Source organism: Lynx canadensis, chromosome F2 (genome assembly GCF_007474595.2).
Source record: "Lynx canadensis isolate LIC74 chromosome F2, mLynCan4.pri.v2, whole genome shotgun sequence".
Lineage (NCBI taxonomy): Eukaryota > Metazoa > Chordata > Mammalia > Carnivora > Felidae > Lynx > Lynx canadensis.
The window spans coordinates 76,771,770-76,843,858 of record NC_044320.2 but is presented as its reverse complement, the minus strand read 5'-3'; the positions used below and the strand labels follow the sequence as shown (position 1 = coordinate 76,843,858).

The 72,089-nt window shown below is 40.6% G+C and overlaps 2 protein-coding genes across 5 annotated transcripts in view; one reads left to right on the top strand and one right to left on the bottom strand.

Moving 5' to 3' along the window:
* RGS20 (regulator of G protein signaling 20) overlaps positions 1-22,578 on the top strand; it is an 85,940-nt gene extending 63,362 nt beyond the window's left edge. For both annotated transcript variants that reach the window (XM_030303705.1, XM_030303704.1), the window contains 4 exons: positions 2,273-2,421; positions 13,902-13,988; positions 18,904-19,138; positions 22,390-22,578. In XM_030303705.1, coding sequence (XP_030159565.1) covers positions 2,273-2,421; positions 13,902-13,988; positions 18,904-19,138; positions 22,390-22,578 — 660 coding nt within the window. The remainder of the gene's footprint in view (positions 1-2,272; positions 2,422-13,901; positions 13,989-18,903; positions 19,139-22,389) is intronic.
* Positions 22,579-28,156: 5,578 nt separating this feature from the next.
* On the bottom strand, positions 28,157-71,859 carry TCEA1 (transcription elongation factor A1). Of its 3 annotated transcripts, none has more exons than XM_030303707.1 (10): positions 71,626-71,859; positions 58,349-58,411; positions 53,247-53,352; positions 47,297-47,384; positions 43,588-43,733; positions 42,084-42,140; positions 40,962-41,116; positions 38,697-38,843; positions 31,338-31,409; positions 28,157-29,737 (listed from the first exon to the last, which is right to left on the bottom strand). In XM_030303707.1, exons 1-10 carry the CDS (start codon positions 71,686-71,688, stop codon positions 29,729-29,731), a joined length of 906 nt encoding a protein of 301 aa, XP_030159567.1. In that variant the 5' UTR covers positions 71,689-71,859; the 3' UTR covers positions 28,157-29,728. The 3 variants fall into 3 exon arrangements, with proteins under 3 accessions (XP_030159567.1, XP_030159568.1, XP_030159569.1); XM_030303708.2 differs by lacking the exon at positions 71,626-71,859 and adding an exon at positions 60,699-60,897; XM_030303709.1 differs by lacking the exons at positions 58,349-58,411; positions 71,626-71,859 and adding an exon at positions 54,345-54,429.
* Between the last annotated feature and the right edge of the window lie 230 nt (positions 71,860-72,089).

Sequence of the window (72,089 nt, the reverse complement as noted above, 5' to 3'; positions counted from 1 at the left end):
CAGGCACAACTTATGTTGTACTATGTAAATGATAGAAGGAAGTTTGCTTCAATCCTTGAAGTTATCTTCTCCCGGAAACCCCCAGCACACATGACACATGTGGGCAAAGGGCTGTCATTAAAGAAGACAAAGGTGGGGCGCCTGGATGGCTCAGTCGGTTCAGCGTCCGACTTTGGCTCAGGTCACGATCTCACGGTTCCTGGGTTCGAGCCCCGCATCGGGCTCTTGCTGACAGCTCAGAGCCTGGAGCCTGCTTCGGACTCTGTGTCTCCCGCTCTCTCTGTGTCTCCCCGGCTCATGCTCTGTCTCTCGCTCTCTCTCTCTCTCTCTCAAAAATAAATAATAAAACATTTTTAAAAATTAAAGAAGACAAAGTTACCTAATAATACTGCTACTTTCAATATTTATGGAACCTCCTGGCCAGTGAAATAAGACCAAGCAGAAGAAAGATGCTTGTACTTGGAAAGGTACAGAAAGTAAACAGGCAAGTGTGACTATTTATAGACAGTATAATCATCCAACTAGGAAACCCAAGAGAATCAGTAGAAAGAATTCATAAGAATACTAGAATTCATAAGAGAATTCAGCAGGAAGGCAGGTATAGAACACTTAGCCTTCCTATGCACCAAAATAACTATTTAGAAGCTTGCTGTTTACAACAGCAGCAAAAACTAATCTGTAACATACTCAAAATAAACCTGTCAAAAATATGCACGACTTATTGGAGGAAAGCCTTTAAAATATACAGAAGACGGGCTCTAAATGAACAAATATTTCAGGTACTGATTGGGGAGACCCAGTGTTGGCAAAGATGTTGGAAACATAGTCCCTTGAAACCTACTGACATTACCACGTCATAATCCTTTCTTCTTCTAGGAAGCTATTGGGAATTTTTTTTTTTTTTTAATGAGGCAAGTTGCATCAGTATCTCTTAGAAAATAACAATTACCACGGCGCCTGGGTGGCTCAGTCGGTGGACCGACCAACTCTTGATCTCAGCTCAGGTCTCGATTTCAGGGTTGTGAGTTCAAGCCCCCCCAAGTTGGGCTCTGCACTGGGCATGAAGCCTACTTTACAGCAGATGTCTTTTCCCATAAATCTATCTATAAGTTCGGTGTGGTCCTGATGAAAACCCCAACATGGTATTTCTGGACTTTGAAAAGCTGATTCCAAAATTCAACTGGATGAAAAAAGACCTGAATAACCAGAAACAATTTTTTGTAATTCATGAAGAGAACTTCACCTCCCCAGTGTAAAAACATACACTGAAACTATAATAATTAAGACAAAGTTCAATAGAATATAAGAATAGGTCACAGTAGGAAGAGATAAATCTAGTGTTGGAGTAGAGTAACACATGCAGAATTTAATCCCAAAGGCCTCTTTAAGGTTCTTTAATGTAGCTTTGGTATTTTTTTGCTTCTTACTTCACCAACAATTGAATGATAGTATCAAACGCAAAAGCGCACCCAGCAGTTTCTCATTCTTCCGCCGCTTTTTTGCGTGTCTCCTTCAACCACTCTTGTGGTCCTCGGGAAGAGGAGAGGTTGAGGGGTATAGACGTCGCCTACAGAGGCCTGACCTCCACTGAGGTGGGCCAAGGAGACCGTCCCCGCAGATGCCAGGATAGGTCGGAGCAGGCCACAGGCCACAGCCCTCCCTTGCTTCCTGGGAATAGTTGGCCAACACTCACTCGCAGGCGGAGGCCGAGGGCTTTGGGCATACCCAAGGCGGGTAGCTTCTTCGAGGTTTCGCAGCTAGTTAAGACCTGACTGTCTGTCATGGGGTCTCGGGACTTGTGGCCTCCCTCTTGGGACAATTCCTCCTCCTGCCTGGGTAGCATGCCTGACATCTCGGCCTGGCTTCCTCCCACGTCCGTGTTCTGGCCTCGTGGGCATCCGGAGCTCAGCTTGTCGGCTGCGCCCCTGTGGTTCAGCCCGGAGGGACCGCCCAGGCTGAGAAACGCCCTCCTCGGAGACCCCGCCGCCACGTGGTCACGTAGGGGCTGTGAGTGTTCGTCTGACGCCCCCCACTGACCCGGGGGCGTTAGGGCGGGGACCCTCCACTCATCAGGCTCTTCACAGAGCTTGGCAGGTGCCAGACGTGCGTGAATGCTGGCGATACTCACGGATTAAAAGCAGCAGGTTTGGCCAGAATTGGCGGAGATGACGTGGGGAGAGACACAGTGCGTCTTCTCAGCGGTCCACACAGCGGACTCCCTGGCCTTGTGTGGCGGTAACCGCCCCCTCCCCTTCTCCTTGCGCCGTTGCAGCCCGTGGGATCCGAGCGGACGGAGGTGCGGAAACGGCAGATGCCCGCGGCCCAGGAGACCACCGGCCCCGCGCCGGGCCAGCACGGAGCGGGGAGCCGCGGCTCCAACGCCTGCTGCTTCTGCTGGTGCTGCTGCTGTAGCTGTTCCTGGTAAGCCCTGGGCCCCTGTCGTCACTACGCCGACCGGGAGGGGGCGCCCCTGAGTAGTGCCAGCTTGCGATTCCTTCTAGACAGCACTGCGTGCCTGCCGCTGATACGGGATCTCTGAAGGACGACACGCACACACGCCCAGACGCACACACAGAGACACAGACACACAGGGACACAGACACACACAGAGACACACATATACACACAGAGACATGCACATATATACACATACATACACACAGGGACATACATGCATACACACACACACAGAGATACATACATATATACACATACACACATATATATACATACACACAGAGACACACACGCACAGACGCACACACAGGGACACAGACACACACAGACACACACAGAGACACACACAGAGAGACACAGACACACACATATATACACACAGGGACACATACACACAGACGCACACACAGAGACATAGACACACACACAGTCACACAGGGATACAGACACAAACACAGACACACAGGGATACAGACACACACACACAGGGACACAGACACACACACACAGGGACACAGACACACACAGAGACACAGAGACGCACACACATATACACACAGGGACACAGACACACACACAGAGAGACACAGACACACACACATACACACAGAGACGCACACATATACACACACACACACACACACATATACACACAGGGACACAGACACACACATATACACACAGAGACACACATATATACACATACACACACATATATACACACAGGGACACATACACACACACGGACACACATACGCACACACAGAGACACAGACACACACACAGGGACACAGACACACACAGAGACACAGACACACACATATACACACAGAGACGCACACATATATACACAGACACACACATACACACAGAGACACACACATATATACACAGACACGCACACATATATACACACAGGGACACATACACACACACGGACGCACATACGCACACACAGAGACACAGACACACACACGGACACACACACACAGACACAGACACACACAGAGAAACAGAGACACACACATATATACACACAGGGACACACACACACAGACGCACACACAGAGACACAGACACACAGGGATACAGACACACACAGAGACACAGAGACACACATATACACACAGAGACACGCACATATATACATACACACACACAGGGACATACATGCATATACATACACACACAGAGATACATACATATATACACATACACACACATAGACACATACACACATATATATACATACACACAGAGACACAGACACACACATATACACACAGGGACACATACACACATGCACAGACGCACACACAGGGACACAGACACACACACAGAGAGACACAGACACACACAGAGACACACACATATATACACACAGGGACACGCACACAGACGCACACACAGACACACAGGGACACAGACACACACACAGAGAGACACAGACACACACAGAGACACACACATATATACACACAGGGACACGCACACAGACGCACACACAGACACACAGGGACACAGACACACACACAGAGACACATACACACACATATACACACAGAGACGCACACATATATACACATACACACACATATATACACACAGGGACACAGACACACACATATACACACAGAGACACACACATATATACACATACACACACATATATACACACAGGGACACAGACACACGCACAGAGGCACACACAGAGACACAGACACACAGGGACACAGACACACACACATACACATACACACAGAGAAACATAGACACATTCACACATGCACATACACGTACACATATGCACACACAGAGACACGTACACACCCCTATACACATATAGACACACACAGAGACACATACATACACACAGAGATACATACATATACACACATACACATAGACACATGTGCACACACATGCACACACATATACACATACACACATATATACATATACATACACACAGAGACACAGACACACACACAGACACACAGGGACACAAACACACACACACAGAGACACAGACACACACATATACACACAGAGACACACATATATACACACAGGGACACATACACACGCACAGACGCACACACAGAGACACAGACACACACACAGGGACACAGACACACACAGAGACACAGACACACATATACACACAGAGACGCACACATATATACACATACACACATATATACACACAGGGACACATACATACACACAGGGACACACATGCATATACATACATACATACACACAGAGATACATACATATATACACATACACACACATAGACACAGACACACATATATATACACATACACACAGAGAGACACATAGACACACACATACACTCATATACACACATACACAGACACATACACACACATATATACACATACACAGAGACATATGCACACACACAGAGACACATATATACATATGCACCCACATACACATATATATACACACAAAGACACATACACACACATACACACACTCATAGAGACACACACATATGCATACGCATACACACAGAGATACACATACAGACACGTATACACATATGCACATACATACATACACAGACATATACACACTTACATACACAGAGACACACAGACACACATATATACACGTACACAGAGACACATGCACACTCACACATACACAGAGACAAACACATGCACATATGCACATGCATGCATACATGTATGCACATACATGTATACACACAGACACATACATATATACACACAGGGACACATATACACATGCACATACATATACACATACATGTATACACATACACACAGACACATACGCAGAGACATGCACATACACATATGCACACATGTACACACATGCATGCACATGCTTACATGCGTGCACACACAGAGACATGTACACACATGCATGCATATAAACACGCACATACACAGACAGACACATCCACACACAGAGCCACACACACATACACACACACATACGCACATATACACATACATACACACATGCACACATATGCATATACACACACACACAAAGGGGCCACGTATCCTAGCTTTTAAGGGACTTTCTATTCAAATCCCTGAAATCAGTTTAGTGTGTTAAACAACTAAAGAATAATCTAAGGCGGTTGGTGATAAAATATTACTTTGGGGGCAAAAACAGTAACTAGATGGTTAGAAAGGCACTCTACTTGGTAATAAAGGCTTGGTAGAAGTGTTCGAAGTCACGGTGGGTCTAAAAGGTTAAGTAGAGAGAGCATGGATTTTTATCTTCTGCCTCTCTTTTATCAACTTCAATTTTTAATAAAGAGAAATGTCAAAATCTATGCTTAACAGAGAGAAAAACGTAAAAACACAAGATAACTTACTGGTACAGGAAGATACACAGCGTTTGCTTAAAAAGAGAGAGACACAACTTGAATATAAAATATCCTTGACCATTTGAGTCCCTGTTAAAGTTCTGGAGAAGTGTATACAATTTACACCTAGAAATCGTAGGAACTTTAGGTGGCATTTCTGAAATCGTGACTATGAAAAGTGCTTATTGCCCACCAAATGTGTGCCTGACTTTAGGCAATTAAAATTATTGGAAATTAAGTTATTGTAAATTTATGTTGAGCCAAGACCTCACTCCCCAGTGGAGAAGACGACCAGGTGACAGTGTAGCTGATCGAGAACAGTGACAGGACCGTTATAATTGGGGTAAAGCCAGTGGAGGCTGAAATTAAATGTCCAGGAGAGTTTGATCTCTTGCTTGATTTGGGCCGGCGTTAACTTCCAGAAAGTTCCGATCTGGTAGATGGGAGCCGGCAACACGACACTCCAAGGACTGATGGAACCATGGTGGTGGGTGGTTGGTCTATACAGCAGGTGGGAATATGGGGGAGATGGGGCTGGCAGGAGCCGAGCGGTCTGGCTTGGTCAAGGCAAGGCTTCAGCCCCGAGGGGCGTCTAAAGGACTCGGCTGGAAACCGGAGGAGAAGCACGTGTGGCACACCCTCCACACGTGGGTATCCAGGGAGGATACCCGCCAATGGTGAAGGGACTACGTTTAGGCCCCACCTTCCAGCCTTCACTCTGCTAATGAGTTTCAGTGAGCTAATTAAAGCTGATTGTGCGAGAGATGTGCAGGGATATCCTGGTGTGGGTGAGACCCCCATTTACCCCGTCACCCCTCCCTTCTCTGCTGCTTTAGAGGGACACGGAAGGCTGAGACCATGGCCTGAACAATGTATGGGACTGATGGAGTAGACACAGCGGGTGGCCACAGGTCCCAGAGTAGGCTTCTACTGGCACCGGCCACGGCGAATAAATCATAAAGCCGTACATAGGCATCATCGCCCTAGCCAACACTTCCGTAGCACATATTGTGTGTGTATTTAACAGACAACAGAGCAATGAGAAACAGTGTTGAACTGTTCAGTTGTGCACCTGAAACTGATACAACACTGTATGTTAATTATAACTTTGACTAAAATAATATAAGAGAGCAGTGTCTTCAAAGAATGGAAGAAAAGTAATGAAAAAGTCAGTCAAACTATGATTCAAGAGTGTGGATAACATAAGACATTTTCAGACATACAAAGGCCTAGAGCGCTAACTACCTTCAGACCTTCCCTACAAGAAATAAGGAAGGATATACTCCAGGAAGAAAAAGTGAACCCAGAGGGTAGTCATGGGAAACAAGTAACAATGATGGACACAAGACTGATCAAATATAGCTATAAAATGTCATATTTAATTGTGTGTTAAAAAGTGTCAGTACAGGGGCACCTGGATGGCTCAGTCGGCTAAGTGTCTGACTCTTGATTTCAGTTCAAGTCATGATCTTGTAGTTCGTGAGTTCGAGCCCCACACTGGGTTCTGCACTGACGGTGCAGAGCCTGCCTGGGATTCTCTCTCTTTCTCTTTTCTCCGTCCCTGCCCTGCTCGCACTCTCTCTCCCCCAAAATAAATGAACAAACACTAAAAAGTATAAATCCAAAGTCATAAACAAATAATCTCATGTGCATGGTAGACACACCAAGTAACTTAGACCAAAGTTACATTTTCTTCCCAAATTAATGGTATTCTTCATTAGTCAGAAGTACAACATGTAGTTTCCACACCAATGGAAGACGAGAAAAGAAATACAGAAAACTATAAACATAGGACAAAAGTGGTTTTGACAAAAGAGAGAATAAACTATTCAGCAAACCCCAAGATACTTGGTATTGGGGTGACCAGCTCAACCCAGTTGCCCGAGATGTCTCGGTTTTAGCAGTGAAAAGCCCTACGTCCCAGAAAACCCACGAGTCCAGGCAAACCAGGAAAGTTGGTCACCCTACCTGGTATCCAAATCCACAAAAATAGACTCATATTCCTGTATTGCATCACGTACAAAATCAGTCTCTCCCTACCCCCCCCCCCAAAAAAAAACACAAAAAACAAAAAAAACCAAAAAGCCAAGATCAACTCATCCAGATGGTTACAGGCCTAAAGGTGAGAGGCCGAGAGTAAAATATAGGATAATATCTTTGTGATCTTAGCACTGGGAAGAATTACTTTTTTAAAAGATCCATTAAGTTGGCCACATTAAAAGGTTAAAATGTGCCTAACAAGAGAAATAAAAATCTATTTCCCACAAAGACTTGTACACGAATATTTATAGCAGTGTGATTAATACTAGCCCCAAACCGGAAGCAATCTAAATGTCCGTCAACTAACGAATGGATAAACAAAGCGTGATGTATATCCATACAGTGGAATGGGATTTGACCGTCAAAGGAATAAAGTATTAAAACTGCTAAAACATGGATAAACCTTGAAAAGATGATGCTAGGTGAAAGGAGCCAGAAACAAAAGACCACTTACTGTATGATTCCATTTATGTGAAATGTCCAGAATAGAGACAGAAAGTAGATTAGCAGTTGCCTAGGACTAGGGGAGATGGGAGTTAGTGCTGATGTATACAGAGCTTCATTTAACAGTGATGATGAACTGTTCTAAAACCATGGTGATGGCTGCACAATTGTATTAACAAACTAAAACCACTGACTGGTACCATTGCAATTGGGGGTTGTATGGTGTATGAATTATATTTGGATAAAACAGTTTTTAAAATGTGTTTAACAAAATATATCAGAAATAAAATGAGCAGATAGAACATCCTGGGAGAAGATAATTACAGTGGATTTAACAAAGAAAGAAATTAAACCTAGAGCACATAAAGAAAGAACTTCAGGAGACAAATAAGAACATAATGACCAAAAGGAAAATAAGCAAATGAAATAGAACAGGAAACATAATCCACTTGTGCTCCTACAAACAAGGATCAGATATATGAAAGTTAAACACATAGCCTTCTAATTTTTTGTTATGTTTATTTACTTTTGAGAGAGAGCAAGCAGGGGAGGGGCAGAGAGAAAGGGAGAGACAGAGAATCTGAAGCAGGCTCCAGGCTCTGAGCTGTCAACACAGAGCCCGACGCGGGGTTCGAACCCACAAACCATGAGCTCATGACCTGAGCCAAAGTCGGACAGTCAACCGACTGAGCCATCCAGGCGCCCCTAAATACATAGCCTTCTAAATGTAACACTCTACCCTAAAAAAAAAAAACTCTTGCACTCATGCAAAAGGAGACAGGTATGAGACGATTCATGGAAGCATGAATCTGTTTGACAAAAACTGAAAATGTCTATGAGGTTCATGAACAGGAAAATGGGTAAATATTTTGCAGTGTAGTTACAGTGCAATACCACACAGCATTTAAATTCATGTGCTGTAGGGGCGCCTGGGTGGCTCAGTCGGTTGAGCGTCTGACTTCGGCTCGGGTCACAATCTCACGTCTGTGAGTTCGAGCCCCGCGTCGGGCTCTGTGCTGACAGCTCAGAGCCTGGAGCCTGTTTCAGATTCTGTGTCTCCCTCTCTCTGACCCTCCCCCGTTCATGCTCTGTCTCTCTCTGTCTCAAAAATAAATAAACGTTAAAAAAAATTTTTTTTTAATAAAAAAAATTAAAAAAAAATAAATTCATGTGCTGGAGGAAAAATTAAAAATAGAAAACAGATTGTAAAGCAGTGCATATCATATAATAATACCTTTGCAAAATTTGAAATATGTGTTTGTATTTATATATATTTATATTTATAAATAGAGTAGCATAGCTATGAATGGAGTGAGAACAGATTCAGGATGGTATTCTCTCTGGAGTAGATGGGTGAAATGGGACGGAAGAAAGTACACAGCAAACTTCAACTGTCTCAATATTTAACCTCCTTGATTTTTTTTTCCCCCCAACATGCCCTTGCGATTTATCCCTGTTGCTAATACATAGTAGAGTCGATTTTTAAGAAGAGTAAATGTCAGTATGTTTTGTAAGCCCTTGTTATTCTCTCAGAATTCTGCTTCATGGCCTTACGGCATTTCGTTTTATGAAAGGAGCCATTCAGATGCTTGATCCCTAAAACATAAACTTTTTCTTTCCCCTTCTAGAAGACTGAAGAATTTCTTCCTCTTCAGAACTAAAAAATTTACCAAAATGTATCTAACCATGGGACTTGTTTCACTGAATAGTTCTTCCACGTGGCGAGGAACTATTTTAACCACCCGCAACGTTTTCTTGGCTTGTTCTACTGTGACAGTTAACAAGAAACTCAGGTTTAAAAACTGACGTAAAGTATACCTCTCACTTTTTTAGGAACACATTATCTCATTAAGAAATATTCCTACTTCTTGGGGCCCCTGGGTGGCTCAGTCGGTTAAGCGGCCGATTTCGGCTCAGGTCATGATCTCGCGGTCCGTGAGTTCGAGCCCCACATCGGGCTCTGCTGACAGCTCAGAGCCTGGAGCCTGTTTCAGATTCTGTGTCTCCCTCTTTCTCTGACCCTCCCCCGCTCGTGCTCTGTCTCTCTCTGTCTCAAAAATAAATAAACATTAAAAAAAAAAAAAAAAATATATATATATATATATATATATATATATATTCCTACTTCTAAAAACAATGAGACGTGGAAAAAATATCAAAGCTTAAATGAAGACTGTGTCATTCAATTCACAATATAACTTCCGGGCCTCTTAGAAACCTTGTGTCAAATTCATCCTTTCTGTTCCTCCTGGATTTTTCGTACCCATTGTGTAGTGATGTTTTCTGCGTAACAAAAGAAGCCTAAGTCAAGCAGTACTAACGCTCTTGCAGCCAGCACACCCTCCAGATGCCTCCTAAGTTTGTTTTTGTTTTCAGAAACCGTTATTTACTGAAACTGGCATCGCGGAAGCAACAAGGCGGGAGCCTCCTGCGCGTCTGATGACTTTGCATTAAAGAAAAACAGAGCTGCGCGCACACACGCCATTACTGAAAATCCATAAAGCAGATGTGCTGAAAATAGGCTGAACTGCTTTTATAAAATGGTAGAAAGAGTGGAGAGGAAAGCTGTTCAATAAGGAGGATAGAAAAGATAGTACAGTGGCAATAGTCAGATAAAGCAAACTGAAATAACGGTAATAATCCATTTTGAAAAAACGTTTTAAAGATTTTATTTTGAAGTCATCCCTACCCCCAACGTGGGGCTTGAACTCAGCAGCCCTGAGATCAAGAGTCACATGCCCCTGAGCCGGCCAAGCGCCCCCGTTTTGAAATTAATAGGGAACTGAAAGCATTCCTGCCCAAAAGCAAGAACCAGGCGAGGATATCTGTTGTCCCCTGCTGTTTTAACGTTGGATTTTAAGTATCAGTTGATGCAGCTGGGCAAGAGAAAACAACCTGAGGCCTAAGAACCGGAAGAGAAGTGAGAAGGCTCTCCATCTGCAGAAGATACGAGAGTACGCTCGGAAATGCCAAGAGAATGACTGCTCAGCTGAAGCAAACACAAAAGAATTCAAATCGTAGAAAGATACAGAATTAGTGTAAAGAAGAATAGCCTTCAGAATGTAAAGAACTCTTAACAATTCCAAAATAAAAAAAAACAAACCAATTTATATTTTTAAGTTTATTTATTTTGAGAGAGAGAGAGACACACAGTAGGGGAGAGGCAGAGAGGGAGGAGGGAGACAGAAGATCTGAAGCAGACTCTGCTGACAGCACAGAGCCTGGTGCGGGGCTCGAACTCAGAACTGTGAGATCATGACCTGAGCCGAAGTCGGACCTTAACCGGCTGAGCCACCCAGGCGCCCCTAAAAAACAAACCAAGTTAAAGGCAGGCACAGGATCTAGAGTACACAGGTCTCCAAAGAAGACGTACAAATAACTAATAGATACAGGAAAAAATACTCAACGTCATTAGCCATTTAGCAAAATGCAAAGCAAAACCACAATGAGATACCGCTTCATACCCCCTGAACTGGCGAGAATAAAAAGGACAGACAGTAACAAGTGTTGGCAAGGATGTGGAGAAACGGGGTCCCTCCAACATTGCCGGTAGGAATGCAAAATGGTGCTGCTACTTTGGAAAAGAGTTTGGGACCTCTTCACAATGTTAAAAATGGAGTTACCGTATGAGAGCATTTCCATCCTTAAGTATCTACCCAAGAGAGAAAAACAAACATCCACAGAATGTGTGCAGTGGCATTATTTATAATGGCCAAAAAAGGCAGATAACCTAGATACTCATCAACTGATTGATGGATAGCAAACTTCATATGACCATACAGCGGAAGGTGGTTAAGCTGCAAAAAGGCATGAAGTACTCATACCCGTTACAACATGAAGGAACCGTGAAAACATGCCAGGTGAAAAGAAGGCAGTCACCAAAGACAGCATGCTGTATCATTCAAAAGAGGTGTATCTAGAGAGACAGGACATAGGTTAGCACATGTCCAGGGCCGGAGGACGTGGGGTGTCGGGGGTAATGAGGAGGGGTTGCTACATGGGGCTTCCTTCTGGAGTAATGGTTGCACAACCTTCTGATTATGCCGCAAACAACTGAGTTGTCCACTTTAAACAAGTAACTTCATGATGTGTCAACGATGGTTCAATAAAGCTATTAAGAAAGTAAGAGCCTTGGCGTGACTGGGTGGCTCAGTCAGTGAAGCGTCCGACTGTTGACTTCGGCTCAGGTCATGATCTCGCTGTTCATGGGTTTGAGCCACACGCTGGGCTCTCTACCAATAGCTCGGAGCCTGCTTGGAATTCTCTCTCCCTCTCTCTCTGCCTCTCTCCCACTTGTGCGCTCTCTCTTGCGCACGCTCTCTCGCTCAAAATAAATAAACACTTAAAAAAAAGAAAGTTGATATGTACAAACAGTACATATCAGTTGATATGTACAAACAGTACATATCAGTTGATATGTACAAACAGTACATATCAGTTGATATGTACAAACAGTAACCAGTTAGGAGATTAGGTGGAGTTGAACATTGCATTTGCAGTAACAACAAAAATAACTGGAATAAATTTACAAAAAAAAAAATGTATAGGATATAAGGAAATTTAAAATCTCGTGGAAGATAATAAACTTTGATTGTATGCTTTCCTGGTTTTCTCCAACACTTTTGTATTTGTGCCTATGAAGATCTAAAACCTCCATTTTGACTGGAGAACATACACTTTTTTTCAAGGTGCAAAAATGAAATGAAACCCAAAACATCCTGATAACCTGACCTTTTTTATTACTTTCTAATGGACATGTTTTTATGAAAATAACTATTCTAAACATAAACTCTCCCTCAACTAGTGTAGACCACAATATGATCATTGATTTTGCTAATACTTTAGCATCATACTTTTGGTTTTCTTAAGGAAACCAATCTGGGTCAGTCTTTTTCAAGAAAAGAAAGAAATTCTACTTGGTAACCTGGAGTTCTTTAAAATATTCATGGGGGCGCCTGGGTGGCTCAGTCAGTTGAGCGTCCGACTTCTGCTCAGGTCATGATCTCACAGTCCGTGGGTTCAAGCCCCGCGTCAGGCTCCGTGCTGACAGCTCAGAGCCTGCTTCGGATTCTGTCTCTCCCTCTCTCTCTGACCCTACCCCACTTGTGCTCTCTCTCTCTCTCCCTCCCTCCTTCAAAAACAAATAATAAACATTAAAAAAATTTTAATAATATATGTTTTGAGGGGGCGTCTGTGTAGCTCCGTCAGTTAAGGGTCCAACTGGAGCTCAGGTCATGATCTCACGGTTTGTGAGTTCGAGCCCCACGTAGGGATCTGTGCTGATAGCTCGGAGCCTGGAGCCTGCTTCCGATTCTGTGTCTCCTTCTCTCTCTGCCCCTCCCCCGCTCTCACTCTGTCTCTGTCTCTCTCTCTCTCAAAAATAAATAGACATTAAAAAAATTTTTTTTTAAATATACTCTTTGATATGTCTGACTGGCTCAGTCAATAGAGCATACAACTCTTAATCTTGGGAGTTGTGGGTTCAGGCCCCACGGGTGTAGAGATTACTTAAAAAGAAAACCTTTAACATATTCCTTGATACAGAATGATCTCAAGTGACATTTAAATGTCCTGTTTCATGCAGTCTTACTGTTAGAAACCAAGAAGAACAGAGACCCAGGAGGGCCTCCCATGAACTCAGACGAGAAGACCTTCCAACCTGTGAAGAAAGGTAAAGTCTCGTTATTGTTTAGCTTGCCAAATTGACAGAATGCTAGCCTTATCATTTTGATTTTTTTGCACTATAACACACAGTTCCTCTAACTGCAACTTAATAACATCAAATCATAATGTGGCACCACATTTTCTCTCTGCAGAATTCATTATGTGACAGGGAGAAAAATTAGTTCCGTTATTAATCTCATCCCTGCTAATCACAAATATAAATCGATGCTTCTTGACTAAACATGACGTTATCCTATTTTCATAAAGGAGACTTTTAAAAAGACCATAGTGAGGGGCGCCTGGGTGGCTCAGTCAGTTAAGCATCCGATTTCGGCTCAGGTCGTGATCTCGCGGTTCGTGAGTTCGAACCCCGCGTCGGGCTCTGTGCTGACAGCTCGGAGCCTGGAGCCTGCTTCGGACTCTGTGTCTCCCTCTCTCTCTGCCCCTCCCCCATTTGTGCTTTGTGTGTGTGTCTCTCTCTCAAAAAAATGAATAAACATTTAAAAAAAAATGTAAAAAGACCATAGCGAAACACACACGTTTGGTTTTCAGGAAAGTTCTAAAGGTCTGTTTTTTTCTTAACTATAAATTTATACTTCAGCTAATGTATTACTGTTTTAATTTAAGTCTTTTTGGGGGGGGGGGAAGTCGGAAAGAAAACACATAAATTCCTTTCCATGTCAGATTTTTAAATTCTCTTTTTTTTAAGTTTATTGAGAGAGAAAGCAGGAGAGGGGCAGAGAGAGACGGAAAGAGAGAATCCCAAGCAGGTTCTGCCCTGCCAGCGTGGAGCCTGACCTGGGGCTCAAACTCATGACCACGCGGTCATGGCCCGAGCCAAAATCAAGAGCTGGATGCTTAAGTGACCAAGCCACCCAGGCACCCCAAATTACCTCTTCTTGTTCCTGTACTGACTTACTTTCACTTCCCTATTCTTTTTTTTATTTTTTTTTTATTTTTTTTTCAACGTTTATTTATTTTTGGGACAGAGAGAGACAGAGCATGAACGGGGGAGGGGCAGAGAGAGAGGGAGACGCAGAATCGGAAACAGGCTCCAGGCTCCGAGCCATCAGCCCAGAGCCCGACGCGGGGCTCGAACTCACGGAGCGCGAGATCGTGACCTGGCTGAAGTCGGACGCTTAACCGACTGCGCCACCCAGGCGCCCCTCACTTCCCTATTCTAATACTTTTTCTTGGTATTATGCCTGTATAATTACAGATACTAGACAAATACCCTCAAAGTTGTGTTCAAATAGGTCTTGTATTACATTGCTTATTTTTGAAGGGAAAACAAACCAAGTAGCCTAAAAGGTTACTTAAGTGTGTGGGGTTTTTTTTCCCCCCATTCTTTATCTTCTTTATCCTTACCCAGATTTCTCAAAGTCTGGGAAGCATATTAAAATATTCCACAATTTGGGGCACCTGGCATGCTCAGCTGGAGGCGTGTGAGGCTCTTGGCCTCAGGGTCATGAGTTTGAACCCCACACTGGATGCTGAGATTACTAAAAAAATAAATAAAAACTTTTTTTAAATCTGGCAAAATTTATGAGTTTGTTTAAAAATAGCCTTTATCTTGAGGGCGCCTGGCTGGCTCAGTTGGAAAAGCGTGTGACTCTTGATCTGGAGGTTGTGAGTTCAAGCCCCATGTTGGGTGTAGAGATCACTAAAACAAACAAACTTTAAAAAATGACTTTTATCTTACGTATTCTAGTATGTTGTATTCTGTACCAAAGCTTCAAGGCTCTTCTGTCTGGAACCAGAATGCCCACATCTAGGCCTGGCTGTACCCATCCTGCCAGTGCGAACTCGGGCACTTAGCCACACTCTGCCTCAGTTTCCTTGTGTGTGGAATGGGGATAATACTAGTTTATTGTGGCTGTTGTCGTGAGCCTGGGAGCACGCAATATTTGCTGGCCATTACTTGCTCTCGATTAAGTTCAATAACGTGAAATGACTCTTTCTAACTTAATGCCTTGTGTTTCCCATTCTACTTAGACATTATTATTTGCATTTGCCTCGTATGTCTTTGCCTGTCTATTTGTTCTTAATTTTTTAAATACTTAGTAAGCTTCCTGAAAATAGCATTACGCCGGATTTTGGCCCAGGGTCGGTCTGTCTCTAAATGGGGAATTAGAATCGAGTTACAGTGGGTCAGTTGTTTTGATGACGATTGGTAAATTTAATCTTCCAGCATATTCTTTGAATCCTGGTAAGACCTCCTAATTATTTCCTTAATTTCTGCTTGTTTGGTTTGGGTTTTGGCTTTTGCTACATGAACTGTGCCTTCTTTGCTTTTAGGTTCTTCAGTACTACGGAAAGTACATGCTCCCTCTTATTTTAAATATTTTTATTATTTTTATTATATTTTTATTTTTGTAAGTAGGCTCCACCCCCCAATGTGGGGCTCCAACTAAACGATCCTGAGATCGAGTGTTGCACGCTCTACAAACTGAGCTGGCCTGGTGCCCCTGCTCTCTCCTATTTTAAAAATAATAAATAAGTAAATAATAAATAAATAAACGTCTATTACCGATTGCCTTTAAGTTTTTCAGTCATTCTTTAATATATATTTCTTAAATTGAAGGAGTAAAAAGGTATCTTTTGAATCCTCCTATTTAGGGAACATAAGTTAGCACACTGTAGTCAGCCACACCAGTTTGATTAACCTTTCTGAAAAGACTCCAAGATTTTTATGCAGATTACTCTAAATTATTAGGCTTTAAATAATATTTTCAACATCTTTTAAAACATTTTCTTTCAAAACAAATTTTCCTAGGGGCGCCTGGGTGGCTCAGTTGGTTAAGCATCTGATTTGGGCTGAGCTCATGATCTCATGGTCCTTGGGTTCGAGCCCTGAATCGGGCTCTGTGCTGACAGGCTCAGAGCCTGGAGCCTGCTTCGGGTTCTGTGTCTCCCTCTCTCTCTGCCCCCCACCTTGCCCCCGCCACTGCTTGCACTCTGTCTCTCTCCCTCTCAAAAATAAACATTAAAAATTTTCAAAAAAACGAATTTTCCTAGTTATGACAGCTACTTTAGGTTTTCATACACAATACTTTTTGTTCATGATGAAAAATCTACCCAATATGGAAACAAAACCCCAGCACTACAAAAGTTTTGCGGTAAAAACCCAGTCTTCCTTTTTTTGTAGACCTTGCCCCGATCTCCGGATATAACTGCCATCAGTGGTTTTTCTATATATCCTCAAAGGAATTTTCGATGCATTTATACACAGTTGTATTGAAATGGGATCCTTCTATACACAGTGAATCTAATTTAGAAACTAAACTCGAAACTATGGTTTGAACGTCTATGTTCTTTTTTGTTTGCTGACTACTTTCTATAACCCGTTTTCTCCGGTCTTGAGCTTTTATGCATGCTTCACTGCTGGGTCATTATAATCCATCTTCAAGATACAATTTCAAGAAAGGGACATAGAATTTACACCACGAACCTCTGTATATGTGAGTGTGTGTTTTCTATGAATAACTAGGGCAAGTAGTTACATATCCGATTTTTGGGTACCCAGCCTGCACCCCTCGAAACTGAACACAGAACTTTCGGCAGCATGGCGGACTAGATCATGGGAGCCCCCCCCCCCCCTCCGGTGCAGAACAACAGATTTTGCATAATTCTCAAGTTTTTGCATCGCTGGACTCATAGACAGTAAGGAAAACAACAAAGTGCCTGAAAAACAAAACCAAATGAAAAATAAGCACAACCCTGAGTGGTGACAGCTAAGTACCTGGCAGGAGGGTTTTCTCTGAGAACAAGTGCAGAGCAGGGTGGGGACAGGGCGTTGAAAGGGACATCGCAGCTTAAGCCCTGACCTATGAAAGGAGCCCTGGTGGTCCTGGGTCAGTGACACCTCCTAGATGTATTTCCAAAGAAGCAGGTACCCACCCTCTCTAGAGGAAAGAAAATCTCCCCAACTTTCACTCTCCATTTTCTAAAGGCGAAGACCAACCAGAAACTAAACTAAAACTAAAAGGACACAGCCCCCAAATGACAGGCAGTAGAAACAATACTTGGATTCAGAGCCTGAAGGACTTCAGGTATGAGAATTATCTGTAATACAATGTAAAATAATCGTCTCTGAAATGTTTAAACCGATTAAAGGTGGAATCCCAAAAATAAGCGAGCAGAACTCAACTATCAAAGATGTCCAGGAGGACCGTGGAGTACTGTAGTTTTGCAAGACGTCACCTCGGGGAAAGTGGGCACATGGTACATGGGATCCCTCTGTATTAATTTTTTTCTTAAAAAAATTAATGTTTCCTTAAAATTTCCTTAACGTTTATTTTTGAGGTAGAGCATGAGTGGGGGAGGGGCAGACAGAGAGGGAGACGCTGAATCCGAAGCAGGTTCCAGGCTCTGAGCTGTCTGCACAGAGCCCGTCGTGGGGCTTGAACTCCCAGAGTGTGAGATCGTGACCTGAGCCAAAGTCGGACGCTCAACCGACTGAGCCCCCCAGGCGCGCCCCCCGCCCCCCCCCCCGCCCCGTCTCTTTCCAGTGTTAAAAACCACAAAGGAGACACAGTCCCGTTGCTGTTCTGGAAGGCAGTGTGCTGAGGTCTGCCTTAGTCCCGTCGCGGGGCACTGGAGAGTTCTGGTCAGCTGCTTCCAGGATTTTTCTTCACCGTTAACAATTTTAAAGCTTTGCCGGGACTCCTCTAGGTGCAAACGCACGCGTTCTCAGCAGCCATCCTAGCGACTGGTTTCCCGGCAGTTCGGCAGTGGCCATGCCCTCCGGCGAGAACAATTTCACACGCACGTGCTTTTGCCAGGAAATGGGAACAGCTCGCGCTCTCTTCCTAGGCGCCCATTTCCATTCCGGGTTGGGGAAAAGGTGCGTTTCTGGTGATGAATTGCGAAGACCAGTAACCGCGGTCCCCCTGGCCCTTCTCTTTCTGTCTCCACCAAAGCCCAAGCCCCACTCTGGAAGAAGTCAGCGCCTGGGCTCAGTCGTTCGACAAGGTAATGCTCACCCCGGCGGGAAGGAATGCCTTCCGGGAGTTCCTCCGAACAGAATTCAGTGAAGAAAATATGCTCTTCTGGATGGCGTGTGAGGAGCTGAAAAAGGAAGCTAATAAGACCGTTATCGAAGAGAAAGCAAGGACAATCTACGAAGACTACATTTCCATTCTTTCTCCGAAAGAGGTACGTACCCTACTCCAGAGGTTTCCTCCCAGGAGGCCGTTGGTCAAATGAACCCCCTCAGGGTCTGGTCACCTGACACGGTTACAGTTACTCCGAAATAGAGAACACACTGCACCCAGACTCGTGGCATTCGGGTGCCTTTGACTGTGGTCTCACAAGCGGGCTCTGAGTGCCCCCTAAACTCTGTGAAAGATTTTGTGCCTTTTTCTGGGAAAAAAAGCATTCGTGACTTTCCTCGGATTCTCCAGGAGGGGGAGTCTGTGCATTTTATTGTAAACACCGCTTGAAACTATTCTACCCTGTAAGCATTTCTTTAAAGAAAAGTATCCCCTTATTCTGAGCAAAATCTTTTTTACAGGTATTTTTATTTTAATAGAAATAGCATCACTGATAGGATACGGAGGCCGCGTAGGTTTTCCCTAGGGGGTCCTTTCCTTATAGCAGAGAAATCAGATGAGTGAAATCAATGAAGTTTCCATCCCCAGTTTTTGTTCCTCCAAAGCTAAAATCTAGGGGGTCAGGTTGATCTCAAAACCTAGCATCTGGTAGCTATAATTGTAAAATCACCCATTCTTTCCTCCTACGTGCCCCTAAGAATATCAAGTCAATAAACCAGGGCCTCTCCTGTCAAGGAGCTCGGTCAAGGGGGCAGACAGACATGGAGTCCCTGGTGTGCCACATGGGCTGGTGGAGTGAGCCATCGACGGGGGGGTGGGGCAGGAATGAGGCACAGGAACTAGGAGATGCCATGGACGAACTAAGGATGTGAAAAGGAAATGACCAGAAACACAACGGGATGAAGACATCCCAGAGGACGGGACTCGATGTGCCGAGGGTAAAAGCATGCAGTCCCGTGAACTGTGAGAACGTCAGTAGTTTGGCACACTGACCGTGACACGTCTCCCAAACCACTAGGGCTGCTGGTAGACAGCAGGAAGAGAGTTCAGGAAAGGGGGCGGTCTAAGAGCATCGAAGCGTTTGGGGGCCATGCTGAGGTTTTCTGATGGTCATCTTGGGAAGCCCTCAGATGTTAGCCTGGCAACATCGTCGAATTTGGGTTTTCAGAAGACCAGTGTAGCTGCACAGTGGATTAGGAGGAGACGAGAGGCGGGGGAAGCTACCAGACTGATTACTGCAGACAGGACACGATGAGCCATAGTGGGGTCAGCTGGAGGGAAACCAGAGAGGCGGGGTTTCATTTGAGGTGAATCCCAGCGTCTGGACGATTCCCACATGTCTGGGCGGGCTGGACGGTGGCATAGTTCATGGAAACTGGGCAGACAGGACGGGGATCATGCCTGGGAGAAAGACAGCGGGGCTCCACTTTGCTTAAGTTTGTGTTTTTAAGTTGGAGCTACTCTGTTGACAGACGTATGAATGTAGAGTTCAGAAAAGTCATTTCCAGTTTGGGTTAACAAAAGCAAGAGAATTTTCGTCCTTCAATATAGTGCTTCTACACATTCTTATTTAGTCATGATTTTGCTTCCTTTTTTTGAGATGCGATTTTTCCTCACTGACTTTTAAAGCATCAAAGAACCGAAACACTTGTTAGCAAACGTGTGAAGCAAAAATGGGTATGAAAAGATAACCCTTTCTTCCCCAAAGTAGGCATCTATTACTTGAAATATAACAGCATCGACATTCTTAAGAGCTTAGATTTTGGGGTCAGATGCACTTGGGTTTGAACCCTGGTTCTCTCGTTTAGTGGCTCCATAACCTTTGGTATATTTCCGCACCTCTCTGGGCGTCTGTTTCCTCATCTGTACAAAGGGGACATCACCATGTCCCTGTTCGTTTGGGAGGATTACAAGGGAGGACAGGTGCAGAGCCCCAACACAGCACCTGGCAGAGTCGTCACACCCTGGGTGGCCCCTTCACGAAGCAGCCGTCTGTGTCCGTTCCGTCATCCCGAGCTGACACTCCCAGAGACCTTCTTCGTGCAGAGGCCGCAGAGAACGAAGTAATTCCGTGTGCCGCATCTGTGTGTGAGCTAGAATGTCCCCAGTGGTTTCTGTAGTACTTCGGTTTAATTCTCCAACAAGAGCAGATGATTTCTTCTTCCTTCCAGTCAATGATATGTATCAAGCCCCTCCTTCGGCAGGAGCTGTGCCCCTGGGCCCCCGGGCCTGACACTCAGGAAGCTTCTACGAGAGGACTGCCTCGTGCTGAGGGCTGCTGCAGGAATAAGCTTGGGGGCCAGGGGCCAGTAAAGGTTCTTCACGCATCAGGGAAGATGTATGAGTTCAGTTCTGCAGCCTGGGGAAAGTCTGAGCCCAGCGGCTTGCTCTGGTCTAGGAGACAGCCTTCTCTAGGACGAGGCAGACATCAGAGAAGGAGCCGACATCTACTAAGGACTTCCTGAATTCCACGCACTTTAAATAAATTCTCATTAAATCCCCCCACCCCCCAGCTACCGTCATCATCATCCCCTTTGTGGAGGAGTTCACTAGGGCACGGTTTACTTTGCCTAAGCCCCCAAACTAAGCGGTGGCATAGCTGGGATTTAAACACAGGCCCTGTGCGCTTTTAACCCTCGCCCAGGGCTCTGAGTAGCTTCCATTCATTCGGCAGCCGGCCGGACATTCCTGGAAATCTGTGACTGTGTTCTTAGCTGGCTACAGCCTGGGACCTCCAGGTTTTAGCCCTAATGGTGTTAAGAAATTAGCAAGGGATAAGTTTGTGCATGCTTTTTTCTTCCAAGGACACTACATTTTAAAGAAGGAAAACGGGGGCATCTGGATGGCGCAGTTGGTTCAACATCTGACTCTTGATCTCATAGTGTGTGGGTTCGAGCCCCACATGGGGCTCTGTGCTGATGGCACAGCCTTCTTGGATTCTGTCTTTCCTTCTCTCTTCCTCTCCCCAGCTTATGCGTGTGCTCTCTCTCTCTCCTTCAAAATAAATGAACTCAAAATAATTTAATAAATAAGACAATGTGGTTTGCTAAAGCATCGCGATCCCCACTAGCATTACTTGTGAGAAATACACATCGTCACGCCTTCCCCACACCTACCGAATCAGACACTCTGCAGGTGGGGCCCCGCAATCTGTTTAACAAGTGGCTTCGGATGCCACTGAAGTTAGAGAACCCCTGTTCACTATGTGTTCCGTTTCTCTTTCAGCAATTTAGATTTTCGGATAACTTTGTTTGGTTTGGGATTTAAAAAAAAAAAAAAAAAGCCACGGGAGTTTGGGATGGGTCTCCGGAGAGAAACAGATCTAACACAATTCTTACTTGTTTCGATTGGCAGGTCAGCTTGGACTCCCGCGTAAGAGAAGTCATCAACAGGAACATGGGAGAGCCCTCCCAACACATATTTGATGACGCCCAACTTCAGATCTACACCTTAATGCACAGAGACTCGTATCCCCGGTTCATGAACTCTGCCCTCTATAAAGATTTGCTTCAGTCCTTATCTGAGAAATCAGTCGAAGCATAGGATGTTATCAAATGTATTTATTATTAATAAAATAATAAAAGAACTCATGGACTATGTCTAGTACAGGGAACTTAGAGACAGTAGTATCTTCTTGCTAGAGTCATCCGCGGGCTAGTTTAATAACAGATGCTTCCTTCCACAGAAGGCTGTGTATTCACAATGTCAGCTGCAGCCACCGTTAGTGACACTTTTGGAAAACGACGGGTACGGCCGCCTTAGAAAAAGATAGTATGTTTACATTCACAGTAACAGTCGCATGTCGCGAATGGCGAAGGATATACTAGAAAACTATCCTGCCTGGGGCATGTACGTCCACTGGAGCAAACAGGACTGCTTTCGTTTTGTCTGAGTTCAGTATCTGATGACTTTCCTCCCAAAGAAAAGGCATTCAAGTGTTTCTTAGCTACTCCTTCCTTCCGTCGGGCTGTCTTGAATGTTTTGCTTATCAGTGCCACTACCGGACCCCAGTTCCCATCTGACCAAGATGTGTCCCCACTACTCATAAGGACCGTATTGCGCTCTCAGAAGACGCGTATGCAGATACATATAGGTGCATGTGTATCTATACCAGATAATGTAAGGGACTGTGCTCTTAGGTGGGTCGGTCTCCTGTTCCGTAAGGGAAGTAGTGTTTAGAAAATTCTTTTGTTGACAAGTCACTGTTTTATCATCGCAATCTGCCAGCCTAAAGAATGGACTTTTAACTCACAGCTTAGTCGTGTTCGTAACAAAACTTTCAAATAAGCATATTTCCGTTTTTATTATTCGAAGAAATATGGGCATTTTCACTCTAAAAAAATAAAGCACAAGAGTTTTATCTCTTTTTTTTTCACATGTCAATATTTGGGAACGTCCGATTAAATAAGAAGGGTTACATGCGAGGTTTAGGCTCTGGCTTACTACTTACCTTACTAATCTGTAGGAGTCCCCCGGGTCTTCTACCCCCTTCTCATTGTTTCAATTACTGCCAACATGCTCATGGCTCCCAAATTAGGACCCGGTGTAGATTTCCTCCAGCACGTCACAATCAGCTGCCGGCCGGACCCCTCCCCTCGTATATCCCAGAGGAGTGAAACTCATCCAGATTCTGACTTCTCACCCACTGGCCCCCCGCCTCCAAGCCCCTCCCCAATCACCCAGCCAGTCACCTACGCTCCTACCCAGGTGCTAACTTTTCCCTGCTTTCTCCTCGCAAACACAATCGCCAAGCCCGGCTCATCTTTACTCCTCAATATTTCTCAGGTCTCTTCTTCCTTCTTCCCATCCCCTTTATCTCACACCTGCCATCATCATTGCCAAGAGCCCCCTAACTGGTCTCCCTGCCCCGATCTCAGCCTTTCAAATCCACCTTCCAAAATGCCACATCTTACACGCAAATCTGCCCAACACCCTCCCTCTACTCCTTAGAATCTTTAGTAACTCCGGATTGCCCAGAGTACAAATACCAAATTCTCATTATAGCATACAAGCAAGGGCCTCTGTAGTCGGGCTACGGCTCCCTAGCCAACCCCACACACGGTTTAGATCCTAGAATATATGCTTATAGACAAGGCACTTATTACCTTCATAACCACTCATACCGTTCATACTCTCTGCTACCCGTACCCCTCTCTACAACGCCACCCTTCAGTCAGCTAACTCCAGCCATTCCTTTAAGATTTACCCACACACGACTGCCTCCAAGAAGCCTTACCTGACCTCCTGATTCATACTTCCATTGTGCTGGGTGCCATTCTTTAGGATTCCAGGATTTTCCTATACGGATACTTACCTGAGTTTACAAATTATGATTACCAATCTGTCCCATTAGACCGTAAGCTCCAGTGGCACTGGAAATAAACCTTATCGCTCATTATATATATAATCTAGGAACAGTATTTGATAAATGTTTGTAGAACTGGAGTTATACCATGAAAACAGAATTTTCCATAATTAAAAAAAACAAACATTCCATTCCAAATTTGTTTCACAATGTGTCACATCTCAGAAAGAGATCATCACAGCCCGTGTGGCTATGGAACTCCCGACTACTACCTACTAATCCAGTGAGTAAATGGGTAGTGCCATCTATGTATACGAAAGAATCCGGAAGCCACTCCAAAAGTATCCTTCAAATTCAATGCAATTCCAAGGTTTTTGAATATTCTTAAGTAAACTTTGAAGAGTTTGTTGGGGTGGGTGGCGCTCCATTTGGAAAAAACTGATATATAAATAAAAATTCCGGGACGGTTTAAAGATAAGAGCTTTTTAAAAAAAGAACATTATAGGGGCGCCTGGGTGGCTCAGTCGGTTAAGCGTCCGACTTCGGCTCAGGTCGTGATCTCACGGTTTGTGAGTTCAAGCCCCGCGTCGGGCTCTGTGCTGACAGCTCGGAGCCCAGAGCCTGCTTCGGGTTCTGTGTCTCCCTCTCTCTCTGCCCCTCCCCTGCTCACGCTCGGTCTCTTTCTATCAATAATAAATAAACATTAAAAAATTATTTAAAAAGATTAAAAACGATGGTCATAAAGACAAAAAGATTAAACCGAATTCAAATTCAAATTCAAACAAGAGGATAGTGGTTACTATTTCCCCTCTAGATTTGCCAAAACCAAAGGTTTGCTAGGATCCACTATTAGCAAACGTGTCAGGAAATGGGCCTTTCTATCCTGTTGACACGTAGGTAAACTAGTTTGACTTTTTGGAAAGCAATCTGGAAATATCTATCATTCTGAATATACATATCCATTAGCTGAGAAGTTAAACTTTAAACCTGTGAGATCATGACCTGAGCCGAGATCAAGGGTCGGACACAACCCACTGAGCCACCCAGGCGCCCAAAAAACTTTTGTTCAGTTGCTTGTTAGAGAAATGCAGATCAAACTGGCCAAAACACAAAGGAAATTGAATGGCTTTCCTGAGGAGAAGTCCAGGGTAGTTCTTGCTTCCCCGGGATTGGATCCAGACACACAGTGTTCTCCACACCGTCTCTCCATCTCAACTCCCCTCGGTTTCATCACACAGAGACACTGTGCATATCGTGGGCAAAATGGCAGAGCGAAGCCCTAGACGCAGTTCCTGCTCGTTTAGCTATCCCAGTAGAAACAGTGTTTCTGTCATCTTTCAGACAGCAGGCTCAGGGAAGGAGTGTGGAGTGGAGGGGAACACTGCGGCCGACCCCCAGGGTCACACGGAAGGAAGAAGGCTGGCTCGGACAAGATGTTTGGGCCCTAGTGCCAAAAAGACGACAGGGGTAGCTAGGGCATTCCATCCCAGGCCTCTCACGGTTCCTGCTTTTTTATTTTACATCAGCTATACCTTCAAATGGCATTATTATAAAAATGATTTGGATATATGCCGTAAACCACGTTTAAGGGTTTAAAAAAAAAAAAAGGAATCTTTTTATTTCAAAGTAGCTCAGTTCTCCAATTTTGGAAACGCTTGGGCTGATTTAACTGACCATATGGCAGATCACATATCAAATGTTGCTATCTTTGTAGCCAAGGCCATTAAAGGAAAAAGTAATAATACTAATTGGCTGTCTTTTTATAGCACCCAGGGAGAGGAATCAGAGCAACTCATTTGAGGTAGTCACCTGTGCTTTCATTTTCTATCCACCAGTTGGGTAAACAAGTACAGAGTACACAAGTCAATTTGAAAAAAGCTTGTTTCCATTAATGATAAAACTGTTGCATCACTTTGCAGAATTAAGGTACCAAAAGAGAACTCCCAAGACTCTGACTCATTACATTTCTTCCTTTAAAGTTGGGAGTCTAGGGGCACCTGGGTGGCTGTCGGTTGGGCGTCCGACTTCGGTTCAGGTCACGATCTTACAGCACAGCTCGTGAGTTCGACCCCCACGTCGGGCTCTGTGCTGACAGCCTGGAGCCTGCTTCAGATTCTGTGTCTCCCTCTCTCTGCCCCTAACCCACTCGCATTCTGTGTCTGTCTCTCTCAAAACTAAACATTAAAAAAAAAAAAAAAAAAATTAAAGCTGGGCGTCTAGGGGTGCCTGGGTGGCTCAGTCAGTTAAGCATCTGACTTCAGCTCAGGTCATGATCTTGCGGTTCACCGTCAGGCTCACTGCCTTCAGCAGAGCCGGCTTCAGATCCTCAGTCTCCCTCTCTCTGCCCCTCGCCCACTTGCTCTCGCAATCAGTCAGCCGGTCGGGAGTCCAAAACACTGCCAACCGGTGGTTATCTAACCAGCTTCCACGGGTCCTCAACATGTGGAACACACTTTACATCTTAGCTCCTATGTGGTCAAGAACAAATGGAATACACAAATACAACCAAGAAAAACTATCACATGAGCATCTACTATGTGACAAGTATTCTAGGTGTTAAAAGATCCAGCAGGGAACAAGTGTCTCATAGAAGCTTTCCAACTCCATCTTCGTAAGTCACAGCTGTTGGTTATCTAGGAGAGCCACGTGAGATTTTTCCAATACACAGCTCTTACTACTTTCGACTGACTTCAACTGACTTCACCTTTCTCCAACATAATGTTTCCATTATTACCTAGGGACTTGTCAACCAGTAACTGTGTTCTTTTTTTTTTTAATGTTTATTTACTTTTGACAGAGAAGGCAAAGGGCAGGGACAGAAAGGAGACCCGGATTTTGAAGCAGGCTCCAGGCTCCGAGCTGTTGGCACAGAGCCCGACTATTCACTGTGAAGCAGCATCTTCGACGTTGGTACTTTTCTTAGTTTTGAAAATGACAAAAATATGTGGATTTTTATGCCAGTGATTATTCACATCACAGTTCCCGGTGGGATATCTCTTCTTAAAGGGCTAATTTTCTACAGCTAAATGAGTGTGTGTGGGGAGGGGGGGATGGTATGGAAGGAGGAGAGTTAAGATTAAAACTCTTTAAAGCCCAACATTTTTAACTGTAGTTTTTATTTTGAGAAGTAAATTCAAACCCTCAATTTAAACTTTGACCTCTAAGGACGATCACTGTGCACCTATAAGAATTCAAAGTATAGTCTGTTATTTCTTTTGCTATCTTAGTACTTTAAACTTATTTCCCCATTTTTAAGATATAAACAGATTTCGATGTTTGGGTGTACATAAATGTTTCAGAACTTTTGCCATGGCTTAGCAATACTGGGTAATCAATGCTTATAATCACCTCTGAGCAAGAAAACCAAGGTGGTTATTTTCTGCCTTCCTAGGATGGTTCTTCATTAATTCCTACCACATAGGTCTAATTTAATTCTTATGTGTATTCATTTAACACAATTACTTTGTCCTGGAAATAAATATTATTGAGTATTACCTGTGATAACATTTCCTTCCTATGGCTTCACAACTGGCTAGTATTTTTCACTAGTCTCGGTCTCTCAGATCACGCTAAGTGCACACACGGCCTATGCTTGTGGGCTCTACTTGGAACCGCTCCTGCCTCCCTCCCCAGGAGTCCAGGAAAAGAGAAGAGAAGAGCATGCTCTGTACTACAGCTCAACACTAGTTTTCACTTAAAACTGGGCAGGCATCACTTAATTAAAACCATCCTTTAAAAACGTTAGGAATCGGGAGAGAAATTTTGAAACCAAAGGTAGAGCAAGTGTCCGTGTCTAAATAAAATGACAAAATGTGATACATGTTTAATAACAAGAAACTTTATTGGATTACAAATTTAAAAATGGGTCACTTAATTTAAAAGTGGTACTATTTTAGTTTTATTCTTCCAAAAATGCACTTTATTTTTCAAGTGATAAAGGTTAATCTGAGAACTGACAAAGTAGAGATAGGACAGTACCAGTGGGTCAATGCTCACACATGGGGCCCCAACATGGACCTTTAATGTTGTCTTCTGTGTTACATCAAATTGATTTGCATTTAAAAAGTGGGAAAAGGGAGCAAAGGGGAGTGCAAAGCATATACTGAAGTCTTTCTACAGGAGTCTGATAGAATATCGATTTAGCATGATAAAAATGGGGGCTTTGTAAAAGTGGCCTCTCAGTTGTGCTAGAGCAAGTGTACCCTAAGGAATCTACGTGAAAATCATTTTTGCTTATTCCTAACAAAACAAATGGTACGCACTTAAAAAAAATTTAATTCTAAGATCTGTACTGTAACACCAGTTGCATTACAGCCCATATATTCAGTTTGTTGAACAACCTCATTCATTGTGTGACAGAAAAAGAGTCGAGAAATTGGACTCAGGACAAAAGTATTTTCTATCAACCTCCATATGGAAAGACCACAGCTTTAATGATTTATATATATAGTCCTTAAACTTAATCCTTGGTCAGTAAAGATTTCCAAATCAAAATCAAGTCATAAACTGTTTACAGTAACTATACTGCACTAAAACACTAACATTTTCTTCCCAGGTATGTCTTCCTATGAGGGGGAAAATAGTCAGAAGATTTCATTCTTTGCCTTTGCTGGGATTTTTGAAAAACCTACTCAACTACAACAGTGTTCTGCAAAACCAAAATACACTACAAAGTCAAACAGGTAAATAAACAACAAAACCAAACTGATTTCAACAAAGTCAAGTCATGTTTCCAAAAGTAAAATCTATTAAGAACAAGTCATAAACATGTACAAGAAATTACAAGAAATGATTATCACGGTTAGTTACAAATGCAAAATAATATCTAATTATCCCAGACTTGTGAACATAATAATTAAGTTCAATCTCATAGGCTAGTTCAAATATTATGTACAATTTAGATAAGCTGGTCAAGTATTATCTGAATACACACACATCTGATAAACTTATATTACCTCTTCTTCTCCTTTGCTATTTGCAGGTATGTGCCAATATGGGGAAAAAACGCAATTTCCATTTATGTATTAACTGAGAAGAATAACATTTCTACAGTGTATGTTTTGGACTGTAAAAAAGTTAAGGTACGTTTTCCTTTTAAAAGGAAAAAAAAAGGTAAAAATAAACTGCCAAAAGTTTAATATCAACTTACTACAAAAATGAAAAAAAAAATGTTTTGAAACAGATACCATATAATTATTATGTGGTCTCCCTAATGATCTGATACTACAGAAGGCATTTAAGGAAGGAATGCTATGTCAAAAACCAAGACTAACCCAAGGGATGTATGTTACTTTAAAAATCTGATTTGCAGGAAAACTAGATGGCCTAGTTTTAAAGCTAATTAGAAAATCCATTTAATGGTCCAGGCATTTTGCCATTTCTTCCAACTCAACAGAACTGCCAAAAAAAAAAAAAGAGAAGTATTTCATGAGACCTTTAAATACAGACAATGGAGTGTATACCCCACCCCTATTTAACACAGTATACACCTTACACTGCTGAAGGAAGAGGCATTTTTGAAAAAGATGCTATATTTCTCAGACATGAATAGTCTCCTATCCTATGTGTTTGACTTTTCCAACTTAGAATCAGTAGGAATATATAAATGAAAAAATAGTATAAAATATTTTTTAAGTGCCCTTAATGTTTTATGTTAAAAAAAATAATTCCAAAACAAAAATTCATTTCAAACTTACACTTCTAGAGTAAGCCACCCTATCGATGCATCACCGTTCTACACTAAACTGAACTCTCCTAAAATCCAGCAGGTACTATGTCACAGCTATGTTGCACGCAGCCTGTATTCAAAACAAACTGCAATGTGCACAGTAATAGTAACCATCATCATCATCATCCATTATGCAAAGTAAACCAAAGAGCTATCTGGAAAAGCCAGACTTGCTCAACAGGACTGAAAATTAATGAATGTCCCTCTCTTCAACCAATGTGAAAACTTCAACCTCTAAAATAATGTCTAGGGCCCAAATCCTATACCATATTTGTGGAGAATACTCCCACCTGTCTACTTTTAATTCACCTCTGATTTTCAGGAAATGCTTTAACCTACGTGAATAATTTAAGCATTAGAGCAAAAGGTCTAAAGCTAAGTATAGCTTTAAAAAAAAAAAAAAGCATCAAACAAGCTTTCTCAAAAACTAATAAATACAACCAGCATTTTTGGAAGACCAACAATTATCAGGCTCTTTAAATATATTATCTGTACTCTTCACCACAGCGTATGATGTAGATATTACTTACACTTAACAGGACGTAAAATTACAATACACTAAAAAGATAACCAACAAACGAGTTCAAAACTTGTTTAGCTCCAAAGACTATACTCCTACCAGGTGAGCTCTCCAACCAAACAAACTGAACATCCTTATCTCTATTTGGTCTCAGAAGTGATGTGTAAATCTTCTCTCACGTTTAAATTACATTTCTGTGGCTCACAAAAATCACTCAAGAAGGGATCACTTAAACATAAGCTTGCCTATGTGGGGCTAATTCAGGAGTATGTAGGTGATAAGAAGGCTCAGTGAAAAGCCTACCAAAACCATGGCAGTGCTCATCTGTTAATTCTTAAAATAAACACTAAAACCATCGGGCAAATGGATTTCAACAAGGTAAAGTAATCTTCCCAGAATCACAAATCCATGAGGACAGGTAATACTCATGTACAGATTTTCTGGAAGTACAACAGTGGAAGCAACTGAATGAATATAGTATACACAGGACTATGACACAGTAATTGCACATTTAAGATTCAATCCTGTTATTCCTGCACCAAGACAATATGCAGGCAGGAAAATTAACATTCTTAATTTCTAAGAGTATAGTATAGTATATTCCTTTACAAACAGTTCGTCATTGACTTGCAGAACACTGAACAGCATGAGCGTATATATATATATCTAGATAGCTAGGTAGTCTAATAAAACGATGTGAAGAAATCTATTATAAATGGGTAAAATATGAATATAAGAAAGTGCCATACCTTCCATCGATTTCCACATTCATTGCAGACAACAAATGTTGTCATTGGTTCATCAGCACTACGAGTTTGTACCTACAGCAAAATCAAGCGAAAAATATTACTTTTTACAATACTGTAAGAAGTCCAATCTCAATAAGAACATTCTATATGAGGAGATACAATAACCACAATAGTACCACAATAAAATGTTTAAGAGCCTGAAACAAGTTCAGGTAAGCGAAATAAATGCCAAAAGGACACATATTTCAAAACTTCCATTTTTCTAAATCATTCCATATTTGTCTTTTCATGTTTAATTTCTCCCAGATAAGTGGAAATCATCTAAGTCACACATTATATTTTTCATAAATCCGAATATAGAAAAATTTCATCATCACTTAAAAGATACATCAGTTTTCTCTTATAAATTAGCAGAGATGTAAAAATATAAATGTTTCATTCTAAAAAATATAAACTGCCACCACCTTTCTAAAAGTGAGGCAGCAACAAGGTAAGAGCCTTAAACATCCACTCTCTATGACCTAAGAACTTGGTATCTGACCTAAGATAGTAACTAGAAACACAAATAAAGACCTGTGTACAGATCAACATCACTAATCATTAGGGAAATACAAATTAAAACCACAAGGATACATCACTTTATGTCACTTCAGCCATTTAGAATGGCTAATATCAAAAAGACTGGGGTGCCTGGGTGGCTCACTCAGTTGAGCATCTGACTTCGGCTCAGGTCATGATCTCATCAGTTGAGGAGTTCGAGCCCCGCGTCTGGCTCTGTGCTGACAGCTCAGAGCCTGGAGCCTGCTTCAGATTCTGTGTCTCCCTCTCTCTCTGCCCCTCCCCTGCTCATGCTCCGTCTCTGTCTCAAAAATAAACAAACATTAAAAAAAAAAAAAAAAAAAAAAAAGACTGGGGCGCCTGGGTGGCTCAGTCGGTTAAGCGTCCGACTTCAGCTCAGGTCATGATCTCGCAGTCCGTGAGTTCGAGCCCTGCATCGGGCTCTGTGCTGACGGCTCAGAGCCTGGAGCCTGCTTTGGATTCTGTGTCTCCCTCTCCTTCTGACCCTCCCCCGTTCATGCTCTGTCTCTGTCTCAAAAATAAATAAATATTAAAAAAAAAAAAAAAGACTAAGGATGTAGAGAAAAGGGATCCCTGTTGGTAGAAATGTAAACTGGTACAACCATTACGGAAAACAGGATGGCAGTTCCTCAAAATATTAAAACTTCAACTACTGTAGAAGTGTCTGGCTGGCTCAGTTGGTAGAGCATGCAACTCTTGATCTCAGGGTTGTGAGATCAAGCCCTACATTAGGGGTAGACTTGACTTTTAAAAAAAAGAAAAAAGAAAAGAAAAACCCTACCACATGATCCAGCAATCCCATTCTATGTATATATGCAAAGGAAAGGAAATATGTATCTCAAAGAGGTATCTACACACCCACGTTCAGTGCAGTATTATTTACAATAGCCAAGCTATGAAAACAACCTAATGTCCTTCAATGGAAGATAAAGAAAGGCGGCATATATATACACAATGGAATATTATTCAGCCATTAAAAAGGAAATCCTGCCATTTGAGACAACACAGATGGACCTGGAAGGCATGCTAAATAAAATACACCAGACAGAGAAAGAGAAATACTGTATGGTATCACTTATATGCAGCATCTTAAAAAAGAAAAAATGATTTCATAGGAACAGAGAATAGAAGGTGGTTGCCAAGAGCTGGGAGAAGAGGGAAATGGAGCGATATAGGTCAAGGGGTATAAATTTCAGTTATAAAACGTAAGTTTCTGAGGATCTAATGTACAGCACGGTGACTATAGTTAGAGTAGATCTAAAGCATTCTCATTGGAAGGAAGGAAGGAAGGAAGGAAGGAAGGAAGGAAGGAAGGAAGGAAGGAAGGAAGGAAAGAAGGGAAGGAGGGAGAGACGGAGGGAGGGAAGGAGGGAGGAGGGAAGGAAGAGTGAACTAGGTAATGAATATGTTAGTTATCTTGATCTTGGTCATAATTCCACAATGTATATGTGTATAAGATCATCACGCTGTACACTTTAAATACATAAAATTATATGCCAATTCCTCATAATGTTGGGGGGTTGGAAATTTGCATACAGGAACGTTTGAAGAGTGTAATTTTACAACAGCACAAACACTAGAAACACGTTAAATATCCAACAGGGAAATAATAAGAGCATACCTATCTGATGGAACATTATATAGCTATTAAAATGTTTACCCAGGTTTTGTATTTTTTTTTTCAAATAATTAAAGGAAAAGGCTTATGTTTTATAGTAGCTAAGTGAAAAGAAGTACATTCCTCCCTTAAACAATGTGGGGGTTAAGACTGCCGACTCTTCATGCAGTTGAACATCCACATCTGACTCCCCCAAAAACGTAACCGCTAATAACCTACTAGTGACCAGAAGCCTTACTTACCAATAACAGAAACTATCAATTAACACATACTTTGTGTGTTGTACATACTATATACTAAATTCTTTTTTTTTTTTTAATATTTATTTACTTTGAGAGAGTGCGAGCACATGTGTGTTCACGTGCGGGGGAGGGAAAGAGAGAGCAGGAGAGAGAATCCCAAGCAGCCTCCACGCTGTCAGCCCAGAGCCCACATGGGGCTTTATCTTACGAACCATGAGATCATGACCTGGGCCGAGATCAAGAGTCAGACAAAACTGAGGCACCCAAGCACCCCCTATATACTAAATTCTTAAAGCAAACTACAGAAAAGAAAATGTGACTAAGAAAATCATAAGGAAAATACATTTTCAACACCGGATATATATTTACTGAAAAAACTTTGTGTAGAAGGGAACTCACGCAGTTCAAACCTGTGTTGCTCGAGGGTCAACTGTATCTAAAATGATTGGCTGCAACTAGATAAGAAAAAATTCACAAAATACCGCAGGTACCAAAATACTGACCACTATTCTCTCTGAGCACAGATTAACGGGTGATTTTAAATTTCTTGTTCATATTTTCCTGTGTTTTCCAATTTTTCTATGAATAGGTACTTTACGGGGTGCCTGGGTGGCGCAGTCGGTTAAGCGTCCGACTTCAGCCAGGTCACGATCTCGCGGTCCGTGAGTTCGAGCCCCGCGTCAGGCTCTGGGCTGATGGCTCAGAGCCTGGAGCCTGTTTCCGATTCTGTGTCTCCCTCTCTCTCTGCCCCTCCCCCGTTCATGCTCTGTCTCTCTCTGTCCCAAAAATGAATAAACGTTGAAAAAAAAAAAAATTGAATAGGTACTTTACATTGCTTTAAAAGGCTAATATGACCCTGTAATCCAGAAATCTCACTCCTGACACACTCAAAAGAATGGGAAGCAGGGTGTCAGAGGTATTGTACAACAGAAGTCCATAGCAGCATTATTCACAATATAGCCCAAAAGGTGGAAGCAGATGTCCACCAGCAGATGAGTGGATAAACAAAATGTGATATATACATTCCATGAATACTATCCAGCTTTTAAAAGGAAGGAAATTCTGATAGATGCTATAATATGGATGGCCGTTTATGAACACTATATGGTTTTAATTTGCATTTCCCTGATGATTAGTGATGTTGCTCTGCACACAGACCTTTGTGTTTCTAATTACTATCTTAGAATAGATATCAGAAATAAGCCAGAGACAGAAAAGAACAAATACTGTATTATTCCATTTATCCTTCTGACTACCTAGAGTAGCCAAATTTGGAGACTGGTGGTTGCCACGAGTTAGGGAAATGTACAGTTACTCTTTAATGGGTATTGAGTTTCAGTTTTACAAAAGAAAAAGAATCCTGGAGATTGGCACAATATTATGAATGCACTACTATTCAACTGTATACTTAAAAATGGTTAAGAGGCTCAATTTTGGGTTATGTGTATTTTACCACCACTAAAAATTTTAAATTAAAAAGAGAACTCAGGGAAAAAAAATAATAAGCTAATATGATTTTTAAAAATTTTAGCAACATAACAGACTTCTGAAGTTTTCCACTTGAGAGAATTCCTGAAACCAAGGTTCCAAAGACAGAAGATTATCTCTTTCAAGTGAGCATTCCCGAATGAAGCTGACAATACATTATTAAAGTTAGAAGTTATTCTTAGGTGGGGTGCCTGGGTGGCTCAGTCGGTTAAGCGTCCGACTTCGGCACAGGTCATGATCTCGCGGTTCATGAGTTTGAGCCCTGAGTCTGGCTCTGTGCTGCTTCAGATTCTGTGTCTCTGTCTTTTTCTGCCCCTCCCCCACTCAAGATATGGCTCTCTCTCAAAAAATGAATGAACATTAAAAAAAAAAAGGGGGGCGCCTGGGAGGCTCAGTTGGTTAAGCGGCCGACTTTGGCTCAGGTCATGATCTCGCGGTCCGTGAGTTTGAGCCCCGTGTCGGGCTCTGTGCTGACAGCTCAGAGCCTGGAGCCTGTTTCAGATTCTGTGTCTCCCTCTCTCTGACGCTCCCCCATTCATGCTGTCTCTCTGTCTCAAAAATAAAATAAACGTTAAAAAAAAAAAATTTAAAAAAAAAGTTATTCTTAGGTTTAAGTATAGGGGAGATAAGGAAAATGGATGAAGGCAAGAACCTAAATACTGTATTCTGTTTTTTTTTTTTTTTTTCAACGTTTATTTATTTTTTGGGACAGAGAGAGACAGAGCATGAACGGGGGAGGGGCAGAGAGAGAGAGAGACACAGAATCGGAAACAGGCTCCAGGCTCTGAGCCATCAGCCCAGAGCCTGACGCGGGGCTCGAACTCACGGACCGCGAGATCGTGACCTGGCTGAAGTCGGGCGCTTAACCGACTGCGCCACCCAGGCGCCCCTAAATACTGTATTCTGAATAACGTATATTTACATTGAATGTAGGAATCCAGTATGTGTTACCACTTCAAAGATCAGCAGCTCACAATACCTGTAAACTATCAACATGATTTTTAACTCAAAAGCCCAAAGGAAGATAAAGAAGAGGCATTCTCAAAAGAATAGCATTCTGTTTACTTAAGGCTTTAAGATAAAAAATGCCTTGAAAAATCCTTCTGAAGTATTCTCATGTATTTATATCTAAATACTTCCTAAACTGGGGCCCTAAAAGTATAAGGAACTTCTTGCTCTCTGGAAAAAATCTGGTCTCCTGGTAGATACATGTTAACCCAAGAGTCAAACTTAAGTCTTTTATATCTGTTACTCTGACAACTTGGGAAGTTTTAGATCTACTGACAGAATTTTTTTATTCTATTTTAAATACCTTTCTATTTACACTTAATACTTCCTACTACGCAGCATTTTCAGGATAGAATTTTCATTGCTGAGATTTTTCTACATGATTAAAAGAAAACACAGCAATCCAAACTCAGATATTTCTGAAGCCATTTTCATTTGTTAATGTATTTTAGTGACTATCAGTAGTAATACTTTCACAGAATAAAATACTGAAATATCAGACATATAACTATGATTAAATGAAATACTTCAAAAAGGTAGAGGACTTTAGATTGGTTAAGTAGAGCATATCTGAACATGCAGTGCTAAAAAACTAAGAGACAGAAGTTTATGTAGTGTGCTACCACATTTCTACGAAATGGGAAAACAGGGACACCTGAATGGCCCAGTCGGAAGAGCATATGACTCTCAATCTCAAGGTCGTGAGCTAGAGCCCTGCGTTGGGTGTAGAGATTACAAAATAAACCAACGAACCAACCAAAACAAACACACACACACACACACACACACACAAAATAAAATGGAAAACAAAAATATATTCATATTTGTATATGCACGCATAAAACACACAGAAAGCCACACAACTAACGAGTAATCCTGGTTTACCTCCAGGGAGGTGGGACCAAGTAGCTGCAGGCGAAAGTGGGAAGGGAACTTTCTATGCATAATCTTTTGTACCTTTTGAATTTTTAACCTTGAGAACAGAATATCCTCTAAAAGTTAAAGAACAAACTAACTAAAGGATCTTTTCTGTAACTTACAGAGTTTAGTAATACTACTTTCTTAACAGCTTAATTTTCTGTCAATCAGAAAATTCAATTCCCTAAATCTATTACCCTGAAACATTAACTGTAAGTTATTCTCTAACGGGAAATCTTTGAATTTAGTAGATTACAGACACAGCACAAAAATACCTTCTTGACAAATGAAATTAATGATAGTTTGATAAACCATTTTCACACACATATACAACAAAAATAATCATTATGTGGCTCTTTTCACAGCTCTTTTGTTCAAGAACAAAAAGGGTTAGTCACATTCTATTTGAAGATAAAAGTCATCAATATGTGGCAGAAAAGGAATCGGTGTCTGGAAAGCAGTTAAGCTAAAAGTAGCCATGCTCCAAGTGAGGAAGAATAAAGAACTTTCCTTAAATTGTATGATCCTGCCAAATAAAAAGAATTATAACCTGATTATATGCCAACCAATAATCAACTGCTCGACTCTTAGAAAAAGAATATGGGCATTTTATTAAATCCTATAATGTGTTTTATTAATTTTCTTTAATTCATATAGCGTTCACAGTAACAATTTCCATGAAAGTATAAATATATCAGCTTATTTTCAATGAAGTGAAATCTGTTAGTATTCAGAAAGCATTTCTGGGGCGCCTGGGTGGCTTAGGTGGTTGAGCGTCTGACTCTTGATTTCAGCTCAGGTCATGATCTCACAGTCATGAGATCCAGCCCCCTGTCAGGCTCCACAGAGCATGCAGCCCGCTTGCGATTCTCTGTCTGTCCCTCTCTCTCTCTCTGCCTCTCCCTGCTGCTTGTGCACGTGCATGCTCTCTCTCAAAATAAACATTTTTTTTAAAAGAGCATTCTTACACTGAAAAGACCACATCTCCTCTTGAGAAATATCAAAGTACCGGTAATTATCTTTACTACTTGCTTTGAAACAAGAGTTGCAAGCATTCCATTTAGTCATTTTTAATTGAATTATAACTGACATACAATTTTGTGATTAGTTTCAGGTGTACAAGTGATTAGACATTTTTATACATTATGAAATGATCTGAATAGGTCTAGTTACCCTCTGTCACTATACAAAGTTAGTACATTACTGACTGTATTCTTCATGCTGTATGTTACCACATCCTTGTGACTTATTTTATACCTAGAGGTTTGTACCTCTTCATCCGCTTCACCTATTTCATGCACCCCTCCACCCCTCTTCTCCAACAATCACCAGTTTGCTCTCTGTATCTGAGTGTTTCAAACATTTTTGGTTTATCCATTTCCTTTGTTTTTTAGATTCTGCATATAAGTGACTCATATAGTATTTGTCTTTCTGTCTTACCTGACTTAACATAATACCCTCAAGCATTCTTCATATGAAAATAAGAATCTATAAACAATCACAAACCTGTGTGTAAGTACAATTCTTCTTTTTACATTTGCCACATGTAAATAAGTCAGTCTGGGTTCCACCCGTCTTGGCCATCTGATGCTCTCTGATGGCTTCTTTGGTCAAGTTTTTCCGCATCTCTTTGAGTTCATCACTAGCCATTTCCTGTCAAGGAGGTGGCAATACCACTCAGTTATAGGCACCTTCTATATATATCCTGACTGCTTTTTATGTTCAATTAGCTTAATAATAATAGAACAAAAATCAACTTCTAAAGTTTTAAAAGTGAAAAATTAGTATTTTTCCTCATAGAACTTGTAAATTTGCTTCCTTTTAAAATTTCTTCAAATACTTATAAGTTTGTATGTGAAAATGAGATTTACTGTTTAAAGGTTTATAAACAACGTAACAATCCTGTAGCAGTTAGCACCTCTAGTATCCAGATTATGGTCTCTACCATCGCCCTCCCCAAAAAGGAACCAGGGACCTTTGGAGGAATCTTCAGTTCCCATTTTGAGTCAAGAAATGCACAGGATAAGCTAGGGTCATCTTTTTGTGCCAGAGAAGCATGGAAGCCTCCAAAGACTCTTGCAGTCGAGTCAAACGGACAGAGGGGCTAAGACGAAGGAGCTCCCATTAGCCAAGGATAGGACAGTTTCTTCAGCCATCAAAATAAATTACTGTACAGAATCAATCCCCACTGGGTAAATAAAAATGTCACAAATCCATGATGATACTGAAAAAGGAGAGCACAAGGATGCAAAAGCAGAAACAAAAGCCCACAGTGGCCATTACTACGGCACCAACTCCTCATTCTGATAAACTGCTAGCTAAAGGGCAACAGTTCCACATTTGCCTGCCTTTCCTATCCAACCCAAAAGAGTAACTAAGTGCCTGAGCTTATAAGGGAAAGTGCTTCTTTGTCAAAGAAATCTAGCTAAAGATGTGAAGGGAGTGACAGAACTTTAGAAGTCACTATTTTGCAACTCCTAATAAAATAACCAATTCAGGCAAGGAGCATCATGAGACGAACATGAGACGAGAGGTCAAAGGAGAACTTTACAACGGGAGCATCGGACTGTCCGCATCCAAACCCACTGACCCATCTCGGCGTGCTAACAGTCCAAAGCAGTAAGACGCTGTGCATCTCCTGATGTGGTGCAACATGGAGCAAAAATCACCAGTTACCAAGTCTTTGTGGGGAAAACAGCGGAATTTGTGTGTAATCAAGCCTAGAGAGCTAGCTTCCAGTTTACAGAAAACTTAAGTAACATCATGAGGGAGAGAAAGAAAATTCATACCGTGGGATACAGAAGAAATAAACTGGTTTCTGCAACAGGTCAGTGTCATGAAGGAAAAAAGGGGGCAGGGGTAAGAGAAGAGACTGCTATGGATTTAAATGCATATATACAGAATCTTTAGAAACCAAACTAAAGGCAATATGTTGATGTGGATCCTGACAGAAAGTAATGTACAATCAGGAAAATATGAATATAAATTAGGAATTATTGTTAGCTTTGTTGGATGTAGTGATGACAATGTAGAAAGTTATATTTTTAAAGGTTATCTCTCGCAGGTTTATAAACTAAAAAGATACAATGTCTCAAGGGAAAAGAAGCAAAAAGAAAAAAGGGATAGGTGAAAAGGGTGACAAACTCTTGAAAATATCAGAAGCGTGGGTGATGGATATATAGACGATCATTACACTCTGGTCTCTAAAGTTTCAAGTTATTTTAATGAGGTTTTTTAAAAAATAAATTTTAAAAATATAAATTTTTATTAGCTATAGAGACAAATTCATTCTCTTGGATGCATAATAAAATAATGAGACTGCAGAGTTTGAACAGCTATGTCTATAAATAGCAAGCTCTGAATTTTTTTTCCATCATTCCCTAAAATTTAGGAATAGTCGATATGATGTGACCAGTTTTATGGGGTTTAACCATGAAAAGAACTCAGAAGTTACAAAGTCTGCTTGCAACTAGATACTCAAATCTTCAATTTCATGTGAATCCAAAGTAAGTAAAAACACTTTTGCTTTTTGACAATGATTTAAGGCAATCAACCAAAGATCATGGGACAGTTGTGTAAGCAACAAAGTACTGATACCAACTGATTCAATCACCTTACATATTTGTCTAGTACGTTACACACATAAATATCAGAATAGCTAATAAGGATTTATTATAAATATAGTATTTATATAGAACTTCATCATTCAGACAGACTTTACTTGGCATCATGTAGTCACATCATGGAAACATTATTTTCACATATACTCACCTCTGCTGTCATCCTAGCAAATAAGTCAGGAGGAATATTTCCACACAGTACGTTTTTCCTTAAATTTGGATTCTTAGCATCTTTAAGATTTGATATCCTACTTCGTACTCTATTTTTGTATTTCATGTCTGTATTCCTTATTTCTTGATATATAGGTACTAGGCCGTTAAGGAAAAAAGGTTAAATTATAGAAGTAAGGTATTTTTTTCCCTAGTTCACCAAAATAAGAATACCTGAAATTTCTAAGCAGTTCTCCACAAGTTTCCAACATTAGATTAAGCTAACAAGGCACTGCTTCTACCTCGTTGCTTGATCTGAAACTGGCAAGTAATAGTGATCCTACTTTTATATCAAGAATGAGCAATACTTTCTTCATAATGTTTAATGCCAGCAGCACACAAATTAGAAATGTTTCAAAAAGTAACTTAAGTACTCAGTCTGAGAAAACTTGTAAAAAGAAGCCTGAATTTATATAAACTTTTGCTTGCCCAAATCTGAATTCTACAAAGGATCCTAAAAGTCTTGATGACACAGCTCCTTTGGGACCCACTGGGAAGAAACCCATTCACGGTGGCCCCAAAGGATCGCTTCTTGCCCCAGCTCAGCAAGAAGCTAGTTTAGCAGGTTCTTTTCCTCTCAACAGAAAGCAAGCCCCAAGCACAGCATGCCATCTAACAAGGCCATGGATAGTTCCAGGGTCACACTGTCACCTAGACATGCAAGTCCCCTCTTCCAAAGCCCTTTCAATAGTGCTCAGCACAAACACACTTCCCTCCTGATGATGAAGTCAGGGGACCTCATATGCTTTGCTGAGTTCCCTCAAACATGAGACCCTACTTCACACGTGGTGTGTATGTTTTCCGCACCCTTTTGCACGACTTCAGCTGGGGTGTTATATTCTCAATTTGCAAGGCAGAGAAGTAAAAATACTATCAACACATATGTTTTCCTTTTGATTAACAAGAAAACAACAATAAAATGACATGCCCTATTGTTTCCCAGCAAAACAATACAATCAAGATAGAAACTGAAAAATGAAACTCTAAATTCTATACAGGAAGAAAAAAAGTTAATCTATACCAGATTATTTAAAACAGTCATGAATATACACAGAAAGGATATCTTCCTCAATTTGAGATCCTAATTCTTCTTCATCGGCTCCAATAGCGACGTAGTCATCTAAACACAGGCACAAAGAATTGTCAAGAATAAGTGATTATGACATATTAAAAGAAAATTTCAATACAGAGTAAATTAAACTGCATTCCTATTTCTTCAACCCCATTGCCTTAATAAAGAGTCCTTTTTGTTTAGTTTCATTAGAATCTGGTCTCTTTACTACCCACTAGACTCTCCTGGATTCACCTAATGTCCACAGTGCTCCTGCAATGATGACTCCTTATCCCTCAGGAGTGGGGAAGTAATTGATCTAGCAGGCAATTCCTCATTTCACAACTCCATAAATTCTGGTTGCTCCAGCAGAGAGTAGAGAAAGTTATAGAAAGAACTGTCTTGTCTCCTGTGACTCAGGCTTCAATGCAAAGAAACCCTTCATTTCATCTGCCAATCACATATATGGACACACTCAGAAGACTCCTATGCAAATATTCAAACAGATAGAAGGAAATAAAAAGAAACTAGGAAGAAAAAAGAAAAAATATATAAAGAAACAGGGAATCAAAATAGAAAAGGCAGAGTAAGGAGAAAAACAGGTCATACTAACTATGGATCAAGTATAATAGAAAAGAAAAAGAATGAACTTGTATAAGATGATAAATATTTCTATATGTAAAACTTAAAAGTTAAAATTTTACATAAGAATGGATAACTTCAAATTAAATTAAGGCTCGCATATATATAAATCAAGATCTCTTTTTCACTTAAAAAAAGGTAGAAAATGGAATTACAAATATAAAACTTAAATACCATATTTCATACTAACATTTAACAACAGGACCCAAATACAGTATCATTAACGCTCAATGTGGGGAGCAGAGTAATTACAGTTGTCCCTCAAACACCACAGCAGTTAGGGACGCCAACACCCCATGCAGTAGAAAATCCTCATATAACCTCTGACTCCCCAAAAACTTAGTAATAGCCTACTGTTGACCAAAAGCCTTACCAATAACATAAACAACACATACTTTACATGTTACATGTATTATATACTGTATTCTTATAATAAAGTAAGCTAAAGAAAAGAAAATACCATTAAGAAAATCACGAGAGAAAAATACATTTATAGGACTGTACTGTTTGTGCTGAAAACAAATCTGCATTATAAGTGAACCTGCGCAGTTCAAACCCAGTGTTCAAAGGCCAACTATACTTTGCAGGTTACAAGTGGAGGGGAAAGATTTGCGAAAACCCTTTAAGTTACTGTAAACAAAGGAAACATCCATAGACGAGAAGGAATCTCTTCCCTGGAACTACACAGTAGGCCCCACGATGCCTGTACCTCTCTGCCAGCAGTAAGCCCTGTCTGCCACAACGTCCTCCTGCACTGAGCAGCGCAAGTAGCTAGCACGGGGCTGCTGCTGGGGAGGCAGACACACGGGGGTGGCCGCGGCAGAGGTGGCGCAAACAAAGGACTCGGCGATGGAACAGGGCACACTAAACTTACCTCCCGTTCGGAGAGCGGCTGCAATCATCTCCCTACACTTCAACCGCACAGAATCAGAAGTGCTCGGTGCCCGAGGGAAAGACGAAACATAAGTATCTCGGGCATTTGCCTCCTCCTTTCTGCTGCTTATGTTGCCACTGGAACTACTAAAATACACACACACGCATACACGCCAAAAAGAGGTCAGGAAAAAGTCTCTTAAAATAACAGCATTACTATCCAAAAACAAAATTTCTTGACCTAAACAAATGACACAGTATTCAGTGACATGAAAACAAAAATGGTGTTGCACACACGTTTCTAAAAAGTTAAAATCTTATTAAATCTGAGACTCATTTCATGTTTTTTTAACCAACTAAACATTTGATCTTTTTAAACATTAAACAATATTTTTAATATTTAAGAAAATACACATTACAGCTCAATACAATAAATAAAAAGCAAGGATTTCGGTTATACAAGGGGAGGAGGGGATGACACCAAAGAATACAACAGCTCTCAACCAAAACTAGAGGGAAAAACAATGTTAAAAAAACCTTATTCCAATTAGACAACCAAAGAGGTTTATATTTAAAACACTCCCTTCAGAATAAAAAACATGTATAGTGACAAATGAATTGTAAGAATATAAAAATGTCTCTTTAATTTCTCCATAGAAACATCAACTCAGTCAAGGACAGTTTAATAGTTTTTGAGTCAACCCGATCATTTCAACTGCTGCTGATTAACTTCTTAGAGTCTCACTAAAATTACTTTCTGCGGGGTTTCAATTAACTTTTTTTTTTTTTTTAAATTTTTTTTTCAACATTTTTATTTTTTATTTATTTTTGGGACAGAGAGAGACAGAGCGTGAATGGGGGAGGGGCACAGAGAGAGGGAGACACAGAATCGGAAACAGGCTCCAGGCTCTGAGCCATCAGCCCAGAGCCTGACGCGGGGCTCGAACTCACGGACCGCGAGATCGTGACCTGGCTGAAGTCGGACGCTTAACCGACTGCGCCACCCAGGCGCCCCTCAATTAACTTTTTTTAAAAACATTTCTTAAGCTTATTCGTTTGTTTTTGGTAAAGAGTGCACGTGCAAGTGAGGGAGGAAGGGGTGGGGGGTGGAGAGAGAGAATCCCAAGCAGGCTCCACACTGCCAGCACAGAGCCTGATGCAGGGCTGGTCATGATCCCAGGGTCGTGGGATTGAGCCCCATCATGTCAGGCTCCCTGCTGAGCGAAGAGCCTGCTTGGGATTCTCTCTCTCCCCCTCTGCCCCTCTCCCCTGCTCTAAAATTAAAAATTAAAAATAAATAAATAAATAATGGGGCACCTGGGTGACTCAGTTGGTTACGCGTCTGACTTTGACTCAGGTCATGATCTCACAGTTCTTGGGTTCGAGCCCCACATCAGGCTTGCTACTGTCAGCCTGTCGGCGTTGAGCCTGGAGCCTGCTTCAGACTCTGTCTCCCTCTCTCCCTCTGCCCTCCCCCTGCTCATGCTCTGTCTCTTCTCTCTCAAAAATAAATGTTAAAAAAAATTGTTTTTTAATAAAAAATTAAAACTTCATAAACAGATACAGTGGACAGAACAGTCCTTCTGTATCCTTCTACATTTAATCATCTCCTAGAAACTTTGTCTTCTTCAGAGTGTGTGTGTGTGTGTGTGTGTGTGTGCGCGCGCGCGCGTGGACAGATACCAACCATTTTGTCAGACTTCATATTGATAATACTATGTTTTTGTCAACAGGCTCTATCCCTAAACTTCAATTACATAAAATGGATAAAAATACACTACCAACTTATTCCTACTTCAATATCTATTTAAAATGATCTGCCTATACTTTTATATTTTATATTCAAGGCATTAAGTCAAATGACTTTGAATGTAACACAATTGAAAGCATTTGTTAAAAACTTCATAAATTATGGCCTATACTTTCCAAAAATATTAAGGTCATGAAACACAGTGACAGACTGAAAAATTACTCCAGATTAAAGGAAACCAGAGATGATAGCTAATGCAGTATGTGATCTTAGATGATACTTTGGAAAATCTTTTTCCTCTGGAATAAGGGGAAGACCGCTAAAATACGAGTAAGTCCTATAGATTAGAAAAAAGTATCGTATTAATCCTAACTTCCAGATTATTAAGATCTACATTGTGGTTAGATGTAAGAAAATGTCCTGTTCTTACGAAATATGCACTGAGGTATTTAGGGATATAAAGGACTCTTATTTAGGGGCACCTGGGTGGCTCAGTCGGTTGAGCGTCTGACTTCGGCTCAGGTCATGATCTCAAGGTTCGTGAGTTCAAGCCCCGCGTCCCCACGTCGGGCTCTGTGCGGGCAGCTTGGAGCCTGGAGCCTGCTTCGGATTCTGTCTCCCTCTCTCTCTCTGCCCCTCCCCAGCTTGTACTCTGTCTCTTCCTCTCTCAAAAATAAATAAACATTAAAAAAAATTAAAAAAAAAAAAAGGACTCTTATTTGGTTCAAAATAAAATTATTCATGTGTCTTAAGTATGTACACAAACATAAATGTATGTGTGTACACATACATAAATGTATGTGTATACACATACACTGGCAATTGGGGATTCTCTTTACTATTCTTACGATTTTTTAAAAGTCTAAAACTATCTCAAAGAGTTAGAAAACACTGAATAAATTTTATTAACACCTGATGTTTAAACCCTGTCTTTAGCTTACTTCCTTTAGCATCTAGACTAAGTTTAGTTAGTCTAATGCGTAAAATAACAGTGTATGGGACATAGGTCACTGTTACTGAACAAAGGAGGGGTATATTATCACTCTGGGGAAAAATACTAAGAAATAAATGAAGTTAAAATAAGTAGCCTAAAACTTGAGTGCAGCAGAACCATGTGAATAGCTTGTTAAAAACATATTTCTGGGCCCCATCACCAAAATTCCTGATTCAGTAGTTTCAGGGTAAAGCCCCAGATTTTGCTTTGCTAACAAGTTGCCAGGTTCCCCACCCTTCCAGGGACCAAACTTTGAGAACTACTGCTCTAAATCAAAGTCAAATGTTAAAACACAAGCTTCCCAAGAAGAGAGGAACAAAGGCCTCACAAGAGGTAAGGAAAAATTTGAACCCTTTTTCAGTTCTTATGACAGCTAAATTGGGAAGGAAAAAAGCATAAAAAGAGAGTTAGATCCAGGTCACCCCCCCAAAAAAAATCAAAAATGGAATGTGGTAAATAAAGGAAGTAACCACTTGAATCCTGTTTTTTGTTTTGTTTTTCTTTAAAGTAGGCGCCACATCTAACGTGGAGCCCAACAAGGGACCTGAACTCACAACCCTGAGATCAAGGCCTGAGCTAATATCAAGAGTCAGATGTTTAACCGAATGAGCTACCTAGTTGCCCCCCAACCACCCGAAGCCTTAATCAGTGCCTTCATTATCAACTCTATTAATGCTATCCCAAAGATTCCATTCAATTAAGCTTGTTGAATACAGTGTTAATAATTTCTCCTTATTTATGTAATGTCAGAATTCTAAGTCTCTTTTAAATTTCCAGGAAAATCCTATGAGAAACCTTAGAATATTCTATTTGGTATAAACATTTACTAATTCCATTTAATTACAAAATAGAAAGAGGAGTACACATAAGTGACCATAAATAAAACCAAAATACAACCATGGAGGAAGTGATGGTCAAGTAGAACTATGACTTCCAACAGAAATGAATTTCCATAAAGTGACATACCTTTCTTCTCTTGCTTCAGGGCTATTCTGTGATGTAACTGCAATATCTTTTTTCTTTTCTTCAGGGTCTTTATCTGTTGATGGTCCATCTAAAAATTATGAAATCCCTCAGTTGTTAGCATTTGTTTAAAAAAAAAATTACAGGGGCACCTGGGTAACTCAGTCAGTTAAGCATCCAACTTCGGCTCAGGTCACAATCTCACAGTGTGTGGGTTCGAGCCCCATGTCAGGCCCCAGTCTGAGCTGTCAGAGCCTGGAACCCGCTTCGGATTCTGTGTCTCCCTCTCTCTCTGCCCCTCCCCCACCTACACTCTGTCTCTCTTTGTCTCAAAAATGAATAAACGTTAAAAAAAAATTTTTTTAATTACAAAATGGAACTACTGCATGTTACCAGGTTATTTATGTAACAACAAAAAAACACAAAAATCCTAAATTTTCAACAGTAAATAAAGTTTATGTAAGCTATTCTATTAACATATGTACTTGGGTATTTTTCACAATGCATGCTTAGTCAGCATTCCCCCAAAAAAACCTCCCTCTTTTGGTGGGAAGCACAATTCATATGCCAGTGGGAACCTAAAATAGAGAAAAATATACTTAAAAATACAGTCTTAAAAAAAATATATTCATTAATTAGTAAAATGGAGAAAAACATATAGAACAAAAGAAAGGAAAGAATATGGAAATAACATCAGCACTGTAATTTTATTTATTCTTTTTAAATTTTTTTTTTAACGTTTATTTATTTTTGAGAGAGAGAGAGAGAGAGACAGAGCATGAACAGGGGAGGAGCAGAGAGAGAGGGAGACACAGAATCCTTAACAGGCTCCAGGCTCTGAGCTGTCAGCACAGAGCCCGATGCGGGGCTCGAACTCACAGACCGTGAGATCATGACCTGAGCCGAAGTTGGACGCTTAACCGACTGTCATTTTTAAAATGACAGTGCAGGGGCGCCTGGGTGGCTCGGTCGGTTAAGCTTCCAACTCTTGATTTTGGCTCAGGTCATCTCACGGTTTATGAGTTTGAGCCCCGTGTAGGACTCCACACTGACAGTGTGTGGAACCTGCTTGGGATTCCCTCTCTCTGCCCCTTCTCCACACTCGCTCTCTCTCATTCCTTATCTCTCTCAAAATAACATTTAAAAGTTTTAAAAATTAAAGTGCAAAGCATATATAGCAATCTTATTTTAACAATTTTTCACGAAGTCAAAAAAATTATTTCAGGGACAGTAGTTAAAGAACATTTTCATAAAAAAGACTTCAGGATTAGTATGGCCTATCTAACACTTCCTCTATCTTAAAAAATCTGCAAAGTAATACCAAGTACACAAGCTTTAAGAGGTAAGAAGGTGTTTTAAAAAAAAAAAAAAAAAAGAGGTAAGGGGTGTAAAACAGGTTGAACCAGTGCAATCCTTTAACAATGAAAAGAACCATTCGCATTTAAATCAGCCAGAAGGGCCTTCTGAAACTGGGTTCAGAAACTGTTTGGATCTACTGCATAAATTATCCCACTCATCTATCTACATTTTGATCCCTACATAATAAGAGCTACATAAATACTTCACTTCCCCATCTTCCTCTGCACAGGATATAAAAGAACATATATTCAACTGATCATCAGGACCACCTAGATGACTTTTAAGCATATCCTTATGCTCAAGCTCCTATTTCTGCCAGTAAGGCCTGAGCATCAAAATCTCTAAAACTTCGCCAGATGACTTTAATATGCTAATCTAGATGAGGCTAACTGATAAGAAAATAGAACAAATCACAATTCTAGAACTTATCTTGTAAACATTAGGGTTACCAAATCTGAAATATAATTCAGGCCCCCTATGATACAGTGTTAGTTTTCAGATACTTTTATTGCCCTCCTTTATTTTTTTATATGAGAGAGAGAGAGAGAGAGAGAGAGAGAGAGAGAGAGAGAGAATCTTAAGCAGGCTCCAAGCTCAGTGCAGGGCCCAATGCAGGGCTGAATCCCACAGCCCTGGGATCATGACCTGAGCCAACTCAAGAGTCGGACACTCAAATGACTGAGCCCCCCTGGCGCCCCATTATTACCCCTCTTTTTTCTCTACAGTTCACGTGAAAGGCCCCAAAACCTAAAGATGGTATAGCACTGTGAGGTAGGAAACAAAAATTAATAAAGACGTTAAAGAGTATAACAGGGACTAAGAAATATTTCAAAACTGAGGGAGTAGAAAGCATCTGAAAGGTGGCACAACAATGCAGTATACTATCTAACGAAGATCCAGCGCGGTCACACGGGTCCCGCACACTGCTCTAGGAGAACTGGTGCAATCCTTTGAGGAAGCAGAGCAGTAAGGGCATTCCTGCTACCTAAATACAGCGTCGTGGGCAATAAAACAGACCCAGGGAGAAGTGCTCCAGCTCTGGACTGGGACTGACTGCAGACCACACCTCACTACCAATCCAACCGTGCACAGAATGCTTAATCTCAATCTCTCAATGCATACGTTCCCCATCAGAAAATGGGAAATATAATGGCACCTAGTACACTGGGTTCCTGGGAGGATTAAATGCATTCATAAAGGTTGATGCTTGGCATATGCAAGTATTCAAAACTGTGCTACCATGTAGCAGCAGTCGTAAATCTTCTAGAAATCTAGTTAATAATCTAAAGAAAAAGCTTTAGGCAGAAAGATACTCATCAAGACATTATTTATAATAGCTATAAAGCTAAAAAACCAGATATCTAACAGGTAAGAAATTAAAGCACAATCACCCAGTGGATTATTCTGAAGCCAATAAAATGGAATTGATGATATAAAGACACAAATGTTTTTCATTAAAAAAGGCAATATAAGTAAGTATACATACAGCATTAAAAAAAATACAGCTGAAGCAAAAGCTATACACCAAGAGAAAAAAAGATAAGAAATGCAACAAGACATTAACTGATGGTTGTATTTAGAGACAGACTTAAGGATGATTTCTTTTCCTCCTCCAACTCTCCAAATTTTATCTAATGAACATGGAAATCTTTTAACATAAAAAAAAAAAAAGATTTTAAAAGAGAACCTGTAATGAGATCAGATATCTCCAAAAAGTATAAAAGAGTAAAACTTCTTTAAATTAAGATTAAATAAATATAACTACAATGTCCCACAAAATGTAAACCATCTTTCCAGAAATAAAAACACATGTATATCGTTCTCAGTCAGTGTCTATGGCAAATTTTCATTACTTTAGAATATGGAATTCGACTTAAAATTTAAATTAATTATAAACACACAAAGTTTCAGTTGGTCTTTAAAGACTAGATTATTTTAAAAAGCTTTTGATTTTGAAATAATCTAAAGCTTGCACAAATATTTTAAGAATGGTACAAGAAACTTTACTCAGATTCGCCAAATGTTAACGTTTGCTACACTTGCTTCCTCATTCACTCACTGCCCCCTACAGATACGCATGCATGTGTCATATATATTCACACATGCACATCATTGTGCACACAGGCATAGTTCTTTTGAACTATTTGAAAGTAAGTAGCAGATATCATGCTCCTTAATCCCAAAATACCTCATTATGTATTCCCTAAGAAAAAAAAAATTCGGTTGAATAACCACAGTAAATAAATAAATTTAAGAATCACACAATACTGTTTACTTACCTACAGACATTACAAAAATTATGTCATTGATCCCAATTTACAATTTTTAGTCCCTAGTTTCCAAGATCTCAGAAGTAATAAGGTTTTTTGTTCTTGCTATTGTTGACTTTGAAATTGTAAAAGGTTCAACTTTTTCTATTTTTCTCTTCCACATAAAGCTAATAACTGCTTAGAGAAATGGCTGATTCGAGGGCTGGGGCAGGGAAGACAGATGAGCCCAACACATTTTCTGGCTCCAGAATATAAAAAAGAGATCAAGAAAACTGAAGGGGGGTGGGGGATGTCAAAAGGACACAAGAGCCAGTTTGAATGGGTACCCACTGGTCAAATCTGGGAAAATGGGAATATCAAAATAAATATGAACAGTAATGGATAAAATAGGAATCCATGTGTCCACACTAATAGAAAAACAACTGGAAAGTAAAAGGAGGGCTCTTTCTTATAGTAGAATACTGACTTACAGTAGAATGCTGACTTAGAAATATTGAAGAAAATTACAATTTTGCGACTATCACTATAAAATGTGGTCTGGGCAAAAATCAGTGAATACTAAACAGGGGATGAGAGGAGGTCTGATGAGAAGCAAGATAGTTTCAGGGTCTTAAAGTATCTCTCACAGAATACCTATTAGGTACAACAGAAAAAACAATAAACTACACGGTGTACACCTTGACTGGGTTATATCAAAATGAACGTCATCAGCATCAATGCCTCTGGAGGTGACACCCGAGAAGGATATAACACACTTATATAGTATTCCAACTATGCATGCTCAACCTGATCTAATCATAAGAAAATAACAAATAAGGCCCAAATCAGGAACATGCTATTAAAGATAAAGTGCGGGGCGCCTGGATGGCTCAGTCAGTTAAGCATCCAACTTCAGCTCAGGTCATGATCTCACGGTTTATGAGTTCGAGCCCCACATTGGGCTCTGTGTTGACAGCTCAGAGCCTGGAACCTGCTTCAGATCTGTGTCTCCCTCTCTCTCTGCTCCTCCCCCATGCAAGCTCTCGCTCTCTCTCTCTCTCTCTCTCAAAAATAAAGATTAAAAAAAATCTTTTTTTTAAATAAAGTGAGATGAGTGCTTGTATTCTTCAAATTGTCAATATTATAAGTAGCATAAGAAGGCTTAAGAACTATTCCAGACCAGGAGACTAGATTACGTGATCCTAGACTAGATCTTGTTCTGAAAGAAGAAAAAAAGCTCTAAAGGACACCACTGGGACACATGACAATACTGGAACCTGCACTGTCGATTAAAGTACTGTACCAATGTTAAATTTCCTGAATTTCCTATGATTATGTAAGAAAATAAACTTGTTCCAAGGAAACACACACTTAAGTATTAAAGGGTAAAGCATGATAGATGCAACCTATTCTCAAACAGTTCAGAAAAAATGTGTACGTGTGTGAATATGTACATACGGAGAAAGAGAAGACAAGTAATGACAAAACAAGCATGGCAAATATTAAAAATTAATGGGTCTAGAAAAAGTATACATGTGAGTTATTTTTATTATTCTTGTAAACCTTCTGTAAGTTAGAAAATTATTTCAAAAACGTTTTTAAAATGTATGACAACTTTCCCCATGGGGAAAATTCTTCTTCTTAAAGAGGCATCCATGTCCATCAACTGATGAATGGATAAAGAAATTGTGGTATATATACACAATGGAATACTACGTGGCAATGAGAAAAAATGAAATATGGCCTTTTGTAGCAACGTGGATGGAACTGGAGAGTGTGATGCTAAGTGAAATAAGCCATACAGAGAAAGACAGATACCATATGGTTTCACTCTTATGTGGATCCTGAGAAACTTAACAGGAACCCATGGGGGAGGGGAAGGAAAAAAAAAAAAAAAAAAAGAGGTTAGAGTGGGAGAGAGCCAAAGCATAAGAGACTGTTAAAAACTGAGAACAAACTGAGGGTTGATGGGGGGTGGGAGGGAGGGGAGGGTGGGTGATGGGTATTGAGGAGGGCACCTTTTGGGATGAGCACTGGGTGTTGTATGGAAACCAATTTGTCAATAAATTTCATATATATAAAAAAAAAAAAAAAAAAGAATGAGATGAGGATGCCCATTCATAAAAAAAAAAAGAGGCATCCAGTTGTAAGTTTTAGAAAACAAAAAAGGCTAAATTTGACTAGTTTAAAAAGCAAAACCCTCAAGGAGGTCAAACTAACACCCTTCCCATTTCATATAAGGCACTGATTTCAATACATCTATATTTATAAACAGGAAAATATGCAAACACCAAATGTTTGAATAAACCAGATCACGAATACACATAAGGGAAGATCAATTATACCTAATAACTTTTTCCAGGATTTGATGAGAGACTTTGCTAAAGATGTAACTTCTTCATCTGTACTCTGCTTGCGAATAGCATTCACTGACATTCCAATTCTTGTGGACTGCAAGGGAATACAAAAAATTTGTGTAAGCTGTCTTTATTTCAGACAATTTAGTGCTTCATTCTGTTCTTTCTCATTTTCCTGTTTCCATGGTATACCAGAAGAAAACCTGAGTTATTTGAATTCTTATAATAGTATACTATAGAATTAAGATACATGCATCTTCAGATCAACACTGGACTCAAGCTTATTAGCACAGAGATCTGCAGACAGATAAGCTGAGCTGCTATTGTAATAAGGTTGGTTAACTGGTAAAATGAAATCAGTCTCTCCATATCCCTTAAGGTAAGAATAAACTATAAAATATTTGTATTATATAGAAGGCATGAAGCAACCATGACTAACATACGCACTTCTTTGCTTCTATATATTCTTCTATGTAGATTACTTTGTGGATCATCTGCTGCAACTTTAATGAGGATACTCGAATATTACCATCTACAGAGGTTTAAGAACATTTTTTTTTTTTTGCCCCACATCAGCATACAATTACAGATACTAAAACGGACTTCACAGAGGGGCCCCAGGGTGGCTCAGTCGGTTAAGGCATCAGACTCCTGATACCGGCTCACGTCATGATCTCACGGTTCATGGGATTGAGCCCCGCATCAGGCTCTGAACTGACAGTGCAGAGCCTGCTTGGGATTCTGTCTCTCCCTCTCTCTCTGCCCTTCCCCCCTTTCTCTCCCTCTATCAAAATAAATAAACATTTGTTAAAAAAAGGACTTCACAGAATACAGTAATATATCATGTGATAATACTATGTACCCACAAATATGCTGGGAGCATCCGTATTCACTAATCTTCCTAATCACCATTTATTTTTTTTAATTTAATTTATTCAAGTGGACTTCATGCCCAATGTGGGGCTTGCCCTTACAACCCTGAGATCAACAGTCACCTGCTCCGCTGACTGAGCCAGCCAGGCACCCCTTCCTAACAACCTTTGAGCTTGATATCATTATCCCTACTCATCCAGCAATACACCATACCTAATTGGCAAAACTGGGATTTAAATGCACCTCCAAAGTCCAGCTCTTTCCAGGACATCAATGGTTTTCAAATTGTGCTCAAAGAACACAAAAGCTGTGACAGGCCAATTAAGGATGATAAATAAAAAAACAAATGGTAAATTATTTAGTTAGTTCAAGTTGTTAGTAGACGATCTTTCAAGACACATGGTCAATGGAAGAAAAAAACAACAAAAGGAATTGTTAGTGGTTAAAAAAAGCAGGAATCCCTGCTGTAAACTTTAAGGTAGAGTAATAAATGGGTACTTACAGTTTTCCTGCTAAATTATTCAAACTCCTCAACAAAGAGATTCAGGACAGAAATTCTGCTCAAGAATTTAGAACATGTGTTTGGCCAGAATGGCCTAAGCTGTATCTATGGAAAGAAAGCTGTGCAAGGCAGATAAGGTTCCACAGCAGAAAGATAAAGGGGATTCCACAATTCTAAAATCCTAAAATGGTTTGGGATTAATGTTTGGGGAGGGTTTCCCCCCAAAGAAAGTGGTTTACTGCTTTAATAAAATGCTCTTGGAACTTTTTTAATGAAGAAAATACTTTAGAACTTTTTAGAACTCTTCTAAAACACTTCAATATAGAAAATTGTCCACAAGCAAGTTCCTGGGCCAGATGGCATAGCCTACAACTGTGTGGACCCAGAGCTGTCCTAGTGGATACAGCTCACTGCTTAGAAGCCAGGCCTGCAACTGCAAGCAAGTACTGAGTGTCAGGTCTGACTTCCTCATCCCGATGCCTTTGGCACTCCTCCTCCAGCAGCCATTCACAGCTCTTCCTTACTACCACCCCAAAACCCACCCCACCCACCCACCCAGAAGAAAATCTATTTTTGGAACGAGTGGAAGAAATCATTTGAGCTACTAATACAGTTCTGAAGCTTGGGGCTGACACAGATTGGCAAAGAAAATGGAGCTTTAAGAGGTAGTCAGAGGCAAGCAAAGATACAGGAAGAGCATGAACAAATCATGTACTTTGGGTGACTGCTTTTTAATTGTCACAGGATGTTTTCATCACTAAAGAGTCAATAATTTCCTACTTAAAACCTACGAAAATCCATCTGGAGAATGCAGGAATCCGTAACAAACATACTTCTCTAAGGAAGAGACTATCCAGTCAAGAATAATAAGAAACAAGGCTGCTGAGGTAGAGTGAAAAACAAAGATCTGGGTAGGTTTTTTTCCTCCTTTTGAAGAGAGTATTTGGGGAACAGCAGATGAAACTAGAGAGAAGAAAGGATTATGAAGCCATTTTACTTGGATAACCAAGTCTAAACGTACCTCTAAGAATTCTCTAGACTCTGGACTTTTCCTAAAACCAGTAGACTTTAATTTATAGGATATAAGAAGTGCCCTACAAAAAAGTACTGTGTGCTCAAATAACATTAAGGACTGCAGATTTAAACAGGCTTCTTGTTTGCAGGACTAATGAAGGTTTTTGAGATCAACTATATACTGTGAAATTCTGGACACAGAAAATGTATGCCTTTGCCCATGGCTGGCCATCTGGTTTCTATAGAACACCAGCTATGCAATTATAAAGACACTACCCTGAAAAGATGGAGAGGCCACTAAGCTGACTTAGGGAATCAGACGCACACTGCTGGTAAAGCAGAGAGGAATGAGCAGTGAGATTAAGAGATGCTGTCAGCATCACAGGAAATAAGCAGATTGGTATACTCTAGAAGAAAGATCACCTTTATGATCACTCATGAGTTTCCGCCAAGATGATTTAAGATACCCCCTAAATCTTAAAGTAAAAACATAGAGCTACTATAAAACATTGAGAAAAATTAAAGACTTAAATACATGTAAAGGCATCCCATATACATGGATCATAAGATTTAAATGTTAAGATTGCAATGCTAAGAAAATCAGACTAAAATAAAATCCCTATTAAAATCCCAGCTGCCTTTTGTGCAGAAATTGATAAGCTTATCCTAAAGTTCATATGGAAATACAAGGGACCCAAAATAGCCAAAACAATCTTGAAAAAATTGAAGGACGCCTAATTCCCAAATTCAAAACTTACTACAAAACCTCAATGATCAAGGCAATGTGGTCCTATATAAGGAGAGACACAATTAATAGATTTAAGAATCCAGAAATAAATCCCTACATTTTTCTGTCACTGATTTTCAATAAGGATCTCAAGATAATTCATTAGAGAGAAGAATATTTTAAAAAGGTGAGAGGTGCCTGGGTGGCTCAGTCGGTTAAGCATCTGACTTGGCCTCAAGTTATCTCACAGTTCGTGAGTTCAAGCCCCCGAGTCAGGATCTGTGCTGCCAGCTCGGATTCTGGGGGGGTGGGGGAGGTTGTGTGTGTTGTGTGTGTCTGTGTCTCTCTCTGCCCCTCCCCTGCTCACGTTCCCTCTCTCTCTCTCTCTCTCTCTCTCTCTCTCTCTCAAAAATAAATAAATAAATAGATAGATAGATAGATAGATAGCATTTTTTAAAAAAAGCTGAACTAGATATCCATGCATAAAAGAATGAAATTGGACTTCTTTATACCACACATGAAAATTAACTCAAAATGAATCACAGAACTAAATGAGAGAGCTAAAAAACAAAAGAATAAATTTTTGTAGCCCTGAATTAGGCAACTAAAGCACAAGCAACCAAAGAAAACAATAAATCAGACTACAACAAAATTTTAAGCTTTTGTGTTTCAAAGAACACCACTAAGAAAGTAAAGCCCAGGGGAGGTAACACTTGAAAATCCTGTATCTCATAATGGACTTGTATCTAGAATATATAAAGAACTATTACAACTTAAAACTAAAAAGACAAATTATCCAATTTCAAAACAGGAAAAGGATCTGAAAAAACAGTTCTCCAAAGAAAATATATGACTGGTTAAGAAGCGTATGAAAAAGATGTTCGACATTAGTCATTTGGGAAATGGAAATAAACACCACAATGAAATATCACTTCACGCCCAGTAAGATGGCTATAATCAAAGACAAATAATAAGTGTTGGCAAGAATGTGGATAAACTGGAACCTTCGTTTACTTGCTCCTGAGAATGTAAAATGATACGGTCACGTGGGAAAACAGTCTGGCAGGTCCTCAAAATATTCAACATAAAGTTACCATACAACTCATCATTTCGACTCTTTCAGATCTCTACCAGAGAGAACCAAAAACACACAAACCTGTACATGAATGTGCACAGCAAGCAGCATGAGTCATAACAACCAAAAAAGTAGAAACAACCCAAATGTCCATCAAATGACAAATGGATAAACAAAATGTGGTATAACCATACAGTGGACTATTATTCAGCCATAAAAGGGAACGAGGGACTGACACATGCTACAACATGGATGAACCCTGAAAAGATTATGCTGAGTAAAGGCCAAAGGGGCACCTGGCTGACTCTGCCGGGAGAGCATGCGACTCTTGATCTTCAGGTCACGAGTTTGAGCCCCACGTTGAGGGGTAGATCATAATTAAAATAAAGAAATTTTTTAATCTTCAAAGGAAAAAAAACAAGGCAGGCAGACACAAAAGGTCATATATTACATGATTTCATTTATATGAAACTTCCAGAATAGGTAAATCTGTAGAGACAAAAATGTGGCTCGATTAGTGATTCCTAGGGCAGAAGGGGGAGAAATGAGGAACGGCTGCTAAAAGGCACCCCAGAGGCTGGTGTCCTGATGGCAGCTGCTGTCACTGACAAAGAAAGTGAGCTTTTGGGAAATCAAATCAGGGCCAAGAGTCCAACTTCCTTTCCTTTCACGGTGAGATTACAAACTTGGAAGATTTAGATTTTATTCTTCTTGAGAAGGCAACTTTTTCTATAATGATAACTTAGATTATTGATTTATGTTACCATCTTTTAAAAAAAAAAAGAGTTAAAAATGATTTACACCGTAACAGGACAATACAAAAAACTTATTGGTAGTAAAAATGTTTTGGCATTTTAGGACAATTAACTATCCAAATCATGACACATTTTAGCACATACCTGTAATAATTCCAGGGTCATGGGAATATTCTTAAGCTCCTTCAGTAAATCCAATGCTCCAGCCTATAAAATAAAATAAAATAATTGCAGATGCAATTTCCCAGATGGTAAAACAAGGACTAACTAGAGATTTAAATTTACGTTTTCCCATCCACAACTCACTATGGCTCACTTATTCATATGAGGATGGTGTGTGTGTGTGTGTGTGTGTGTATATATATGTATACATATATATACACATATATATGTGCATACCAGGATGATATATATATATATATATATACATATACATTCACATATATATGTATATATATACACACACACACATATATATATATATACATACATACATAAAGGGGGGCAGGGAAAGAGGGGTAGTGTTTTCCAAATAATGATTGCAACTCATTAAAGGAACATAAGATCCATTTACTGGACTATGACCAGCACTTGTTTGTTAAAGTTCATTTTAAATAATATTTGTTTATATGTGTCCAAATTTGAAATGTAAAATGTGTTTCTTACCCTGGTAGCATAACACACCCCACATTTCCATGAAGAACACCTATTTGATTAAGGAGCCAACCCTGAAAAAGCAGGAATGGGGGTCAGAAGATACTATAGCACCTCTAGCATTCACACACAGTGAGAGTGGGAAAGGGCCTGTCTTTACTAGAATTCTCTTGAGGTCTCCTGTTTCTTACTCATCTGTCACAAAAGCACTGTTGTTGGGGTGCCTGGATGGCTCATTCGGTTAAGCGCCCGACTTCAGCTCGGGTCATGATCTCACGGTTGGTGCGTTCAAGCCCCACGTCGGGCTCTGTGCTTACAGCTCAGAGCCTGGAGCCTGCTTCCGATTCTGTGTCTCCCTCTCTCTCTGGCCCTCCCCCACTCACACTCTGTCTCTCTCTCTCTCAAAAACAAATAAAACATTAAAAAAATTTGGGGCGCCTGGATGGCTCAGTCAGTTAAGCGTCTGACTTCAGCTCAGGTCATGATCTCACGGTTCATGAGTTCGAGCCCCACGTGGGCTCTGTGCTGACAGCTTGGAGCCTGGAGCCTGCTTCAGATTCTGTGTCTCTCTTCCTCTCTGCCCCTTCCCTATTCACACTCTCTCTCTTCTCAAAAATAAAAAAACATTAAAAAAATTTTTTTAGGGCGCCTGGGTGGCGCAGTCAGTTAAGCGTCCGACTTCAGCCAGGTCACAATCTCGCGGTCCGTGAGTTCAAGCCCCGCGTCGGGCTCTGGGCTGATGGCTCAGAGCCTGGAGCCTGTTTCCGATTCTGTGTCTCCCTCTCTCTCTGCCCCTCCCCTGTTCATGCTCTGTCTCTCTCTGTCCCGAAAATAAATAAACGTTGAAAAATAAATAAATAAATAAAATAAAATAAAATAAAATAAAAAAATTTTTTTAATTAAAAAAAACCACAGAAACAATACTGTCTACCTAATTCCTACAAAGTAGTAAAAAGCAGATTCTGAGAGAAAATTCAGAATTAAGATGTATGTTAAGCTCATAGGCCTGTCCACTGCCATCTAGAATCAAAGACTCCCATATAGACGATGAAGACAGAACAAAATAAGACTCCTAAAAGAATTACATAAAGCACCTAAAATTAAAAAAGGAATGAAATGAGAAGCAACAGCACGACCTTATACCTTGTGGCCAAATATTCCAATTTGATATTCATTTATGTATCATATTTAACCTAATACCCTCACTTAATCATATTTTACTTGGTTTAATATTCACTTAATGTACTATATTTGTACACATTATTCTATATGCCACTAATAAAAAAACTATTAAACTATCATAGTATTTTCTTATCACTTCTTCACACTTTTATAATTCTTGTAAACTTGAAGTTTTGATCATGTGCCACCTTTTACATACATAAAAGAAAAACATAAGCAAAATAAATTAGCTAAGGTGCTTCTAAAACTACTTCACATTCAGAATCCAATGATTATGAATCACTTATTGACTCAGATTCAATTATATCTGTTTTTATCCACAAAAAAGTTGTAGAGAAAACAGTAGTAATGCAGCATTTCATAAAAGAAGCCATCAAAGGGGCGCCTGGGTGGCTCAGTCGGTTGAGTGTCCGACTTCGGCTCAGGGCCATGATCGCATGGCCCATGGGTTCCAGGCCCACACCGGGCTCTGTGCCGACAGCTCAGAGCCTGGAACCTGCTTCAGATTCTGTGTCTCACTCTCTCTCTGCCCCTCCCCTGCTCATGCTGTCTCTCTCTGTCTCAAAAATAAATAAAACATTAAAAAGAAGAAGAAGAAGAAGAAGAAGAAGAAGAAGAAGCAGCAGCCATCAAAGAGCTAAAAGCCTTTAGCTCTTACCTGGCTTTGTAGTGTGTAGAGAGCTAGTTGTTTTCACCCCCACTGCTCTTCAACCATTTGGTTCCCTAAGGTTCAAAGAGCACTCCACTAATGTCTTTAAGAGTTTCTTCCAAGCCACTGACACCCACTCTGCAAATGTTGATGCTGGGTTTGATGTTCTGCCTGTGAAAGTACATCCCAATAGCCATCTGGTCGACAATACATGTGTAACTCATTCTGCTTTCTGAAATGGTAAAATACAAAAACTAGGCACCCTACGAATCAATGAAACACAGCATACCCCAGGGAACTAGAAAGCCCCAGAGCATGTCCCTCAACATGTACCCCCAAGGAAGAAACAAGCACGGAACCCTCATGGCATTATCATATTTCTTAAATATAAAATTGAGTCAAGGCTTCCAGTCATGTAATTTTTCCATTTAAACTTGACAGGAGCGCCCGGGTGGCTCAGTTATGCATCTGACTCTTGATTTCTCCTCAGGTCATGACTCCAGGTCGTGAGATCAAGCCCCACAGCGCAGTCTGATTGGGATTCTCTCTCTGCACCTCCCCTGGGTATGCGCTCTCTCTCTCAAAATAAATAAACTTAAAAAAAAAAAAAAACAACAACTGACACTTAAAAAATAAGTAAAATAAAATAAACTTGACATCAGGGTGCCTGGCTGGCTTAGTGGGTAAAGCATGCAACTCTTGATCTCAGAGGTCATGAGTCAGAGCCCCATGTTGGATGCAGAGATTTCATTAATTAATTAATTAAAAAAAATAAAGTTGACAGACAACAGACTCAGCTGTGGAGAATAAAAAAACATTAACTTTCCTTCTGGCAACAGGTATGTTATTTTAATTTAAAACTTAAGTTCAAAAACAATTATGAGACAGGTTACTATGAAGGATTTTTTTTAAGTTTTTTTTTTTTTTTTAGAGAGAGTGTGAGCAGGGGAGAAGGGCAGAGGGGACGAGAGAGAGAGAAAGAAAAGTGGGGGAAGAGAGAATCCTAAGCAGGCTCCACACTCAGCACAGAGTCTGACACAGGGCTCAATCTCACAAACCATGAGATCATGACCCTGAGCCAAAAACAAGAGTTGAACAGTCAACCGACTGGGCCACCCAGGCACCTGTTTTGTTTTTTTATTATGAAGGATTTTAACGATTTACTTCTTAAAGATCCCTTCTGATCTTAAAATTCTACAAATTATTTTTAGAGGTAACTAAAAACAGTGAAACACTGCAGGTGTTAGAGAAGAAAACCAACACTGACTTTAAATTTACTGTTAATCAGAAATTCTACAGAAATGACATCTTGTGAGCAAATGGGTTCTTCAATCCCCCATCTATAAATCCCCAAACCAAAAACCTTTGAAAAGCAAGATTTCTCACAGATTTTCAACAAACTCATTTGCCAACAACACCTAATCTCAACATACGTAAAGCCATTTATGTTCTATATATCCCACTTCGTGTGACAGTACTACATTTCACTATAAAAATGTTAATGTCTGATTACTAGGAACTGCCCAGATCCTGTTGAAGATATATAATGTATGTACCATATTATCTTAATAAAACCTGAGGTGCTCAGCAATCAAAAAGAATGAAATCTTGCCATCTGCAATCACATGGATGGAACTAGAGGGTATCATGCTAAGCGAAATTAGTCAGAGAAAGACAAATATCATATGACTTCACTCATTATGAGGACTTTAAGATACAAAACAGATGAGCATAAGGGAAAGGAAGCAAAAATAATATAAAAACAGGGAGGGGGAAAAAACATAAGAGACTCTTAAATATGGAGAACAGAGGGTTACTGGAGGGGTTGTAGGAGGGGGGATGGGCTAAATGGGGAAGGGGCATTAAGGAATCTACTCCTGAAATCATGTTGCACTATATGCTAACTAACTTGGATGTAAATTAAAAATAAATAAACATGGTTAAAATAAACAAATTAAAAATATGGATTTTTTTTTTTAATTTTTAAAAACCTGAGGGGCATCCGGGTGGCTCAGTTGGTTAGGCATCCGACTTCAGCTAGGTAATGACCTCACAGCTCATGAGTTCGAGCCCCACGTTGGGCTCTGTGTTAACAGCTCGGAGCTGGAGCCTATTTCAGATTCTGTGTGTCCCTTGCTCTCTGCCCCTCCACGGCTCACACTCTGTGTCTCTCAAAAATAAACAAACATTAAAAAAAAATTTTTTTTTAAACGTGACAATTTTGGAATTCTCAAATATATCAGACTCTAAAAGTTTTGATTAAGAGATTGTGGACTTGTATCCTATAACTACCATAGACATTTTTCTTCTACCTATGCCTCCATGGACTTTCCAATCCATTTCTGACCTAGGATCAATTAGAGAGGAAGATAAAGAACCACACTTCTAGGAGTCCTTGAAAATGCAGCGTCTCCTTAGACTTACATAATGCGGTCTGCCACATATAAAGTTGATTCTTCTAACACATCAGCAATGTGGCATAAGGTTTAAGTTGCTTTCCAAGCAATAGATAAGATTTGCATTAATTTCATCACACTCTCCCTTTACACTCAGATCTCTTTGGTGAGACTGAAATTAGAGATACAAGCTATGGAAGGAAGAAAAAGCAAAATAACATTAATTGGATGACGCTATGACCTTTCTCATAATTACACTGTGTTCTGGCCAAATAAGATGAATATTTCAATCACGGTTCTTTAAGAAATAAACAACTATGATAATCTAAATGAACAAAAAGGCAAAAAACAGATGATCATATATATTAATTCAGTGACAAAAGCTTCTTTGAATATTACTATGTGCCAAGCATCATGGTAAGCCCTTTATATATGTGTGTATATATATGTGCATATGTATGTATACACATATATATACATGCAATTCCATCTTCACAATAAACCCTATAGAAAAAGGTAATCTTTTTCTCTCCATTTTACAGAAGAGGAATTGAAAATCCAGACAATTTAGGAAACCTGCACAGTCATATGATTATTACTAACTAAAAAAGGTGAAATCTACTCACTTCTGTCAAATTATACTTATGCCTCCCAACAAATACTAACACTGTGTACCAAACTCTGAGGATACAACAGTGAGCAAGACAAATCTTTTGTGACTTCAGGGAATTTAAAATAAACATAAACCTTTGAATATCTACTTCAAAACTTCAATTATACAAAGAAACAAATTCAGAAAAGGAAAGTGACTTGGCCAACTGATAGGTAATATAAAAGGACAAGAATTATAATCTCCAGACCCTCACACCGCTGCTCTCTCCATTTCCTAGGTCCACTGGTAGCAGTTCTGCTCTGTGAACTTGGGTGAATAGCATTACCAAACAAGAAACTAAATTCTATCCTTCCCCAATAATCACCTGCCTCTAAAGGTCAAGTCTATTAGATTGCAGCATCTCCTACAGATAATGATGCAAGAGAAAGAAAGATTCTACCTTATCTTCCAGAGTCAAATTTAGTTCACAGTACTGGCTGAAGAATAAACAATACTATCACATGACTTTATTATATGGTTGGTACTGTCATCAGAAACAAGTACTTTTACAAAATATTGCATTCAAACTTGTACTTAGCACAGAGCATATACAACTTTGTATAGGACACAAACATCCTCCTCAAGAAGATGTATGGAGAAGGAAGCAACATGGAATATACAGTTAAGAACACACACACACACACACATACTTATATATACATACGTATGTGTGTATAGATATGCGTGACATATATCTATATAGATATAGAGAGATATACCTATATATATACATATATATATATATCAGATCGAAATTCAAATCTATGCACTGCCATTTCCTAATTATAAGATCTTGAGAATGTTACTTCTTTTTCAAGCTTCAGTTTCTTCATATGTAGGACAGCATAATACACTGACCTAGAAGAATTCAAATGGTCAAATGGAGTAATAAAAAACATATGAAGTATTGAAATAGAGTGCCTGACATGTAGGATATGGTTGATAAGGGATACAAAGAGATAAAAAGATTTATCTACTTCCATCATAACAATATTCTCAAAAAGCCATAAACCAGCATTTTAAGTAAGCATTATTTAACCTCAATCAACTCAAACACCTCTCAGTAAGAATTATAAGATTTCAGGGGCGCCTGGGTGGCGCAGTCGGTTAAGCGTCCGACTTCAGCCAGGTCACGATCTCGCGGTCCGTGAGTTCGAGCCCCGCGTCAGGCTCTGGGCTGATGGCTCAGAGCCTGGAGCCTGTTTCCGATTCTGTGTCTCCCTCTCTCTCTGCCCCTCCCCTGTTCATGCTCTGTCTCTCTGTCCCAAAAAAATAAATAAACGTTGAAAAAAAAAAAAAAAATTAAAAAAAAAAAAAAAGAATTATAAGATTTCAAGGCTTAAAAAACTAAGATGCTATTCATTTTTTTTTAAAAGGAAACACTGTAAATATTTGAATTATGGCTCAGGAACATCACTATATACTAGAAATTATAATTTTATTATGTCATCTCAAATGTGCATTTATTCTACACCAAACAAAAGAAAAAATATATAAAATTGACTTCATCAAAACTGAAAGAAAAGACACTATCAAGAGAGTGAAAAGATAACCCACAGAATGCAAGGCAATATATACAAATCCTGTCTTCCATAAGTCTAATATTCAGAATACAAAGAACTCTTACAACTCAAAAATACAAATAGTTTAAAAATGGGCAAAGGATCTGAACATTTCTCCAAATATATAGAAATGGCCAACAATGAAAAATTTTCACCATCATCAGTCATCCGAGAAATGCAAATCAAAACCACAATGAGACACCTTTTTACACCCACTGTGAGGGCTATAATCAAAAAACATGCAAGTGTTGATGAAGACTCCATGCAATGGAATGCCCACCAACTGCTGGTAAGAATTTAAAATCGTGCAACTTTGGAAAACAGTTTGTCAATTTCTCAAAAGGTTAAACATAGTTATATGACCTAACAATTCTACTCCTAGGTATATACCCAAGAGTAAAAAAAAAAAAAACAAAAAACAAACATATGTCCACACAAACACCTGCACCAAACGTTCTTAGCAGCATTACTCATCATGGTCAAAAAGTGGAAACAGCCCAAAATGTCCATCAAATGATGAATGAATAAACAAAATGTGGTACGTCCACCAGTACAGTGGAGTGCTATTCTGCAACACAAAGGAACAAAGTACTGATACTTGCTGTTAGTATAGATGAATCCTGAAAACACTAACTGAAAGAAGCCTGTCATAGAAGACCACATATTGTGTGATTCCATTTATACAAACACACGTGGTATAAGTCCATTTACAGAAAATGTCCAGAGCAGCAAATCCACAGACAAACAGATAAGTGGTTGCGGGGGCAGATACATGGTGACTACCTAATGGGTACAGGTTTCTTTTTGGAGTGATCAAAGTGCTCTTCAATTAGTGTTGTAAGAGCTACCCAAATCTGTGAATATACTAAAAACCACTGAATTGCACACTTTTTTACATTTTTTTTAATGTTTATTCATTTTTGAGAGAGGGGGGTAGGAGTAAAAGATTTTTAAATTTTTTTTAATGTTTATTTATTTTTGAAGGAGACAGAGACAGAGCATGAGCACAGGAGGGGCAGAGAGAGAGGGAGACGCAGAATCCGAAGCAGGCTCCAGTCTCCAAGCTGTCAGCACAGAGTCCAACGCAAGGCTCGAACTCACAAACCATGAGATCATGATCTGAGCCGAAGTCGGATGCTCAACCGACTGAGCCACCCAGGTGCCCCAAACTGTACACTTTTAAAGGGGTGAACTGTATTGTATATCTTAATAAGACTGTTTTTAAAAACTGTGTGTAGTCAGGGGTACCTGGGTGGCTCAGCCCGTTGAGCATCCAACTTCAGCTCAGGTCATGATCTCATGGTTCGTGGGTTCAAGCCCCACACTGGACTCTGTGCTGACAGCTCAGAGCCTGGAACCTGTTTTTAGATTCTGTGTCTCCCTCTCTCTCTGCCCCTCCCTTGTTTGTGTTCTGTCCCTCTCTCTTAAAAAATAAAACATTAAAAAAAATTTAATAAAAAAATTAAAAACTATGTGTAGTCATTCTAAATTTTGATTTATACTAATCAGTCTAACCCTCATATGAAAACTGAAGTTTTTTCTTCAAATCAGGTAGAAGACTTAGAAATTTTAGGGCTCCTAGGTGGCCAGTAGGTTAGGTGTCTAAGTCTTGATTTCAGCTCAGATCATGGTCTCACAGTTTATGGGTTCAAGCCCCACATCAGGCTCTGTGCTGACAGTGCAGAGCCTGCTTGGGATTCTCTCTCTCCCTCTCTCTCCCTCTCTCCCTCTACCCCTCCCTGCCTCTTTCTCTAATAAATAAAATTTTAATTAAAAAAAAGAAAAAATTTACATTCCATGTATACCAGCTCCTGTATTTTGACATACAATTTCAACTTCTCTCCTAACAACTGAATTCTACTCAGTCGAGCCTTCACCGAAAAAATCATAATAAACAAAGCTCAACACTACTCACAAAATCTATGAATTTGAAACTTCTAAGTTACCTCACTCCTTCTTCTACAGTCATGTCATAAATCCTTTACAAAAAAAAACACACAAGGTTTTTTAGCCCTTACCATATCTTAGGCATTGTCAAGAATTTCATATTCATCTAATCTTTACTAAGTCATCTCCAATTTACCACCAAAAGAAAAAAAAAAAAGACATTTTAAAGATGCTAAGGAACTTGCCTAAGATCACACTGCTAAAGTTCAGAAGAGCCAAGATTTGAACCCAGATTAGGAGTCAGACTTGCCTATTGACATCAAGTAAAAATTATAAAAAAAAACAACAAATACCAGCAGTGCGGGGGTGGCTCAGTCAGCTGAGCATCTGACTTGATTCCAGCTCAGGGCATAATCTCACAGTTCGTGAATTCGAACCTCGAGCTGGGTTCTGTGCTGACAGAATGGAGTCTGCTTAAGAATCTCTTTCCCTTCCTCTCTGCCCCTCCCCAACTGGCATGCGCTCTCTCTCAAAATAAATATATAAACTTAAAAAAAAAACTAGTATCTGGGGTGCCTGGGTGGCTCAGTCGGTTAAGCGGCCGACTTCAGCTCAGGTCATGATCTCACGGTTCCTGAGTTCGAGCCCCGCGTCAGGCTCTGTGCTGGCAGCTCGGAGCCTGGAGCCTGCTTCGGATTCTGCGTCTCCCTCTCTCTCTGCCCCTCCCCTATTCATGCTCTATGTGTGTGTGTCTCTCTCTCTAGAAAAAGGAATACACAATAAAAAAAAATTTTTTTAAGTGATAGTTTAAAAAAAAAACGAATATCTGAATATTTGGAACTAACTTACGTGGCTCATCAAGGCCTCAGAGTGGGCACTTGTAAAACTGCTAACACTGTTTAAGATCAATTATAAAGATAGGGCAACATTCTGGATAAATACTAAGGTCAGGATACTGATTGGATATTTATGGAAACCTTCCTGCCCCAGAAAAACAAACACCCTTACTTCCTGGCCTTATATTCACTTAACTGCACCCATGCAAGTTTCAAAAACCGGGTCTTCTAGAGACATTGCCTCTTAACATAGTACTGACTTTAAGCAAAACAGATTTAGATTCACCTCTTCATTTCTAGCTATTTGGTTTAGGACAACTCACTTTACTTTCCAAATAGTTTCCTTACTTTTGAAATACTTATCTTGTAAAACTGAAGAATAGGTAGGCAATACTTAGCTGAATACCTGGCTCAGAGTAATAATTCAATAAATAGTAGCTGTTTTTATTATTACTTAAAGGTGACACCTAACCTTTTTATTAAAACAAAACAATATCCAACAACAGCACTTAAACTTGTCAATTAAAGAGGACAACTACTATTCTTCAAGCAAAGTTTACTTTTTCATAGCTTAAGTAATATTTTTTATAAATTTTTTTTAACGTTTATTTATTCTTGAGACAGAGACACCGTGTGAACAGGGGAGGAGCAGAGAGAGAGAGGGAGACACAGAATCTGAAACAGGCTCCATTCAGGCTCTGAGCTGTCAGCAGAGCCCGACGCCGGGCTCGAACCCACGAACCGTGAGATCATGACCTGAGCCGAAGTCCGACACTTAACCAACTGAGCCAGGCACCCGTAGCGTAAGTAATATTTTAGGGGCAGCTGGGTGGCTCAGTTGGTTAAGTGTCGGACTTCGGGTCAGGTCATGATCTCACGGTTCGTGATTTCGAGCCCTGCGTCCGGCTCTGTGCTGACAGCTCAGACCCTGGAGCCTGCTTCAGAGAATTCTGTCTACCTCTCTCTCTCTGCCCCTCCCCAACTCACACATGCTCTCTCTCGCTCTCTGTCAAAAAAATAAACATTAAAAAAATTTTTTTTAATATTTTAAAAAGCTCACAGAAAAATCTGGACATCACAAAAAAAAAAAAAAAAAAAAAAAAAAGAGGGAGAAACAAATCTACCATAATCCTACAAACCCCAGAACAACTTCTGTTAAATTACTGACCTCCTTAAAAGCTCTTTGTGGGGGAACCTGGGTAGCTGAGTCGCTTAAGCGTCCAACTCTTAATTTCGGCTCAGGACATGATCCCAGGGCCATGGGATCAGGTCCCGCGTTGGGCTCCACACTGAGCAATGGAGCCTGCTTAAGATTTTCTGTCCCGCCCCTTCTCCCCCTCTCTCCCTCTCCCCCCCCCCCGCCCTCCCTTTGCCCCTCTCCCCTGCTCATGCTCTCACGCTCTCTAAAGAAAATTTTTAGGGGCCCCTGGATGGCTCAGTCACTTAAGCGTCTGACTTCGGCCCAGGTGATGATCTTGCAGTCCATGAGTTCCAGCCCCGTGTGTTCTGTGCTGACAGCTCAGAGCCTGGAGCCTGCTCCGGATTCTGTGTCTCCCTCTCTCTCTGCCCCTCATGCTCATGCTGCTCATGCTCTGTCTTTCTCACTCTCAAAAATAAATAGACATTAAAAAAAATTTTTTTTTAATTTTTAAAAAAGCTATTCGTGGAATGATGTGCTTTGGAAGGCAAAGAGAGAGTCATTCAAGACCCCTTTCTCTTTATTTCATTTGCCAATTTGAATTTCTGTAAGATATACAGGGAAAAGAAGAAGGAACAAAACAAACAAACAAAAAACATAAAAGAGCCAGTCAATTTTATCTTTCTTTTTGGGGTTAAGTTTTCATATTGGTAAAGTTTCAAACTATCAGATAAATGAGATTTGAGGAGTGTCTGTAAAGTTGTTCCTCATTCTCACCCAGACTCATTATTTGCTTGTAACTTGAGAACTGCAAATAAATACAAACTGGTCTTCTCCATATTTATCCACTAAGGAATTAGTCATTTTTATGAAACACCTATTACAAGGAAAGAAAACAATCATTAGATGATTAATGGATACACATTATGGCCTGAGTAGAGAAAAAAGGTACCCAACAAAAGGCCTTTTTCCCCAAGGAGCTTCTACTGTGGGAATCCAGGGAACTCCAGGCAAAGAAAAAAACTTTTCCAGTTTAAACAAAATAAATGCTCAGCCTGTTAAATAACCAGATCTCATCACTTGCAGTGGGGAAATGAAAGGGCCGTATCAATGAGAAAACTAAACGGTAAAGGTTAATGTCTGGAACAGAAAACAAACAGGAAATATTTTAAAAGGCCAAAATTGCAAATACAGATTAACGGGGTATGAAATTACATGCCAGGCAATGCACCTGTTAAAAAAAGAGGAAGAGACTATATACAAAGTCTTAAAAAATTCAGCGTTTAACACTATTTTCTGCTCCGGCATGCTGTCCAGTAGAAAACCTGGGTCCTAGCTTAATCCAAATTGCTCAGTACTTAATTTAAGTGGGCGAACTACTTAATCTCTCTGACTCAGTTTCTTACTCTGCAAAATGGGTACACCGTAGCTGTGTCGTGGGTCTGTAGAGAATTTTGCACAGATGCTTTGTAATTCCAAAGTGCTGTACAAATCAGAGCATCCTCTTTCTCCTTCACATTAGTTTGACAGGAAATTTATTTCGTAGACGGGAATAAGTTATTTCAGATACACGGATGCTGAAAATGTACCCAGCAGGGTGGAATAAATTCAGGCGAAGACAATCATGGAGTTTTAGCTGAAAACAGGTGACACTGCATCAGAGGACTGAAAGTACACACAGTGGTGGACAAAAAATGCAAAACTGGAAGACTTCACACAAACCACAACGTGTTCACATACATACACACTTTATCGATTAACAAGATAACGCCACCGGTATTAACTGTAAACCACTTAAGAGTACTCAGCAGTGACAGCTGTCCAAATCCATCGACCAGTCAGTACCCCTGAGGGCGTGCGTTTTAATCATACTCTTTTACATACTACCACCTAACAAGATCCACTTTTGAAAAACACATTTAGCAACTTGCCAAAGACGCTAGCATGCCCTGCCTTTTTGGTTGCTAAACAAACCTGTAGCGTGGTGGAGATACATCAAGCGCATGGTTAGCATTCTTCTAAAAACTAAGATACAGGAATTGTAACTCATCCGCTTGAGGTCCAGAACGTCTCACAAACCTCCATGCGATGTTATTTTTAGTTGTTAGCCAGCGATCGCGGAAAAGGGAACGAATCCTCCCAAACTGTGAAGGGCTCTCTACACTCCTCGATTCTTAAACTAAATGGGCGAAGTAACTGGCGAGTAAATCTACCCTCGATCAGGTTTACTCCTCTGCACTAACAACGAAGAGACTTGGAAGTACTCCGAACGGGTGCTAACGCCGGCGGCGCGGGGCCCCGCCGCCTGCCCCAGGACGCCGGCACGGTCCACGCCGCCTTCCCCCGCGGGAAGGGCCGGCGGGGGCGGGCCGGGAGCCCCCGAGGGCCCGGCCGCAGGCCCGCCACGTCCGGCTCCCGCCAGCCGCCCGGCCTCCCTCCCGGCCCGCGTCGCCCGCCGCGCTCACCGCGTTCTTCTTCTGCACCATCTTGTCCATCTTCTTGGCAATGCGGACCACCTCGTCCTCCATGGCTTCGGCAGGTCTTCCCCGCGCCCAGCCCCGTCTGGGTCCGGAAGTGGGCGAAGCTGGGGCCGAGGGGACGGCGGGACGCGAGCCCAGGCGCGCGGCGAGCCCCCCACAGCAGGCCCGGGCCTAGGCCCTTCCTCGCAAACCAAGCCCGCGGCGGCGGTGGCGGCGGCGGCCGAGACAGCGACTCCGCCCCCGCAGGCAGCGCCAGTCGAACTCCGCGCGCGCCGCTCAGGCACTGCCAATCGACGGCGGATCGCTGGGAACCCGCGCGCCGAGGCTCCCGCCAGACGGGCGTCGACCGAGGCGCCGTCAATGAGGAGAGGCGCAAACTGGGCGGGAGAGCTTCCCGCCAGGCGGTTGTAAAAGTCTGCAGGAGGCGGGGCCGAGTTTTGCCGCGCGTG

Bases quoted from the DNA above. Each gene is read 5' to 3' on its own strand.
- TCEA1 (XM_030303707.1), bottom strand. From the start codon at position 71,688: ATGGAGGACGAGGTGGTCCGCATTGCCAAGAAGATGGACAAGATGGTG. The intron at 53,353-58,348 runs GTATGTGCTAAA...ATTCCCTTGCAG, and splicing joins TGACCCTGGAATTATTACAG to TCCACAAGAATTGGAATGTC. The intron at 31,410-38,696 runs GTTTGTGATTGT...ATTTTGCTGTAG, and splicing joins AGAATTGTACTTACACACAG to GTACAAACTCGTAGTGCTGA.